General features: G+C 43.2%; 2 protein-coding genes across 3 annotated transcripts in view; both read right to left on the reverse strand.

Annotated features, from left to right (window-relative positions):
• Positions 1-25,034: 25,034 nt before the first annotated feature.
• ARHGAP40 (Rho GTPase activating protein 40) lies at positions 25,035-54,006 on the reverse strand. The gene is given in 16 exon segments (XM_054081843.1): positions 25,035-27,592; positions 28,858-28,913; positions 29,939-30,099; positions 31,721-31,861; positions 32,129-32,335; positions 33,393-33,475; positions 34,222-34,381; positions 34,642-34,719; positions 34,838-34,929; positions 35,253-35,418; positions 36,049-36,200; positions 36,717-36,792; positions 39,036-39,256; positions 43,917-44,119; positions 53,579-53,848; positions 53,891-54,006. Coding segments are annotated over 16 exon segments (2,289 nt in total). The 3' UTR covers positions 25,035-27,485.
• A 13,910-nt stretch (positions 54,007-67,916) lies between these two features.
• The window catches only part of ADIG (adipogenin), a 4,858-nt gene continuing 978 nt past the window's right edge, over positions 67,917-71,796 (reverse strand). The window contains exons 2-3 of one of the 2 annotated variants that reach the window (XM_054081848.1): positions 70,501-70,799; positions 67,917-69,215 (exon numbers count right to left, since the gene is read on the reverse strand). In XM_054081848.1, coding sequence (XP_053937823.1) covers positions 68,985-69,215; positions 70,501-70,799 — 530 coding nt within the window. In that variant the 3' untranslated portion in view covers positions 67,917-68,984. Of the gene's footprint in view, positions 69,216-70,500; positions 70,803-71,796 lie in introns of both variants that reach the window. The other variant, XM_054081847.1, reaches the window with a different exon arrangement.

Below are 71,796 nucleotides of genomic sequence, written 5' to 3' on the forward strand. Positions count from 1 at the left end.
GCTTGTTACGTGCCTCTCCTCAGTTGGAAAAGAGAGACACCAGCAATGAAGTTTGCACCAGCTCGTTGAGTGCTTAACATCTAATTCACTGGTGTGGCTCCCCTTGGGCCGAAGCCACTAGTTAGCGAATGTTCTACGTATCGGAGTCAACGTCTGCAGCATCAGGCAATAGCCCTCAGCTTTTGTGCTTCCTTTATTAAAGAAGCCCACGGTGAAAACGTGACAGTGTTACAGAAAGTGAGAGATTCAGATCTCGTCTGAATAAGATCTGATGGCTGGGGAAACGCACACCACGCATCAGGGCATTTTCTGCCTTTCAAAACTTTCTTCTTTATTGGAAAACAGACTAAAAGCAACTTCTAGTCATCAAATCAGGAAAGGAAAAGCTCTAAATAAATAAGAAAATGTCCCTGGTTACTCTATTCATAGGCAAGTAAAAGGCCATACTCGTTCACTTCAAAAAAGCATGGCAAAACACAGTACATTTTTTTCTGTGTCTCAGCACACCTGTTCAAGAAATGGGAACACTTATTTGACTCAGATTTTGGGGAAGATAAATATTTTGATCTTAATCTTTAACTCACTGCGCCCTACTCTGACCCTACCGCAAGAGGTGTGAGAATTTCTATTGGTTTGAGGTGGAGATGGATCAAGCCCACGGGGAATTTCAGACCTTGCCTCTCTTCTGCTTTTCAGGTTTGTGTGTTTAAGAATTGGCTTGTTTTCTAGCCTATTAATTTTTTTTCAATTATGTAAAGCCCAATTCAATATCTCTACCTGATTGGGAGGCAGCAGGAGTTGGCTTTTTGTGTTCTCTGACCTAGAGCTGACTCCATTTGCTGCCTATCTGACTAACTAGTGAAGCAGAAAATGCACACAATACAGTATAATTAATGACAGAGTCTGAAAAACACACCTGATCCCGGTGGAGAGGAAGAAATTAGGCTCTTGCACAGTGCAGGAGTTTGGTGATGATGTTTTTCTATTTATAACATTTTAAGGGACAGGGGTGGGGAGCTGGGCTTAGTGGAAAATCCTGATTATTGTGGGGGTTTTTTTTCCTAAAATTGGCTTAATTACTTTTAAATTAAAGATGATACTATTAAAATTCACACCAGCTGTATGGCACCACAGAGTGCCAAGAGCAGGACAGGCCTTTAGCAATCTGTCTCTTTTGGCAAATACGGAAAAGTATTTAAAACTACATAAAGGAAAAATACTCTTTAAAAAAATAATTGTCAAGTGACATAACTTATTCCTTTACTACACTGATATACTACCATAAAGCAGGCTTTTATAACAAAGACACATATGAAAGGCATCATATTTCGACCCTTTACTTTTTTTTGCCCATCCAAACTAAACCAGAATTAGAAAGTCACATCTACTTTCATACTAAACACTGTCCTTGTGTATTGGAGTCAGACAGTTGTTTATCATTGTGAGAGTGGTGAGACACTGGCCCAGGTTGCCCAGGGAAGCTGTGGCTGCCTCATCCCTGGAGGTGTTCCAGGCCAGATTGGATGAGCCTTGGGCAGCCTGAGCCGGTGGGATGTCCCTGCCCATGGCAGAGGAGTTGGAACTGGATGATCTTTAAGGTCCCTTCCAACCCAAACTATTCTGTGATCATCTCTGTTAATCAGGAATGTACTGATGTATTTACACCACCCTTCTCTTTCAGGTCACTTTATGGGGAGGAAATCCTACTTCTGCAGATGCCACTGGAACAGAGACAGTCCTTACTAATATTTTTTAAACATCAGCTGCCACTACTCGATGTAGATGTTTACCTCATTTTATCACTCTGCTCTGGAAAGCTGCTGCACGGCCTGTCCTCTCCCACAACAAGGGTTTCCTTATCAGGGATCTTCCCATGTTCCACTCTTTACCTGGCACCTGCGATACCTTAGCATGTGACATTGAGAGGTGACACAGGTAGTACTGGATACTGTGAGTTGCAATAACGATTCATCTCAGATGCACGATAAAGACCTTCAGAATCATCCATTTGCATACAAAACTTTCTCTGAAATAACTGCGGTTGTGGCTGCAGTATTTATCGTTTTACATTGCCGCAATATAGGAATCATAGAATCATTAAGGTTGTAGGAGACCTCCAAGATCACCAAGTTGAACCATCCACACTGTGTCTACTAAACCATGTCCTGAAGCTCCACATCTACAGGTCCCCTCCAGGGATGGTGACTCCAACACTTCCCTGCGCAGCTCATTCCAGTGCTTCACCACTCTTTCAGTAAAAAAAACGCTTCCTAATATCCAGTCTAAACTTTCCCTGATGCAACTTGAGACCATTTCCTTTCATCCTATCCCTTGTTACTTGGGAGAAGGGGCCAACATCCACATCACTACAACTGCCTTCCAGGTACTTGTAGAGAGCTTAGGTCTCCCCTCAGCCTCCTCTTCTCTAAAGTCAGTTTAAAACACACAAAATCTCATTTTTTCAGAAGAATTTAATATTCCTTAGCAACAGGCATGTTCAAAATTCAGACTTTCTTGGCTTAAATGTGGACTTGAGGAGCTGAATAAAAAAAATCAGGTCTCAGTATCAAGTTGTGAAAAATTAACATAACATAGCTCTGCATGTACTTTTTATGAATAGTTTTTGAAAAAATAAATATTCCTTAGTTTGATAACAATTACTTTAATGAAAATAACTTCTGTTCATCCCTCTCTGGGGAACAGAAGGGACAAACGCTCAGCACTGTGCCAGGCCAGGGCTGTGAGGAGCAAGAAGGTGCTATTTACCCCCTTCAAACTTTGCAGCATTTCAGTATTTTTGCAATGAATTTCTAATCATCTCCTCTTTACAAGAGCCAGGGAAGCTTGGAGAGTTGGGAGGAGAGTTTGTTTTGGCTGGTTGGGTTTTTTTGGAGGTAGGGGGTTTTTTTGGATGTTCTTTGAGGGGGTTGTTGGTTTTGGTTTTTTTAAATGCTAATTTAGTAATTGATTATTTATTTGAATTAAAAAGATACATATTTCAGAAATTCCACTTTCCTACAGGTCACTCCCACTTTTCTGCACTTCCCAGCTGTTTATTAGGGAGACTTCTCACTGGATCTGAGTGCCATTACAGAGAGAGCTGGCAAATGGATTCTAAATTGATGCTTAAAAGCCTTGTTTTTTCTAAATAGGAGAGGCTAATGAATCTTAATTCCTTGGAAAGTCAGCTTCTTCAATAAAAAAGAGACTTTTCTATTACTAGTAATTCATTCTTTTTAGAGAACGGTTTACTTACTTACGTATGTCTTGACCAAAAAGCATTTGATTAAGGCTGTGTTTTGTTATTCAAGATACACGGAGTGCTGCTGGAGCAGGTTTTACTTTGTAAACATTCAAAAAGAATGGTAAGCGGAATGGAATAAATCTATTAGCAGAAGTCCAAAATTAGGGCACTTTTACCAGCACCCTGATATACAAACAATTTTCGTGTGTTCAGGGTGAAAAAAAAAAGCCTTACAGAGCAGCTCTGTTCAGCCATACATCAGCCAGGGGAGAAGAAGTTGTTTCTCTGGGTTCCCCTCCTGGTCTGGGGAGGATCTTCACCCCTAACCTCAGCCCCATCCTTTATAGAAGAGGACCCCCAAGGCAAGAGAGATTTCCTCAGCTTCAAGACCAGAAAAGACAACAATTCTAACTCTGCCGCCTTCCTTGAGGGGGGAACTTGGAACATCAAGTGAATGGGGAGGAGAAGAAAGGACAAACACACTGCCTTCCTTAAGGAACAGCATACACTGGAACATGGCTTTGTGGTCTGGACAGATTTCAGCTGCTGATGGAGCACAGGAGAGCCACGGAGAGCACTGTCAGAGGGACTGAAACCCTTGATGATGTATCAGAAAAAGCAGAATAAAAGAATAGACCTAAAAGAAGGATGATAATTGTGTTGGAGTCCCTCAAATCCCAGGACTGTCCCCCACTAGAACTCCCTCTTGGCCAAATGTGGTCCAAATATGGTCCACGCAAAGCAAAGCCTCCTCCCAGACAAACTGCCGCTCACTGCCAGCAAGAAGAGGATGAGACAAGACATTTTGCTTTCTGGTCTCTGTGTCACTAATGGGCAGTGTAATGTCACAGGTAGGGGCGATGGCAAAGCTGGAAGAGACCAGTCATGGAAGGATGATGCGACATCTCTCCCAAAGGTGCTCACCTCGTGACTGCTGCCCTCAGCATCTCACAGACGTGCTGCTGCCTGGTGAGGATCTTCTGTGCAGGGACAAGGGGGTCTTGCTGGGTACCATCCCTTTTCTGGCATAACTGAGATGCTGCAGAGACAAAACCAAAACTAGAAGCCTCAGGAGTGAGATTTATTGCTTGGTTAATAACATCCTTCCCAATGACCCCAGTGAAGAAAGGAAGGGCTGAGTGCCTTTATCTTTATTCAGTGCCACGGTCCTTCTGGGACACTTGAATGTGATTGCATCACTTTCTGTGTCAGATTTGATAAGACACTGATTGTGTTTCTTCGTTTCTCTGTGGCGGAGGACTCCCCCAGCAGCCTGGGTGGTTAATGGGAACTGACTGGCTCTCCGCGCTCACCAGCACCGTTCCCTTTGGCTTCCTGCTGTAGCACATTAACAGAACAAATTAACATTGTAATTGCCTTTTAACTATTTATCACTGTGGAAAAGGGAAAATAAGAAAAAAAAGAAAATAGGCAGAGCACAGGCACTGACCCAAGAGATGGCTCAGGGAGGCAAGTCTCTGCCTGCACCTCCCTTTATTTCTATTTATAGCCAGCCATTAAGTTATGCTAATAAAGAGCCAACCGCAGGGTATGGTAAATCCCTTGCTCACTCAGAGAAAAAACACCGAGTTAAATATAGTCAACTTAGCCAACTCACAGGACCAATGTGACTGCTACAAAAACCACAGGAATCTAATAGCAGCGTCAGCAGCTTTCATGTGGGTCTATTCACGTAGCAGAGCCATTGCGGGAGGATATGGATTGGGCATATATATGTGTAAACCAAGCATAGGAGAAATAAAACGTGGAAATTCAAACAAAATACCCAGTAGCAATGACTCAGACTTAATCAATTATTTTGGCAAAGGCCAATTCGCTGCAGTCCATAAAGTGATTCATTTGGGAGAGCAGAGCCCATTTACCCAAACAGCAACATTATGCATCTGCCACCAATTTCTCCAGAGCAATTGTGTCAAGAATAGCATTTATTGTAACTCTCCCTTGCATACAATTGATTGTTATGCCATTTCCATGTATATGCAGCAATTTCTAAAAGGGAATCTTGTCAGGTCCTCACATAACCTATATATTTAATCAGATTATCCAATTAAATAATACAGCTTTAAATGAAAAGTCTGCCATTCCCTCGAGCCATTCTGGGAAAGCTTTCATTTCTTGTTCTTGTGCTCAGAAAGTATTAGCGGCACTGTCTTCTGCAGCTATTTTTAGGTATCCAGACATTCGTAAAGCACCCATCACTAATTTCTAGATGCTAATACCTTTGTTTTCCTCTTCAAATTACAGCAGTCAGATATGTCACATTAATCTGTAATGTCACAGAGCACGTAAAAATAACAACGGTGTCTTTATTTTTTTCTGACTGTGAGCAAACACAAGATGAAGAAGTGAGTGATGATGATGATGGGGTTTTGTAGAGGAAGGAGAATCCCACCAGGGCGATGCGATTGCTGTCCCTTGTGGGGCTGAGGCTTGTGCTGACCTGCAGCCTTTGCAACGCTCCAGCACATACCTGGAGCAGCCACGGAGCCCAGGTAACCTCTGGGATTCCCTATGACTTTCCCAGCAGCCATCGCGATGAGATGTTGTGCGACAGCTTCAGTCCTTGGGGCAACTCATCGCAATTCATCCGTGGCCGCTCCATCCTGGCCCTGGGACTGCAGCAGTTCTGTCGCATAAGCCAATGCGTTAGGAGAAAGAATCGGCTCCAGATGGGTGATCCTTCCCTAGGGCGCGGTGCTCCAGGTTTGAGTCTTTCTGCGGCCATTGGAGCAAGGATATACAGGTCTGGAAAGGCCTTTTATCAGCCCTGAGATGAAAGTGCTGGAGCATGCAAATCTCCAGGAGGATTTCCTGTGTGGAAGGTCATGGCAGAGATAACTTCTTCCAGTAGAAAACTCTATGAGGACAGTAATACCTCTGATTATTTTGTCTCCTGGTCCCCATCTTGGTAAAACGTATTGCCTTACTTTTGATTTACAGTCCAATTCGATGTCTCTAAATAATTTACTTTAGCAATGATTAAATAGTTCACAAAATACGACTAGGAGAAAGGCTGGAAGCTGTTAGAGCACAACAGCCTCTGGAGAGGAGGAGAAAGCAATACACTGATTCAGCATCGTGGTTAAGTGAACGCAAACACCAAGTGTTTTCCCAATGGCAGAATCAGAGAACAGTGACAAATTCAATCTAGACTGAGCACAGCGAGCAGACAGGTTCTTCAGACCCTGCTGGCTCCCACAGCACCAAGCTCCCTCTGGAAACAAGTCACAAGGGATGCTAGTGTCGGGGCTCTGTTCACATGTCTGGACGGGACCCCACCAGAAAGTTCTGATGATGAGGGGGTTCTGCCAGCCTGGCTCTCCCATCATATGGCATAAACTGGAGAGGGGCAGATTTAGACTGGACATTAGGAAGAATTTCTTCACTATGAGAGCGGTGAGGCCCTGGCCCAGGTTGCCCAGGGAAGCTGTGGCTGCCCCATCCCTGGAGGTGTTGCAGGCCAGGTTGGATGGGCCTTGGGCAGCCTGAGCCAGTGGGAGGTGTCCCTGCCCATGGCAGGGGGGTTGGAACTGGGTGATCTTTAAGGTCCCTTCCAACCCAAACTACTCCACGATTCCATCATCATGCTTGGGCTGGGGCAGATTCGACAGTACTGGTCAGAGCCCCAAAACACTTTGTGTTCAGGCACCAGTGGCACCACAGCTGCATCCACAGAGTCAGTTGCCTTTGTATGCTACTATGCCACTACCAAGTCAAACAAATGATCTCCCATCCACTTCTATCCCTGACACTAAAAGGCAATCCAAAATTAATTTGGTTAATTAAAATACCTAATCCTTTTTGTTTCTCCTCCCCACCACTGCACACCACTGGTAAAGCAGGTAAGTGACATTCACTCCTATGAGAGATCATATCTCTCAGACATTCCCCAACATCCCAACCCTCCTCTTCCTCCAGAGGGCAATTGGATGGAAAAGGGGATATTTTGCAGTCATTAAAATTTCATTCTGTTTTTAACCAGACAAGCTGCCATTTCAAAAGCTCCCTGGTGAGAAAGGGATTGGCAGTCTGGGGAAGAGAGAGCAGAGGAGGTGGGGGCCGGTCAGGATGTGGGAGGCATTTAAGGCAGCGATTGTAGAAGCAGTGGAGATGCTGTCGGCCCAGGGAGGGGTTGGCTTCTTGCCAGCCTGCTCCACGCTCTGAAAAACAGGAAAGCTAATAACCTCAATTACAGCCCAGCCTCTCTGGGGGTAGCTGATGATGCCTTTGTTTATCCGAAACCCAATGTGAAAGCAAAGATTGTTTTCTCTCTGCAGGGGCATATGCTGGACAGACACCGGAGAAATAAGCAGTCAAGGTAAGGGAAAGAAAAGCCAACTGTACTTTCTTCCAAAATTCGCCTTAGATGCTGACAGCTTTAATATACCTTAAATTCTGGCCCAATGACTACTGATGTTTCAGCCTCAACTCCCTCCAGGCTCGCTCCTGGACCCCAGTGGTGCCCCCATCAAGTTTTCACCCTTGGTCACTGCAGCTCTGCCTTGGTCCACACTCCCACTGCAGCATTCATGGCAAAAATGGGTCTTAAGGCTTTTTAAAGAACCTTGGAGCTGTTCTGCAACTGCAGGGGGGGACTGATTACTAAAACACCTCTTTTACAAATATATTAGACAGAGATGCCTAGAAGGGTCAGGCAGAAAGCAAACAGCCCTATCTGTCAAGACACATCTCTACTAAGACATAGCTCAAAGAATATTTGAGACTTCAGCAACATTGTTGGACTTCTTGCAATTTTCCTCCTTGGTTACAAATATAATCTACTTTAAGGAAATCTGGAAGAATAGAGTAGAGAAATCATTACCTTCATCATCAAACGTTGGGACAGAAAAAGGAGTACACAGCATCTATGCAGGGACAAGAAAAACACAGCATGTTGTAGAGGTCTGCCTATGTCACCGCGAAGGAAAATTAACTACAATAGATTTCATAGAAGATGACTGTCACTATAAAAACCTTGGTCATATTTAAGCACTGTTCCTGCTGATAAAATGAGCAATGCTTTTGCTTACGCATGGTTTCCCTCCGCGTGTCACTGGACACAGAGCCCTGCAGGCTCAGTGATTCAGTTGGGTCTGCCAGATGGTCCATATGGATGGTTCTATGTTACAGTTTTGATGCAGTTTACTGTGCTGCAACTTCACTTTCTTTCCTTTGAAAAACCATCTACAATAAGGCTTCTCAGGACCAGCACAGTCTGTGGTATTATTCAGTTATAGGTTCCTGCTCAGTCCATCAACACGCCCAAGCAGACCTGCCATCTAAGGTGCTGGAATATAAATTGTATAAATACAAGTGTATAAATTTGTATAAATTTCAGTGTGAGTGAACTTACGTAATGGAAGATAAATTTTCTCAATTCCCTCATGAAGCAGAGAATCAGCCAGCACTCGCATTCACGTCACTACTCAGTTCTGTATACACACATGAGAAACAATTCTTGTTCATCTGCAATGACATAGATCTGAAAAAAACATCTAATAATTCCCAGTTCCCACTCACCAGATAGCAGATGCAGAGAGAAAAAACATTCTTCCTGCTATAAGTCAGTAAAATGTACAACGCCACCCAATTTTTTGGTAGCCTGAGGTTGGATGGGTTGTGGATAACTTGTTACCAGGATGTGTTAGATCAGATTTACACACATTGACCAAAATCCATCACTCCTCACAGCAAACAATAGTAGTGAGGTTATGCTGTTAATATGTTTTGCCTACGAAAAACTAGAATTTAACAAGCAATATAACAGCTCAGGTAGATACCCCTGCCTCAGGCTAGGAGTCAAATCTCTCCTTGGCCAAGAGAGCCGTGCAATTTAACCTTTGCCTGATCTCACACATGACTGGCGCTTAAAAATTACACCAGAAGACTGTGAAAAAGGGAGGGGGGAGTTCTTGTACGTATGACCTTGTTTGCTAACATTGAATAACAAGACTCAGAAAGGTGGAGGCTGGGGTCTAGCACAACTAGGCTTCACCAGGGGCACATGCTGGTTTTCACTGGCCACAAAGGCATGTTGGAATATTCATATGAACCAGTAGTACAAGACCTATAAAACAAAGTAGATGCCATTGCCTTGTTCTTGCTACAGAGCTGAGTATCACCCAGCTGCAGGTCTCCAGCCATACTGCACCAGTGCTGCATTGCTCACCAGTGTCTGGAGCCTTTACAGCCCAGCACCACAGGCTAGACCTGACTTGAAATAATTTTTCCTCCTTAAAGACAGTAAAAATTGTCCAGAACTTAGAGCTGGAGGTTTACCTTGCACATATCACCCAATTTTTCAGGAAAAACACTGGAACACCAAACACATGCTTAGGTTCATCAGGCAAACTCTTCCTAGACATCTCCAGTTCCAGGACCTCAGGTCTCCTTCTGTCTGCACACTCATGCAGAAATACTTGTTTGTCTTGCCATATTTTAGCACAGTGATGACAACTGTGATATTAATGTCTCAGGCTAAGGCAGCCAGAGCTGCAGAAGTGGTGACAGGAATACAGAAAGAAAAGCTGGGTTTTGGTTGTGTGTTTTTTAAACTAAATAATTCAAGGAAATCAAGGTCAGCAGAGACCTGAAAGGGTGTGCTTAGCACAGCTTAGATACTCCAGTTCCAAATACCTGCTTGGGTGATGGACCAAATTACTCTTTAGCCTATTGTCCTAAAGAAGATGTAGTTCTCACTGCGGCATCTTTACTCCTGTCTTTTACTGAGGATTTACAGCCCATCATACCAGCTGCTTGGCACCTGCAGCTCTGCAGGGCACCCACATCCCAGAAACCAGTCACCGAATAAATACCCAGAACTAACAGGGACGATGACCCAGAGGTGACACCAACCAGCCTGAGGCTCCAAGGGAGCAGGATTTGCAGCACATCCCCTAAAGTGGTGACAAAGCCAGGGCGGGAGCAGAGTTACACCAACTCAGTGCCATGCTACAAACCCTGCCTGCTGCCAGAGGGAGATCTGGCCCTATAGCCTGAAGACTAAGTGGGTAACTGTGTGCTCCATAGCTCCAAATTTAAGTAGCTCTGTGTTTAAAAATAAGATTCAACTAAACGTCAGTTGTAGCAACTCAATAAGCATAATAAATTGTGTTTCAATTCCTAAACTGAAGGAAACCGCAGAGAGTAAAGAATGCTTCCCCGTCCCCAATAGGATGAGAAGGAAAGAAGAGAGGGACAGTGCAGATACTGTTGATATTTCTGGGAGATTTGTGGGCTCAGGGCTGATTAGTGGTTGACTGTGTCCTTTCTGTGTCGGAAGGAGATAAGCTGGGAGCAGAACGCTGCGGGCAGCTGATAGCAGCAATTCCCAGATCAAGGCTCATGGGGGCTGAGGATGCAGAACAGGAAAAAATTCGCGGAGAAAACAACTTGTGATGCTAAATGGTTCTGAAATTTGTGCAAAGTGCCTCGATCCTACTAAATAAAAACATGTCACTGAGATCTTCTCATCTGTATGCAAAACAATTCGGTCTTGAACTCAAAATGGTATCTCCCGAACCCAAGCCCAGATACTTTTCAAATGTAATTAAGTTTGCCAAATAACTCCTCACTCATTACTTACAACCCTAACTAATTAAAAACACACAGGTTTGTTCTTCAAAACATTATAAATCTCACGCCGCCTCCCCTTATATTACTCTCATCAATAAAGGGACACAAACTTCATTTAAACACACACCAAAAAAATCAGTTTTAAAACAAAGCAGTCACTCGTGAACTGTCTGGAGGTTTACATGGGAGTGTAGGTGACTCTAAGGACCTATATTTCATTGGTTTTAGCCTTCTGAAGAAAGAGCTTTAGTGTGGTGTTTTAAAGTAAAATTAAGCAGTTTATTTGTATACCCACGTCACTGTACAGGGTATATGTTGGTGGTTTCTAAAAGACTGTGAAGAGGCCTCCATAAATTTTTGGGTTTCTTTCCAAGGGTGTTGTACACGGTATTGTATTTTATTACAGGCCAGAAAGTTTAACCAAATTTGATATTCCTTTATATACACAAACGCCTACACAAGATCTTATAATGTGCACAGACCAAAGTACACCAAAGGAACATTATTCTCCTATTCTATACACGGGATTAGAGATGCTGAGAGGGTCAGTGATGTGCTCAAGGTTGTAATGAAATTTATAATAAACCAAAACAAAGTCCAGCTCTCGCAGCTCATCAGCTTCATCCCACTCACCCAACATACAGATCTTCTCCTCTTGCTCTGCTCACAAGTCTTGCTGGGGGAGGATCTCATGGGTCTGAGCTGCCTCAGATTTGGTTTCTTCCTCTTCCATTGACTTGGGATTTCTGAGCTTTTCAAGGAAAGCAACAATTCAGACGATCAAAGTTCTAGCCCCACAGAGTGCTTTGGAATGGAGGCTCAGCACCACAGGTAACGTTGGGAGGGGTTTGATCAGTACCAAGGATGTAACTGCTTTCTTGTGTTAAATAAGATCACCTCCTGTTCATCACCAACAAAAGGTCAAAAAAAGAACCCTACCAGCTCCTCTTTGATACAAACTCTTCATTGTTAAGGAAAATAAAAGACAGGGTTTCCAAGCCGCGGGCAGGACCAGGCTCCCCCAGCCAGCTGGGCCGTGGAGGAGCTCCGCATTCGCAATGGAGCATCAAGCTCATTTCTGTGTAATAACCCTATAATTTAGATATCAGGCCCGGGCCAATGAGGGCTCAGCAGCTACAATCACCACGGTTTTAGCCATCCAACCTAGTACAGAAACCCTCCAGTAATTCCCTTTTCCTAGCACATTATCTTTAATCACAGGCATAATAGAGGTTCAATTTAAGCCCTCAGCTGCATTTTCTTCCTTATTATTCACAGCACTGAATTTTCCTCAGCAATAAACAATTTTCCTCCATTCCATTTTGCATTGATTTGCCTCAAAGTTCAAAGAAAGTCTTTTAAGGTTTCTATAGTTCTGCATAAGAGCTCCTGGCCAGTAACGAAGACAGAAAATCCAGTCTTTTACCCAGAAAATTGAATTGCACAGAGCAACTGCCAGGAGAGCACACACTTTCTTTGTTCTCCTTCAGATAACATCCTTGGAAGACCAGCAGTTATTTGCAGCCATTTCCCAACATTATTTTAATCCAAGAGCCTAAATCCCACCATCAAGGTTTGCTCCAGCGTGAACCCTGGCTGTTCAGCCTGATGCTCATCCTGTCGCATCCCCAGAGAAGAGTCCACGAAAATATTTTGTTACCAGAGACTTTTCTCCGGTACCTTCTCCAGTACTTTCTGAACAAGCAGCTTCTTTAAGCAATATCAGTTGTCTCAACTGTTAAAAAAGAAAATTGGCAAAACGTAAAATTAATCCAGGCTGTGTAAATACACAGTTTCCCCTTAATTGACTCTTTAAATGCACCTGTGTCAATGCAGGCACCTCAGCAATGTATCAGCTTGCGAGACTGAAAGGTCTGCTCCCCCCTAGAGGCATCTGGGCTAACATTTCATAAATTAAAATCATGTTTTCTTCTTCTGTTAATATTTTCATTCCAAAGGTCATTTACCACACACACACACACACACAAATGGGAAGGTGATGGAAGGTGCTTGATTCTCAGACTTGGGAATCACAGTCACTCCATTAGTGATGCACGTCTACAATATTACTACAAAGGTATGTCTACCTGCAACCAGTACACTTATTATTCTTTGGATCTGGATACATATGAACATCCAGGCTATGGGAGCAGGTGTAAGCTGCTTCCCTACATCTACATGGGGCAGCTGGAGTTGTCAGATCATCTCTTCTAAAGCTGGGTGCTTGAGTTGGGCACCCTCATCCTACGCTAAGGCAACCAGACTTCAGCCAGCAGCCTTGGACGAGGAGCAGCTGCAGCCAGGCTTGCTCAGGAGGGTCACACAGCTGAGCATTCTTCTTCCCCGAGGAGCAGAAAAGACCAGGCTAGGCAGAAGCCATGAATCAGTACCAAAAGAGGGACCTCGGAGGTGATCAGGTCCCGAGTCTGATCTGCTGCCCCAGCGTGAACCGAGGTCTCCGACAAGGGGTGCTTAACACCAGCCAGCCATTGCCTGAGCAGCGTTTGGGTGAAGAGACCATTGTTTATACACAGAGATCCAAAAGCCTTTGATAAATGGTTCATTTGCTTCCTGAAATACCTAAGGAACATAACATTTTCACTTGCTGTTATCATCATATTATCCCGAGAAGGTTTTTATGCCCCATCTAGAGGGTGTCAGAAGCTTAATATTAATTAAATAGCAGACTTAAGGTTATTGCTCATAATCACAGCTGTGATCTGAATTATTGCTTGATGATATTCCCCTTTGCCCGCTTGCTGCTTTTGATTGATTATTTGCATTTGCTGGTTTATAACGCACACATATTGCTTTGAACAGAGGCATTTTTTTTGATTCTAACTGAATTATATTCTCTGGTCAGATGATGGATTGGACTTTCGAGCTTATCATAAACACCAGCCCATTCTTGCTAGCATGATATGTATCTATATTCCATATTTGCTCTTCACTGTATCCTGTATTCAATCATCCTTACATTCATTTCTCCTGATATTATTATTATTAGCCTTGGGGAACTTGTTTTATAGGCTATTTAGTTTGAATTAAGCATGTCGGCCAGTCATTTCTTGTTTCAAAAAAGAATGCAGATGATAAATTACAGGATTTACACCCAGACTCAGCTTTGGACTAGTTTCCATCTTTACCTACATCTAAGTATTATTACTGTTACTAAAATAACTGCTAGATTCTTTGACAAGATCTTCCATGCACAGATTTTCACAGCCTTTTTAGTAGATTTATTACACACCCTTGGAAATCCCTTTTTCTTTCAACCAACTTTCTTGTTTAATCTGATAGGGTCTCAAGAGGAGAGTAGGAGAGTCCCCCCGTAGGACTCACTGCCACTTTCCAAAAAGAAATTCGAGGATTGCTCAAGATATTGATTGTATCTCAATCATGTTCCATCTTCATTTTGAGCTGCTTATACATTGAGATGTATTGAAATTTTAATTATTTTTAATTAAGCACACTTGGTCAACAAGTGAACATGTACACACTTATCCTGGGTAAGTGTCATCCATTCTTTCACTCAGATTTAATCAGATTAAATTAGTGTACTCTTAGTGTAAATTGATACACACGCAGAGTCAAATGACCAAGTGTGCAAGTTATAATGAAATGTTCAGATGGATAATCAGATGTTCCCCACATTCTTTTTGATGCTGCTCAGTTAGATTTTAACGCTTTATCCCCTTCCCACAAGTTCTCTAGCAACACACATCTCGGATACTTGAGTTGTTCCCTATCATCCCTGTAATTTTGCCTCCCACAAATGACTCACAGAAACGTCTCTGGGGATTTCTTGAGCAACTGGCATCCTTTGCGATGGAAGGGAGCATGCTATTGCCTGCTGTGAGCAGGAGTGAATCACCGCTTCCTATTTTCAACTTGTCCACGGATCCCTCTAACACTACTGAGAACGTTCACGTTGCAGATGGATAGCACGGAGAACATCACTCCTCTGCTCTTTTCCGACTCACTACTCAAACTTGGTGACTTCTACTTCATACAAAAGTTTCCAGGGTGCTTCTTGTGGCTTTTCGCTTCAAGTTTCCAACTCATACTAAAATCACAGGGATGCGTTAACAATGCAGCCACTTTCTGGAGGCATTTGCTGTAACACGACAGCCACTGACTTAAGCAGTGCGAGCCGGAGCCGTTGTGTCACATACCATCAGACAAAGCCATACATTAGTCAGCTACAGATCTCCAGGAATAGAAGTGAGCAGCATAATGCACAGAAGCTGATTATGACACTATTTTGTCACATCTGCACGGCAGGATTAAAAGCTGTCAAATGATGAACATCATGGGAATGGGTTCTCTAGCAAGATGAAGGCTGGAAACAGTTGGTAAGGTTTCACCACAGCTGAACACTGTTAAACATGTCACTGCCTACTTTCTTTATAGTTTTTACCTATTTTTCCAATTACCTGACATATTAAGTTAGGGAAGCCTCAAATCAGGTACAGTTTTTCAGAAAAAGCTTTTCCTCTGCCGTCTTTATGCAGTAGACAGAATATTTGGGGAGGAAAAGCAGACAAAGAAGTTGCATCCTCCAAATCTGGATAGAAAGCAAAGCACACGTGAGCAAAAACATGAACAGAGAAGAAAAATGTCAGCACCCGCAACTGGAGGCTATGCCTGAAAATGTTACAAACAGTTCAGATGCCAATCCTAGCTCTCTACAACTATAAGGAGAGCACATCTAAGCAAAATGAATCTCCTCACACTGACAGAATGCCTTTAAATCAAAGGGATAAAAAAAGGAAGCCAAGAAACAGTCAGGAATGCACGCTCCGGGTCACCTGATGTAACAGCAGGCATCCCTTCACAGCATACTGCGATGCAACCCTTGGACTATGCTGGGGACTCAGATAATGCCCCTGCAGCCAAACTTGTCAAACGATGACTCAGAAATGGCTTTGAAAGCAGAGACATCCTTGCGGATAGGACTGCGGGAGGATGAAGCATTTCCATTTAATCCTTGCCAGTGCAAGCAGGCTATAGGATTCCATTTGTTAAGGTAGCTTTGAAAAAAAAAAAACATCCTTTAACCACCCGAGAAGCAATTTTTGTCCCTGTGCACTGCATCTGCTGTAGGTATTTGCTTGTGCATATGCCCATACCCAAGCCAGCATGGGCAGAGCAGGAGGAACTCTATGCACCGAGCAGGAGCAGTGAGGGGATGCGAGTTCAAGATGAATCCTTTTCTGTCTCATTACCCTGCCAGCTGTAGGGCTCTGATGGCAGAGATACTTGCCAAGAGCCCCGATTCATTGGGTCATAGAGAACACGGGCTTTAGGACAGAGAGGAGAAAGAAGGCAGGGGTGAAGTTATTTTTATACCTGACCTTTCTGAGGAGGTCAGGAGTTACGGGGTTGTTTCTTTATAGAGCCAGGTCTTGATCTCAGAGGCAGCCTTACTGAAATGCTACAACACCAAGAGAGAGCATTTCATAGAATCATAGAATCACCGGGTTGGAAATGACCTCTTGGATCATCGAGTCCAACCATTCCCATCTGCCACTAAACCATGTCCCTGAGCACCTTGTTTACTTGTCTTTTAAACACCTCCAGGGATGGTGACTCCATCCCCTCCCTGGGCAGCCTCTGACAGCGCCTGATGACCCTTTCTGTGAAAAATTTTTTCCTGATGTCCAGTCTGACCCTCCCCTGGCGCAGCTTGAGGCCATTCCCCCTTGTCCTGTCCCCTGTCACTTGGGAGAAGAGCCCAGCTCCCACCTCTCCACAACCTCCTTTCGGGTAGTTGTAGAGAGCAATAAGGTCTCCCCTCACCCTCCTCTTCTCCAGGCTAAACAACCCCAAGTCCTTCAGCCGCTCCTCATAAGACTTGTTCTCCAGCCCCTCACCAGCTTCGTTGCTCTTCTCTGGACACGCTGCAGAGCCTCAACATCCTTCTTGTGGTGAGGGGCCCAGAACTGAACACAGGATTCAAGGTGCGGTCTCACCAGCGCCGAGTACAGAGGAGAATCACCTCCCTGGACCTGCTGGTCACACCGTTTCTGGTACAAGCCAAGATGCCATTGGCCTTCTTGGCTTGTAGTTCTTTGTAACGTACCCATGCTTGTATGGTAATGGCACATCAAGTGCCACTAGGAGATCACTGTCCAGTATCAAAAAAACCCATAATATTATTTGTGGTAGCACAGATTAATGTCACAAATAGTCAGTGACGGACCTACCTATAATTCCTTGTTAGCTCTTATAAGGGTACTTTTGGATTTGCTCATGCCGCTATCCATGCAACCATTGGAGGTGCTGCCACCCATAGCTCCAGCGTATCCCATTGAAGCCCCTGTTTCAAAGAAGAAACTCTTCATGTAAGTTCATCAAGAGGAAAGATCCCAAGGTTTTGGTGCAGCTCTTTCTGCCAAGCTGGAGAAGGGTAAGGTTAATGTGGGAAACCTGTTCAGAAACAGTTCATCTACCCAGATCCTGCAGCCTGCACTCGTGAGCTTTATTTAAAGTACACAGATAAAACAACTCATGAATTCCTGGGGATTCACAGTGTGAGCTTCTAATAAGTGAGCACTCAGGAACGTTATGGAGAAGTTAGGACTCTCAAATAAACATTCACGCTGTGCACATGATTCATAAATTTACTGTTCAACCAAAATAAATGCAGAGCCTGCTCGTCTTCCTGGCCAGCCACGGCGAAACTTCCCAGCTGCGCTTGTAATGAACAGCAGGGAAATCCTACCGCTCAATTCTTCACAGAAGTTATCCAACAGATATATCTTAAATAGTAGTGAATTGGATAATGCCTTAATTAAGCTTAATAGTTTTAATAGCAAGGAATGGAGAAGAGAGGGAGGTATCCTTAGAATCATAGAATAATTAAGGTTAGAAAAGACATCTAAGATCATCCAGTCAAACCAAGGAGTAGTTTAAAGGGAAACTTCAACTGGAACCAACGTCTCCACCCCTATATATTAACAACAACCTGGCTATTCCAGCTTTTTGAGGCTTATTTACACTTTGAACCTGCTACCCCAAACGTGGTAGATGCAGAAGAAAAGGCATTCCTCAGCTGGAGAGCCTAGGTTTCCATAGGTGTAGCAGGACACAAAGCAGAGCACTTCAGCTTGGTTCTTCAGCATGCTCCGTGCTTCAAAGGGAGGTAATAACGCTTAAAAATACCAACATTCCTGCGTGAACATCCGTAGAGAGAAGCAGGAGATAGGTGAATGTTGTTACACATTCCAGTTGACCTGTTCAGTGTCCCATATGGTTTGTAAAAGGCGTTTTTAACAAATACTATTAACTCACTTTGTTTCCTACAAGATTCTGATCTCCAATATTTTTAACAAGTCCTTCGAAACACATGGTGATGTGTGTATTTATTGCTTGAATAGGTCTGAGGTCTCAGGTGCAAAGACTGCCTGGGGCTACACGCCTCTCCATCACCAACTTGATTAAAGGAGAAAAAGGAGACCAATACTCAGAGGAACACTTCTACTGTTGCAAGAAACAAAACTATTTGGATGAGAGAGGAGCAGAATATTTTTCCCTTTGCTATACATATCTCCAAATTCTCACTGTGGCCAGTAGTTCAGCAGGGAAACATTGATTACAAGAGGGTTCCACTTCTCAATTGAACCTTTAATTTGGTAGACCAAAAAGCCGCATTATTCTCTGTGCTCCTGACTGAACTTGCCTGTATTCTTTTCTTTGAAATGAGTTCTTTTCCACACAAAATCTGCCACACTGCCTTATTTATTATTGACCCATCACAGTTTGGAAATATAGCTTAAAATAAATGAGCCTGAATGCCACAGCTCTAGAGTTATTAAACTGCCTGGCATTGAGGAAATTGCTTTTCATAAACATCCTGAGCTCCTGGCTTTTTTTCTCAAAATGTTTAATACAGTGAGAGTCCAAGTTGATCTGAATCCGTCTGCAGACTGAATTGCTAATGAGAAAGGAAGATGTATTATTGTTCAATATCAAAAAACTGAAGTTAGAAGACAGAGTAAAGAAAAGAGTTTCACAATATATAAATAATGTTCTTTCTACTCACTGTCACTTGGTGCATTAGTTAATCAGTAAAAGGAAAAGCTTCCATCTTCTCAGGAGGTGAGACTACACAGAGGGTGTTCATTTCAGGTTTCCTCCAGCACAGATCCTGAATTCCACTGCCAATGACAGCACCTTTCTGCTGTTACCTGCAGACCTTGGCAATACAGATATTAACAGATGAACCAAAAAATGAAACAGTGATTTCTTCATTACTGCACTCAGAAGCATATAATAAATACTCTGTAGTTGCTAATTCCCTATTTAACATCTTCCTTGGCAGCACTCGGGCATTCCCTTTCTGTGCCTTCAGCACCCAGAGAGGGGTGTAGCAGGGTAGGTGCTCCAGTCCAGACAAGGTTGCTTGGTAAGCCAGATCCGTTGTCCAGACAGATTGTTCAGCTGGTAGTGAGCTTCCCTGTACCTAATCACCAAATCTAGACAGATTCATTAGGGATGCCCACATGACGTCTCGATAACCCAATTCCTCTTTCAGGGCAGACTGCCTCTACCCAACCACTGCTGTTACACAACATACACCAGAGCTGAAGTTTCCAAAAAAGCCCTTTGTGCCCATTCTGTGTAAAACAGATAGAGCTGCAGTAGGACAGGGAGACAAAGGGATGCTCTGCCCTACCCGCACACTTGGCAATCCCGCTCCTCAATGCTGTCATTCATTTCTTACTTAGAGAATCATAGAATAACTAAATTGGAAAAGACCTCTTAGATTATCAAGTCCAACGGCTCCTATCTGCCACTAAACCATGTCCTTGAACCATGCTACCCTTCAAAACAGATAAGAAGCGGGTTGGTCAATCTGTTTTCTACCCATGCGTCCACATCATAGCCTCACTAGTATCGCAGATTTGAAGGGGCTCTGAAGCGTGACCACTTCTCCAGCTTGACATAGAGGTGCAATAATGGTTTTAATCTAAGGGAAGATAGATTTCGAATAGATATAAGGAAGAATTTTTTTACAATGGGAATGGTGAAACCCTGGAACAGGTTGCCCAGGAAGGTAGTAGAGGGCCCATCCCTGGAAACATTCAAGGTCAGGTCGGATGGGGCTCTGAGCAACCTGATCTAGTTAACGATGTCCCGGCTCCTGCAGAAGGGTTAGACCAGATGACCTGTGAAGGTCCCAGAGTACTCCACAGCAGCAGAACCATCGTCCTCCTGCACTTTACTCTCTAAACAGGGCTCTGAGAAAAGAAGGAACACAGCTGCCATTCTCATCTGCGACACCCAGTGCTATACCAAGGAGGGCTCCCTGGAGATGCCTCTACAGCAGAGGTTAAAGGAGCAAATTTCCAGTCTTTATCCCACTTCGAGGCCCAGCAGGACAAAGGGATGAAAACCAGCAGCTGAAAACACAAACCAAACCTAAATAACCCCAGGTTTACTTAACTTGCAAGTTTGCACCTATACAATGCTAAAAAGAGGCCAACGCTGCCTTTTACGACATGTAAAGCCTAAGTGAATCCTTTGTCAATAATGAATTCCTGTTTGCAATGCCTCCAATTTGAAGAAAATGAGTATTTCTTTTTCCTCTCAGAAAAGCCGCGCAGTACCCCAATCAGGGTTGCTACGCAACCGCCTCCTGCACATGGCTGATAACACTCATGGCATTATTTCCCTGCCTGACTGCACCATCAGAACAAAGCCTGGCTAATGAAGCTTTCAAATGCTCTTGGCTCTGCCTTTGACGGTTCAACACGGGTTTTCCTTGCATGTATATGACAGTTACAGCAGCAACTCGACGTCCCCTCCAGCCAGGAATGTCTCCGGAGGAAATGGAGGAAATGCCCAATGGAGAGCAATAGATAAGATCAGAGAGTGGCAAAATGCTCCAAAGATGCCACCAGCCTCCAAAATGGGGGACAGCCATGCACACCACAATATAAGGGAGCAATGACCATGCCTTCTGAAACATTGAGCCATCAGCATTACAGACCGAGCCAGGCATCCTCTGGTGCCCATTTATCCATCAGACACAATACTCTTATCACAGCACAGCTGCCTGCCTGCAGGTATGGGTACAGCAAGGACAAACCTCCCCACCAACATATGCAAAAAAGGGATGGGACGAAGACAACTCTCCAAGTTAAGCAGTTCCAGTCCCTTGCAGCACTCACAGTTTTTCTTTTTTAACAGTCTGTTGAAATCAATCTGACCATGATTTTCTTACACAACATGTGTAACCAAACCCCTCTTCTGCTAGATGAGTAGAAATAGCAAGAACTACACCATCATTGGCAAGGAGCACCAGCTTCCTCCGTAGACATCTTCATCCTCCTGTAAGAGCAACCAGCTGGTGCTGAAGCAGTCATATTTTGTAACTGGGACAGTCTCTCCCTCCATCACTCCCAGATCTGCTCTTCGTGGAGTCAGCCACAGGACAGCCCCATTTCTCAGAGAAGGCACTTAGTCACCCTCCCCATCTTCATGCTGATGGCCAGATCTACTTTTTACCTGTTCATTTCTCAGAACAGCAAAATACAGTGAAAAGGAGAGCATCTCCTCGGCCCTCCAGTCTGTCTGTTGTAATGGATTCACCTTAAATACATGTGTGGATGCCACAAAATCCTGGAGTAACAAGGCAGTGAGGATTGGCTGACTACAATCAGCCAACTGTGATCTTGCCTGAGTGCAAAGAAGTACCTCAAAGCTTAATCAGGTATTATTTGTGATAGCTGAACGCTTTCTAGACAGCATGTGGCTCCAAGTGTTTGTTTTCACTAGGAAACTACTGTGATCTAAGTCAGGGCATGAATTCAAAGCCTATTCCACACCCTACACTATTTGAACACACCTAGGGCGTGCCAGGTACAGCCAGAGAGATGCCAGTGTAAGGTGAGTGCTTGTCCAGAAATCTAGGGCACCTACAGAAGATTTACATTTCTTTCCTCTGAACTACCTAGAAGAAGAGTTGGGATCAGCTCTCCCCGTACCAGAGAACTGGGAAGAGCAGTGAGGACAAGAAGCATGTATGTCCTCCGACAGCAAAGTGGCAGGAAGGGTAGCGGCTGGAGGAGGTGAAGCAGTAAACCTCTACCAACCATAAGACAAGCTGAGGGGTTAACCTTGTTCTCAGAGATGCAAGTTCTGAAAACAACCAGGCCACAAGACAGCACAGCATCCAAGGAACCCAACCCACCCCTGCCAGGGCTTTAGGTCATACAAAACCAACCCACCTGGTTATTCACTTGCTCTGACTCTGCCTTGCTGGGCTGAGCTGAAGAAAGCACAGCACGAGTGCTTTTTGTTGTAGACAAAATTATCTAATAAGAGACAATTATGTGACATCACCATTAGAAGCAGTGGGGGGGGAGCTTTAAAGCCTGTGCATCATGAGGTCTGCAGACCCCCTTCTCTACCTTTGTACTAAATAGGTCTCATTCAGCCCATTTGTTCTGTCCCAGCCCTGCAAAAGGAAAGTATGCTTGATCAATTTGTTAATTACAGTAATTTTATCTTAAATACAGACAGCTGAGTGTTCATCAAGTCACAAATTCGCCTGTTAGTGAGAAAACTCCCCCCTGCTAAATAATTAGGGATAATAAGTGGCTCATAATAAATGCAACCCACAACAACGCGCTCTGAGCACGCACTGCAGAATCAGGAGGGCTATTAGGGAACCCCAGGTCTATTCCTCCTTTTGAAGAAAACAATGCAATATCTTTAATTGTCTCTCTTGAAATCCTGAGCCAGCTCTGCTGGTTTGTTACAAGGGCAATTATTCCACTTTCTGGCTGCCTCTTGTGTCCAGAGAAGGCTTACCTCAGAGTCATCAGCACTGATAAGAGCAACTTTCTCTGTCTGCACTGACTAGGAGCATAAAAACAGCTGAAACAGGAGGTAACACAGGTGGGTTACATATAACCACACTCCTCAAGACTTTTAAATCTCTGAGTAAGGCTCAAAAGATACAGCTTCAACAAAAAAGTTGCAAGCAGTCCACGCACACCTTGGAGTACCCATTCACGTGCATGGACCAATATAAAGTATGTTCACTACTTAAGGGCCACATCACCCTCCCAGTCTCCAATGGAAAGTCCTCTTCTTTTTTTTTTTTTGGAAAGTCTTTTCCAATGGAAAGAGCAGGGTGAAGAAAGCTGAAAGTAAGGCAAAACAGTCTTTGGGTTTCAGCCTCCAAAGGATGGAGAATCACTGGAGTAGATTTCTACTGCCAAGAATGAGGTTTGAGATGAGTGAAGAGACAACAGTAGGGCTTGTGTGTATTTGCATCTCTTCCAAACGCTCCAAAACAAACCCAAACAACCCACAGAGGCACACCAACACTCTCCATATCTGCTGATTTTCTTCCTTTATCCTTTAACTTCCCACTAAGCAAGCCGGGACAACCAAGAGGGTCAGGGAGGTAGAAAACATTACCACTTCAAGTTGCCTTCCCAGGAATAAGGATCAAAGTGATTTCCTCTCCTAACTCCCATTCCTTAGACCAGGATAGAGCTCAATAACAGAACATAGCATGGGGGAAAATGTTCCAAGCCCTTGAGCTCAGTGGATCCTGCCGGGTCCAGGTAAGAAGCATGTAGGCAGGTGACGTTGCCTGCCTTCTTCTGAACAACAAGGAACTAGGAAGGGACAACCAACAGAAAGATGCTTTGAGAAAGTATTTGTCACCATACCTACACACACACACCCCCCCCAAAAGCCCAAGGTTTTAGGGAGTAGATTTGACTGGGAAGACTAAGAACTTACCTGCCCTGGACACTTCCTAGTTGGTAAATCAGTGTAGCTGTGTATTTTCCTTCTTAATAACTTAAAGTTTTCAACCATGGCCTCTTACTTCTTTCCCTTGAGACAAGGTATATCCAGCCCTCATGTGCAATCAAGACCAGATAGGCTTTGAAGAGAATTCAAAAGTTTCATACTTTCAACATGCAAAACCTTAAAATATCATTTGTCTTGTTGTCAACACTGAGGAGCGCACTAGGGAAAGAAATGGATTTAATCAAACGCAACTGCATTTTATTTACAACAGTATTTGCTACCATTCACCTGCTTTGCTCCATGGAGTGTTGTTTCCCCATGGCATTTCCCTCCAAGAGCTGGAGCTTCATTTGTTCCTGTGAAGACTTCGTATTTCAGCAAGGACTTTTTTCCTGAGGAAAATTACTTCTTTCTTCAATATACAGTATTTCAGTTCCACTTCATCCACAAATATGTTAAACAAGTATTCACAACATTCTTTTACGCTGTCTCCTGTTATCTCAGCACACCGGACTTGAAGCTGCACACAGAATAAACACTGGGCTTTTGTTCTGAGCAGGGGAGATAGCTGTGAAATGATCAATCAAAAAACACCCTTGGGGATGGGAAGAGATTAGCACTTTGATACTACTGAAGATGAATGGGTGAAACGAGTTTGATAAGCTGGTGTTTTCCTCAGATAATTGCTCTGAAAGCTTTCTAAAGCCACTTGGATTCTCCCTCCTTTTCTTTGGTTTCCAAATAGGATGGAAAGTCCTGCTCTTTTGTCAGTAAGACCAGACAGGCTGCTGCTGTTACTGTTTTTAAACAAATAGCAGTGGAGTCATCCCACATTTCATCACTGACTATTAAACACTAAAATACCAGTCACAATTCAACCAGAGATTCAGACTGGATTCCTACTATTCTTGGCCAACTAGGCTAGTCCTTCCAGCATCTACTCACTGAGCACAGCTCAACCCAGCGGGGACCGGGGGGTGGGAAGGGGACTTCTCATGGGACACTGCCATGCTTCTTCAAGCTTAAATCTTAAAAAACAGCTTTTCTTCCTTCAGAAGCCACCAATCCTTGGTGCTCACAAACAGAGCTTTAGCCCGTGTTAAGATTTCTTCTGGCTTGCTAAGCCGAACACTGACCTCTGCTTCCTCCTCTTGGATCATTCTTTCACAACGAACCCACAGGATCATCTGAAACAAACTTCATGGAACTCTTGTCAAGCTCACTCAGATCCAGGTACATCCCTCTCCGGGCATGAAGCAAATCCTGTTGGCATTCACAGACATGATGCTACTTACTGCATTAACTTACTCTCAATCATTAGTGAAAACGGATTCAAGAGGTTTTAATTGATTTTTATTGTTTCATTGAATAAATGAGTTTTAAATACAGAATTAAAAAAATTATAAAAGTTATTAAAAGCTGGCATTCAGAAGTAGGTTGCACATCAATGACTGAAAAAAATCGTACTTACTTTTTGATACAAAGATAGGAAAGAAAAGTAAAAAAGGATATCCATCACCTGGAATGAGACAATGTTTCTTTTTCATTCCCTTTCATATTTGAGAACCGATATTTGTCTCATGAGAATTGCCCACTGACCTTGTTTTTCACAGCAATGATTCACATTTGTTTGGTATTCAAAAAAAACCCACTGACTTGTTGTTTACAGAAGCAGTGATGTAGCATTGCCCCCTCATACGCGTAGAAGCCATTATGCGTAAAAAGTCACCCAGCATATAAGGGGTGGGGGAAAATGCAGCGTTACATGATTTGCAAGGATGCAATTCAGCTTACAAAGCATTTTTGAGTATGAACAGGTTCCTCTCTCTCCCACTGATAGCTTTGTGATCGAGGTATTTCTCAGAGCATCACATTTCTGGCATTCGCTCTTTGCTGAGCGTCTTCACTGCATAAAGATTTCCAGAAGCAATAAGTGAACAGGTACCATTGATCTTTAATGCCCAATTTTAAAGCAGCTTGATCTTTCAAGAGACACAAATCAACCAGACTCAAGGGCAAGAATCCGGCCACTTTAGGCACAATTTAAGCCCTATAAGAAAAGAGGCACCTCAAGAAGTCTTGACATTGGGGTTCTGGGTTAGGTAGTGGGGTTTTCTTGCTACTTTCTATTACGGGTTCTTAAAAAGACAGGTATGAAGATGATCCCAGTCAGTGTATCTGCATCATCTCAACCAAAAAAGGTAGACATGCTCTCTAATATAAGCATAATTTTGAGATATCAGCACCACTCACACAGTATTCACAACAGGTTAGGAAGAACATGAACTATGCCTCATGCGTTCCTCAAGGATCTTAACCACCAAGAGAATTTAAACACAGACAAACCACAGAATGAAGTGCCCTTACAATAGAAAGTAGGGCACTGAGATAAAGAAAAGCAATAGCTACACATCAGCCGAGGGATGGGGAGGGAACAGAGGAGGGAAAGTTCAGACTGCAATGGAAACAAATTCGGTTAAATGAAAGAAATAATACTGGAGATTGTCATTAGTGCAGCTAGGACTTGGCAAATGAAATAGTTCGAGTATAGGCTTGCAGGGCAGCCCTGCCAGATGAATAAATATCCAACAATGTTCAGAAACAGTACATAAAAAAAGGTGTCAGGATTTTCAGAAACCGTGCATGTTCCACCCCTGTAACTGCATAGTAGGATCCCTCACGTGAGGTATTTCAGCGTTGCTGGAAAGGAGAACAATACTTCTGCACTCCTCTTCCACAAGTGCAGTCTAATTTGAGCTGAAGCCACACGATTATGCAGCGTCTTGAGGCATAAGTGTTCTGTTCCACTCTCATCCCTCCAAGACCACAGTCATCACATTGTGCTGAGTGAGATGAAAACATACAGTCAGAGTGGCAAAGGCTCAATTCTGTACCACTGTGTGGCCAGATACAGGCATGGACATCTTATTTCAGCCACTGCACATCTTGGGGGTTCTTAGGTTTTGGTTTGTTTTCCCTTAAACATATATGTTCACGCAGTCTCTTCCAAAAAGAAGTTTAGTTCACGTGGCCAAATCAGATTAACTTCAACTTAACATTAGGACATTTCTCAGTTATCCATTGATATATAGGTTGTCCAGTAAAATAAATGCCTTTTTTACCCTCAACGGCAACCTGTACGGTTGGGTTTGCATCACCAGCAGTACAGGACAGGCACCTCTCCGATCCAACTGTACATTTGAAAGGCTGTTTTCCATCCCGTGCTTTTTTCCAAGGAAAGTTATTTTCTTGTGTAGCACATACATAGGTAACGGTAGACATTAAACACAGAATATTTGCTTCGCATCCCACCTGGCCTTTTTGGAAGCATCCTTTTTCATTCCTCAAAGAAACATAACAGCATCCTATTAGTGAAACCCAGGATCTCAACTTCTAATGAAGTATAACACTTGACAGCGGATCTTGCCAAAGGGACGTCATTAGTACCTCTGCAGCATTTGAGTGTCTCTCCTCCAAAACGTAGAAGTGATCAAAAGAAAGAACAAATACAAAAGAAACAGGTGTCTTCTACCATCTTCGAGAAGACGTTTCTTCTCTTACATTCTGTCTTTGCTGCACCATCACTGTAGCTTTGTTTGCAGGGTTTGTTTTGAGGGGCTGTTTTGTCTATGAATAATCACACCCCCAGCAAAGTCTGCTACATAATGATAATTGCCGCTTGCTATCAACACCCCTGTCAGCGTGTAGGCTACTGTGTTCTCACAGACGGCTGGCATGGAAAGTTGGTTTTCCTTCAGAGACACAAGCGTTGTCCAGTCTGGGACTATTTTAGGAATATCTCTATAGCTTTTCCACGCCTTCCAAAACCACTTTAACCGAATACTTCATTTTGCACATGCCTTCCTTAAAACATACGAGGATAAGATGGGTTTTGCTTAATTATCCATTCAGCATGGGGATTGATGTGGTACAAGTCCAAGAGATATGTGTCTGGGTCCAGGCAACGTTCACCTATCAAAATAAGAGATTCAGAGAAAAACCCACATTTCTTATATCGTTAGTCCTATAGTTACTAGGTTTTGGTTCGATTTTGTTTGTTGTTCTTTTCCTTTTACCCCCAAAACACTGGTATTTGTTGACATTAATTTCAATATCAGAACCATTCAGAAGTGTTTCCACAAATCTGGAAAAGTTCTGGTTCTTTAAGTTAAAATAAACGTACGTTTCTTAAACCTATACTAAGCCCAAGCTTTGACCTGGAAAGGTACTCTAACTTTAATATCCAATAATTTTGGCACCTGAACACCATCATGAAATATATTAGTGGTGGAATTCAGAGTCTGAATTAGTTCCAGTGACAGAGCTTTTCTTCTACAGAGGCTACTAAGAGGCAGCCAAAGCTCTACAGTAACTGACAGTCTCCATGAGCAGCTGGAACAGGACATAAGAATTCCTTTCTGTTTTCAGACACCCCCTAACCTGCTGCAGCATTCATATAATTTCAGTCTCCTCTCCATTTAATGGCATTACCCTATCAACAAGTAGAAATTAGTGACTAATAAACATCACTGAATTTAACCACACGGTTTAAGAAACCTGCACCCAAATTAGTGGAGGAACCCTCTTCCCAAGGGTTCTTTTGTCAGAAAGTTGATGAAGACAGACCTGAAGCTGGCAGTCATCAGTCTGGATGCCATGTGCCAGCCAAAAGCTCTTAATTAAAGCCCAGATAGGAAGCATAGTTAAAAGCTTAGTGGCACAGGAAAAAGTTGTGCTTTACTTAAATGAAAGTAGTTTGTGGTTTCAAGTGCTACACTTAATTCCAAACATGAACCTTCGTTGTTGAGTTGAGGGGGAGTTAAACATGGTACATTTAACAGAATGTGAGGTTTAAGTTTATATTAAATATGGACAAAGATTTGCATATGTCTGTCCTCAAGAATTTAGGAGTCTTGGGTTTCCACTTTTCTCGATAGGCAGCTTCCAAGTAGGATCCATCAGTGTTAAGTATTCTTGGAAGTCCAGGCTTCAACTTTCCCACATGCTGGCACTACAAGGACTTTGCAGAAATGGCTGGAAGACACGAACTATCAACCTGAGAGCTTTGACAGGTGATGTTTGCTATGGGTGAGGTTAACCCACACTTTTTCATTCATCTTCTGACTTTTGGAACTTGTTTCTAAATCCCATCCTTTTTATAAATCCCTCCTAAGACAACATAAGCATAAAAAAAATTTACCTAAGAGCCCGTATTTTCAGTTACCATCCAGACTTACCGATATTGCCTCCCACTTCATACAGGAGCAGGTTTGTGCATTCCATTGAGTTGTTACTGTAGAGAGGAAAATACACTGCAGTTAAAAGCTCCGCAAAACAGAGATTAGGTAGTTTAGTAATGCTTCTTCTAAAATAATCACTACTGGTTCCAAGCCCAGCAATGGTCAAGGAAGCTACAAGGCCAAGGTACAGAGACCTTACTGATCCTCCTGAACAGTGCACCCGGTAAAAAGATACCCAAAATTGGGAAAAAAGAAAACAAAGTAGATCTTCCTCTCTCGTAAGAAGAGCCATGCTATATGCAAACACTAATTTTTCAATAGGAAGACAGCAGACAAATACCAGAATTCCCTGGCAGCATTCCTCTAGAACCAATAGCCTCTTCAAGAGAGGCTCACCTGCAGGAAGATTTCAGGAGCTGTAGCAGTTTCTCAGCAAGACACTAGTTCCAAGCTAACCCTTATTCAGCCAACCTCCCATCCACTGTGTGTGTCTAGACTTCTCCTGCCAAGGGACAGTCAAGAGATGCACTAACACTTGCCTACTAAAAACAGTCTACAGGCATGGTGACAGAAGGTTGGCAGGAATTCTTTTGTTCATTTTTTGGGTTATTTCAGCAATTTGCCACTAGCATAGGTGGAAACTGCAGAGCTTATTTCAGAAAACCCTTACATTAACACATACGCATTAGAAATACTACTCCAAGCAAGTACGTTGCACAGGTGAGGTTTTACTCCAGAAGACCAAGAAAGGGTTTGTTTTGCAGGGTCAACATCACCTTCCCTTTAATTCAACAAGTCTTTGCGCACACTGCTGAAGTTAACTTGCTGTGCAGCAGCCCAGAGAGGACTACTGACCTCCTGACAGTCTGAGCACACGCACAGGATCGCTCAGTTGAACTATCATTTGCTTGGCTTGCCTCATCCAACACACTGTGTCCAAAGCTCAGAACACGGGAGCACAGAACAGTTCCCTAATGGCTCACTGTGCTGCCAACATCAGCTCTGATAAAAGACAAAAAAACAGAAACAAGACCATCCAGTACTTTAAAAACTAACACCACAGAGAAAAGCCATTTACCACTTGAGGAAGTTAACAGTGTTAACGATATTCCAGCCGTTCTGACACAGGTTCTTTTGAAACTGTTTCAAGACATCAGCAACTCTGGTTGCGTTGTTCAAATGCACCTCTAGCGAATCCTTCAGGAGAAGCGAAGCGTGGACTTTCACAGTCTTGGAAGGCTGAACAAGGCAGGCAAAAAGAAGAAAGTGCTTAAAGAAAAACTTCATCAGCAAAACATCAAGTTTCAAAATAGATTGGAGGCGTAAAGAATTAAACCTATCCAGCCAACTGTTCAGAAAATTTTCTTATCCCACATGTACTACAGGCTGGAAGTTGATAGAAGCATCAAGGTGAGCATTATGAACAAGTGAGCACTGCTCTCCATCAGCGTGCGCTGGTGCTCTCTGCTGTTCAAATGCAGCACCAACACCAGAAGCGACACAAGCTTTGATGAAAATAGGATTTGTCAGAGTAACTTTTGACAAAGTGTTTTGCATACAAGTCTGATAGATTTCTCAGGAATTCATTTAAATTACCCAGTAGGAGTGCAGGCAGTTGAATTGCAGCCTGATAGACTTCAGAAAGGCAGTTTGAAAGAGGAAAAAAAAAAGGGAAACACTGAGCCACTGCACAGCAGAGTTCAAGTGTTATTTTCTCAAGATTGTTTTAATCAACTTCTTCATGAAGAAGTAGCTCCTCAGAACTTCTGTAGAGAGCATTGAACTGTTCCAACAGGATCTGATCTGCAGCAAGTTTACTTGGCAATTGGAATATTCTGCAAAACCAACACTGCACACCAAGACCATTAGGAAGCGCTGTTAACACCCTTCTAAGCATCAGGTTATATATTCTACTGCCTAAACAGCAGTTGTCCTCTCAGAAATGAGGGGACCTTCAACAGCGATATGCTGGCATAACAAAGCACATTTTAGGCAGATGTCATTTCAGTATCTCAACTTGTATAGAAAGGTAGGGATGTATTGGCTTGTAAGAAACAAACTCTTCTTCAGTTCTGACAATTTAAGCTTTTAACATATTTCTACATGCAGGCACCACCTAGCTCGAGCCCTTACAGCATCCCACTTGCATCACCACTGCACAATGTCACTGAACTGCCACAGACCAACACTTGTTCACCAACGGTGGCAACCAAAACAAGGCAGAATGACTCCGAGGATGTTTTCCAAACTTTAATACCCAAATAGACTGGATAGTAACATCTGTTTAAGAACACGCCAGTCTGCACCAACACAGGAGTACGGCCTTTTCATTTGACAAGGAATTTAATTCTCTCCTTTTAAGTGGCAAGAACTTGATCCTCAAACCTTCCCATAGAGATCAGCAGCATTACGGAGCAATAAGAAAACAAGATACAAAAATGTGATTTGACAATACCGTAATAACTCAAATTTTTGCTTTAAATTCATAAAAATAAGTCTGCCTTTATCATGGCAGACATCCATCTAAACACATGGGGCATCTAGAGCCATGTGAATTCTGCTTTCCACATTAGGGAGAGGTCAGCAGTTCTGCTTCTGGTGTCTTTCTCCTTCTCCTGTAACAATGCAGCATCTTAACCAAGCATTTTCTGGCTCATAATTTAGTACACTTGTTGTTCTGTTTAGTGTTTGCCACAGCCTGGCCAAAAGGGTTGGGGAAGCTGTTTATGGTTTCCACAGGTTCTTCTTCACGCTCTGTAAAGAACATGACTCCTCACAGTTTTCCAAGTTCTCATAAAAGCATTTACAATGAGCATGTATACAAGACTGTTATAAAAGCACTCAGCTTTTTCTGTCTTACCTCTGCCTGTTTCTTTTCCACCTTCTCTTTGTCAGCATGAATTTTTCGCAACAAATTTTTAATCCGTTTGTCACAAAACTGGTACCTTTTGCTATTGCTCTCATTCAGTTTTCTCACTTGAGCTACAAGGAAAGAAGAGACCTGGAAAGGTAAGAAGGAAGAAGATAGGAATTAAATGAAGCAGAGATGAGGATGCTACTTAAGAACCTAAACATCACTTTATGAAGCTCATTAAATAAACAAAACGGCCATATACCTTGATATTAGATAGTCTGGAACTCAGCCAGAGGTTTTGTCTACAGACATTTAGCTTCTCTGAAAATTTCAAGACTATCCCCTTCCACTACTCCAATTCCAGGCAGACCAAGATGCTGCTACACCAACCCACAAGACACCTGCACAACTTACTGTCCAGAGCAAATCCTGGTAATGGATCATCATCCGCACAACATCAGCTGCTCCCTCAGCCAGCTGTTTCTCCTTCCCTTCAGGGATCTTGTTTGGCAGTCCCTTATGCATAAAGAGGTTTGGGGCCATGACTGTGGAAACGTTCCAGAGGTTCATTTTGTTGTTGTTCTCCCTGGAAACCACTTTGCTGAGAAATTCAAGCAGAGCCTAAAGAAAGGAGAAGAGACTTAAGGTATCCATTACTAATAGCTCTCAAGAAACCGTGGCAGTTGCTGGAGAGCAAATCTTATTTCTCCAATCAGGAAATTCAGTGAGCAATTTCTAACACTAGGATAGCACCAAATAACATAAGAAGCAAAGAGATAGTTTGTTCAGCATTCACAAATCAGGAGAGACAGTCTGTGGGGGAAGCAAATGAACTTCTACTCCTTGGCAGGCGGCCACTTTCAAAGTCCAGTCATAAAAGTCACAGCATCCAAAGATGAACCCCACTTCCACCTGTGCCCCCCTTCAAAGCTTTTACCAGTTGTGGAAAAATAAACCCTTTTGGATCATCTCTTCTGCCTCACATCTCCACCAAAGCCACAATACAATATAGAGCACTAAAGTCAGTCTCTGCTTGATTACCTGGAAGCTGAACTAACCAGAAATAAAAAAAAGGCAGCAAGAACAACCACCATAGTTCTTACAAAGCACAGAAAGGCAGATGTCACACGTTGCCCTGTAAAGCTGACCCCATCAACAGTTACGCTTTCAGAAAATAGTAGGTTACAGGATTTTAAATGCCTTCCGATCACAAAGGGTAGGAAGTTAGAAGCTCATTAGATGAATTCTTATTTTCAATTGAAGCTATCTTTCCGAGATAACACTACCACCACAAACCATGAATCAAAAGACTAAATTTCTTTCCCAATATCTTCACATGCTCACAGACAATGTAAGACCTATGCATCTTTCACTCCATAGCGAAGTGCTTTAACACGCTGAAGAGGAAGAGCATGTTTCTGAACAGGATGATCCAAGACTACATGGATTCCTACTGCTCTTAAGTTTGTCCCAAACAGGCAAACCATGCCTACAGCTTACATTCACTGCCCAACCTGGAGATTTGCCTGCTCCCCCCTTCGTGGCTTTCCATTCTCAAGTCAGTGAAAAAAAAAAACCAAAATAGTTTTGTTACTTACAAAAGCTGATATGGTTACTTGAATAAAAACACAGAATGAGATTATGTTCTTCCAGTTAAATATCAAAGAAGTAGAGTTACCTTTAGAGTATTTCTGTTGGGCTCTGGAAGAATCAGGATCAGAAGATTCAGCGCTTGCAATCTTTGCTTCAAGTCTGGAATATCTAGAGAGGAAAAGAACAACAGGACAGAGGATTGAGGCTCCCCATGCTGTTCTTTTTGAAAATGGGAATCATATTCCTAAGTCACATATTACTTATTACAACGTTTGTCATCTGTAAAACAAGGTCTTAAATCCTAGAAGTAAGTCAAGCTTATACAGCCCTTATGAAGGGAACCACCTGTGGTTTAGAAGACTGGCTGAATTGTTTCAGAGCACAACAGCAAATCTGATGCCCTTGAAAGGCATCCGAACACCCCATCCTCCATTTCTTATGCCAAAAAAGATGGTTGCGAGCTTGAACAGCTACCTTAACACATTAAAACCAGCTACTGAGGCACAAACCTCAAAATAAGATGCTTATAAAACATTGGTTTACCTGCAGACAGGCCAAGACACAGGCACCCTGATCAGTTGCCACAACTCAGCCTGCATGTTGTTTATCAAGTTGACCCAACTCATGGTAGCAACCTTGCAGCCTCAAATGACACAACATAATTTTAGACTCCAGGGCAGTGTTTGACACAAAGACATATGAAACGGAGCCCCAGTGACTATGGCTCGCAGGACGACACACAATAGTGCATAGAGCACCCAGCACACACAGTTTGGCTATAGTTCATATTGGGCTCTGTATTCCCATCAGATCCACTCAACACACCTGACAGAGGAGTCAAAGATCAGCAGAGCTTTGCAAAAAAACACCCAAACCAGCAAATTGGCACTAAGCAGCCAAAGCAGAGAACTCACTTTGTACAGCAGCAAAAGCAGGAAGGTACTCTGCCGTTAGCAGTGGCGCTGGCAGCTCTCTTATGAACCTTTTTAGTAGCCCAGATACGTCATTCTGGTGGACTTCATCCCAGCGGAAAAGGCCAGTATAGAATTCTCTTTCTAACTTCTGTTCCAGACTCTATAAAAAAAGATGGAAGTTACTACACGCTTTAATAAGCAAATACAAGGGAAATTCTGGAGGTAAACCCTAGGACGACAACCCATAAAGTCAAAAGACCACAGAGACCGTCATAACAAAGTCCCAGATTTCCCAGGAAAGGATGTTTCTGGTTTTACTGAGGAGGAAGATGAAACAACTCAGGTTATTTAGATACTTGCTTCAGCAATATGCTCCTTGTTCAACAGTATTGGAAGCAATCAATACTAAAGAGCTCATACCTTGATTCTAGTCTGGGATCCAGAAACTCTCAAAATGCCCTCCGTTTCAAGTCCTCTCTTTTCTAAACAGGACAGCAGCTATTAAAGGAGGGGCAAAAAAAGAGTAGATAAGAAGTCAGCCCTCCCTTACCACAGACCTCAAAGGTTTCCTGACTCTAAGGACCAGAGGTGTGAATGAAACCAGAAATAAACTTACTGCCTGGAGTAACAGAGGAACCTTGGTGTTGGGAAGAAGTTTTTGGTCGTTCTCCAACAGAGTGTTGAGTGGAACACCAAAGAGTCTTTTCTCTACAACAGAAACAACGCATTATAAGACTGTATCACCACTGCAGACTAATAGAGCACAGTTTATAGGTGAAGGTACCGGAGAAGAGAGGAACAGTCAACAGAACAAGTGCATTTGACAGTCAGGAGTAAATAACTGTGGTGCTATGTCTTGATATCATGACCCAGTGACTTCAAGGAGAAATTCTGACCCGGGAAAAGACACCTGTCACAAGGTTTCTTATCAAACACCCTTTCTGTTCTAACACTTCAAGCACAAACCTGCGAGAAGATCAACAAAAAAATGCACCCCCAAAACACCCCACTCGAGATGAAATGCAACTAACCTGTTGTTTTCAGTTTAGCTGCCTTATTTCTCTTCAGCTCAAAGCCCAGAACATCACAGAGAGCTGTTAGTTCAATAAGAGCCAGTGTAGGGATCTTCTTCATGTCCTGAGCAGACAGGTCTCCAATCCTGGTCAGTCCTAGTCTGCCCTTGGAGATCTTAAATTTCTATGGGAAAACGCACACACACAAGGTTCAGTGCAAGTATAACTACTAATCCAGCTGGTATCAAGTTTTGCTGCATTTTTATCATTCCCTACCATAAGCAGGTAAGGAATTGTTTGTTTTCAACACCACACAAGTGCCTCAAACTACTCCTACGTTTCAAATCCACAGCTGAATAAATATTTTTCCTTTTCAGCATTGCTCTTACTATATTGGAGATTCCAATTTATCTAAATTACAGACAGCCTGATACACACTCTAATCTACTTGAACTTTGGAAGCAGTCCGGTACATTTGCAGAGGATAAAACTGTTAGAATTACGAGTAAGAAAGTCCTGTTAGTTTTTATCCTCTTTTCAGAGGAAATTACCCAGATCCATATCCAAATAGCTAGTTTCACACACAAGTACAACTTCTTTTGACCCTCCACTACACAACTGCTACTCCTGCCCAATATCGCAAGGATTGCAGCACAAACTGTTCCAAAATACTTACCTAATATAAATTGTTGCAACACTATCTACAGAGGACATTCCCAAGAGCTGATCACACAATTGAATCTTGTGTCCTGTACCCTTGTCCACAAGAAGGCAGCTAATAAGTTCTAATAGGAAAAATTCCTTCAGTGCTTACTGTTAGGGCATTTCCATCCTTTAGCCTTCTAGATTCAGACAGGAATGATCCCTTGAGCAGAACAGCCGCTTGCTCCGAGTAGGCAACATCCATGTTGAACACCTCCTCTTTTCCAGGGTTTCGAACTGTGCAGGAATAATCCTGAGTTTCTGCTACAGAAGAGAAATCATCTTGGATTTCAGAAAGCCAGAAGGGTGAAGCTTAGAAAGCAAACGTACTAGAAAAGGAGTTTGAGACAGATTTAGGTACCACGCTTTTAAAAATTCCTACATTAACAGTTGAAGTCCTGAGACTGATCAGTAGGGTAAAATTAGCTTAAAGCCATAATATCATCAGATCACTGGTAAGACGTGAGGACATACCCATGGCTCACGTCCCCTTACACAACCGCACATGGTGTTTATTGGATTTCAACACATGATCTTTGCATCTTCTAACTGCTTTCTTGAAGAGCTATCAGTTTGAGTGTCAATTCCTAACAACACTAGAGCCTGGAAAAGTTTACTAAACCCACAACTGTGAATAATCGAGTACTTAAAAAAAGCTAACACAATACAAACAAGGCCAATGTTTCAGAACCCAGACCAGTACAACTGCCCTTCCCATTCCAGCTTTACTTCAGATCCTAATCCCCTTTCAGTCAGTACATTTAAACACTGCCTTCTTACATTTCTGTACATTTGAAGTCCGTACATTGTGCCAAATCTGATCTGGGCTGGACTCCTCTTTCTTCGCCACCATTTCCTGAAAAATAAGCCAGAACACGTTTACCTTCACAAAACAGAAGTTGTTACAAGGAAACTCGATTTTGGCAGAACACACACACCTGACAATGTCTGCTAGTCTAAGAAAATGATGCTCAAGCTCAAGGCTTCAAGATTATTCCGAAACAAAGAACCATAATTAGATTATTTGTTAGACAGGTGGAAAAGATTACCATCTCATAGACAATATTTGTGATAAATTTGTGTATCAAGCTAATTCTTCCTTTCCCACAACTACTAGCTAGTTTCTCCCTTTTAGTCCATGCATTGAAGGGCTAACAAACAGCAGACCTACCAAGCTGCATGGGATCCACCCATTGGGATCACAAGGTCCTTCAGGAGAAACAACACGTTAAGTAGACATCAGCACACAGAAGCTTCATGTTTTGCTACATGTCTTGAACAAATATTATAGCAATACCAAGCCTGTTTTGGCATATGGACCTTTATTATGTCTTTGGGAGCCTCAAAGCTATGTTTGAAAATGGGGCGACACAACAAACCATTAGGGAAAATTAACCAAAAAGTCTGCCCGCCTCTGAGACTGCTCCAGAAATTACTCAAAGGTAATGGAGTTCCTCTGCTCAGTGCCCACAGAGAATGTCATATCCTAACATCTTGGGAGTTTATCATTTTACACAAGAAAACCCATTCAGTTTGCCTTCACTGAGCATCCATTGCTTCCCATGAAATAAAGAGGGCAAACATCATCCCTTATGTACGCTGTAATGAAAGGCAAGGAATACACAGGTTAAGCTCATGGCCAATCAGCAAAGAAGGAACAAATACTCGAATGGACTAATTTAAAATGCATTTCCTTACTTGCATTAAAAAGGGAGTAAAAAACACACCGCTGTTTCTTGTTCCATGACCTGCACTAGAACTGTAGATTTAAGGGGCAACTGAGAAGCCTCGAAAAAAAAAATTAAGCCAAATATCAATCATTTCAGCAGAGTTACTGGAAGAATCCAGTAATCTTGCCCAAAGTAATAAGTGAGAAAAGGTTTCACTCTCAATTAAATCAAAACAATTTAAAAGAGCAGCTTTAGCACCTTTGTATTTGTCTTCATTATACCAAAATGTCACTTTAAAAACACCAGATTTTATCTCAGTTGCTTATCAAATACAAATATTAGCAACCCAGCGAGAGGACACATGATTAAGAGCGCTAAAATCTCCTTTCTACACAACAGAAAGTAAAATTATTTTAAGAGCTACAACAGGCTTCTCTTTAATCTGCAAGTTTAAAAACTTGCTGAATTTCAATTGAGGCGTTAGAAGACAAGCTTGCAGGATTATTGCTTACAGAAATGTCATCTCGTTGTCACCCATTTGTGCAGGAATGCAAAAAATGCTCTACAACAGCAAATAAGCCGCGACTCTGTGCAACTCACAGTAAGGAAGCAAACTGCACCTCAGCGCTAGGCAGTTCCAAAGAGCACAACCACAGCAGTTTCCAGTGATGTTGCAGACTGTTGGCATCACTCCCTTAAGGCATTCGAGGGATTATTTGTGTATAATTCATCTCAACATTATAAAAGAAGCTTCAAAGATGCTCAGGCTCAGGAAAAGGAGTATTCAGCTCTGGCAGACAGCAAGGGTCCCATGCTACTGAAAAGGTACATCTTGGGTAAACTCAATACCTTTTGACTAGACACACAACTGGGTAGAGAAAGTCATAAGGAGCATCAATTGGGATATTTTCCAGCGATTTCTAGAAATAATAAGGGTACTCTACTTTATAGTCACAACCTAGAGGAGCAGCACAGCAAGGAAGCAGCTGAAAAGTTAATGGTCACATGCTTTCTAGCAAAAAAAAATAAAAGGCAGTAGCTATTCTCTCTCTAGATTTATCAGTTGTACTCATCAATTCCAGAATTTCTGAAGTTGTCTCTTATTTTAGTTAATAATGATTTAACATGTCACTGGTATAAAGAAAACACAAGAGGGCTCCAAATGATACCAGTGCTTCATGAGGCTGCAGCGCTGTGAGCCCTATATAGAAGTTTTCCAGCAGTCTCCAGGAAGCTTTGGGATCTGCAGGTTGTGAAGCAGCTTCTCAACACTGCAGCTTGAATGTGGAATTTCTACAATCTCAGTCTCATTTCAGCTCAAAAGATGAAGTCATCTATTTGGAAATGAAATTAGCCCTAGACCCAGAAAGTCAAGTCAGCTACCACAACGCAACAAAGTCTTTCGGTAGATCCCATTAAATCAACATACCTCAGAGTTAGCCACTCCAAAAATGTCTCGGACATCACGCACAGGATGCTTGTTCTTCCTCCTCCGAGACCGGGAGTAGGTATCCAACCGCCGCTGCACGGCAGCTGCCTGGGTCTTGGTCAGGGTGGAGAGCAGCATGATGTTGTCGTTTTCCGACGCACCATCCCCAAGGAGGTCGGACAGACCTGCATCCTGGAGCCACTCGGCTTCAGCTTCTCCCTCTGTAAGGGAAAGAGTGAGAAAGGGGAGTGAGAAGACGAAAGGATAACAACGATTCGAGTGCTTGAAGCACTTCAGAGGCAGAAAACCAGAAGCCTGAGCCTGTCTGGGGCAGCCATGGGACATCATTGGGCACTGGCAGAGGCTGCCCAGGGAAGCGGTCAAGTCGCCTTCCCTGGAGGTGTTTAAGGAAGGGGTGGATGAAGTGCTTAGGGACATGGTTTAAGGGAGTGTTAGGAATGGTTGGACTCAATGATCCAGTGGGTCCTTTCCAACCTGGTGATTCTACAATTCTATGATCACTGAAAGGAAGTTTCTTTGTTAAGAAGCCACCGCTCTTCTCAAAATCTTAGCTCTATTCCCAGGTATCAGAATAAAAGCTGAGGAGACAAAGCACTTCAGGCAGCTACAACTGCCCACATAACCCTTTCTCCTCCTCCTCCTAGGTGAAGAAGAAGAAGAAAGAAGAAAAACCTATGGAGGCATGGAGATCTCCAGGATCCTAGGCTCCCTCAAAAGTTGGGCAGAAGGTGTGCAACAAGCATGATTCTGCATGGTATTTAGCACAAGGATAGCAAGAGGAACTGAATCTAGAGGGGGCTTCACAGGACATGGGAGGGATATCACATACACTTGCTTACATCTGTCTTGACCGGGACAGCCTGTGCAACGCAGAACTCTGGCAGCAGGCACCAGCACACAGCAAACTCAGAATGAGTGTCACTCCCTCTGCAACACACCCCACCCTCTGACAGCTTTGGGAACGGACAAAAGATCAGTGGGAAGCCACAACACACAACACTGCACATTTGCTTTTTGTTCTCTTCCCAATTATTTGGCTATTTCTGGTTTTTATTTATCTGTGTGCATGCCTACATATCAACAACCTTTTTGGTTTGTTTTTTTTTTTAACTATCCAGACACTGATCTGGCAGATTCAAATGTATTTTATTTAATATACTTGCAGAACTATTTGTATATGTCATCTCAACTCTATCTTTTCAAGTGGATTGGTGTCCATACAGTCATTCAACAAAAGCAAAAACGTTACTCTCTCACTCGGTGCATTTGCTTTATGTCTGTGCCTATTTAAAACATTGCTAAAATTACAGACCATTGCAGTTTCCGAACGAAGCGTGAGAAGCCAGGAGACAGTACAGCAGCATTACTCAAGCTCAATTCTACTTTATTCTTCAATGTATATAAAGCTGCGCTTCAAACACAGAAGACAGCTTTTTTCCTTATGGGATGCAACCTTTGTGCAAGTGAGAAAGTGCTCTGAGCAACTACTTGAAATCCAAGGATAAAAGAGGCAATTTAGCAGGTAGCATCACCTGCAAACACCACAACGCCCTTATCTTCAATTCTATGTACCACACTCTTTCACTGCAGGCAACTCCAGCACAGCTTTGCCAAAGGTTATCCTGGGAAAAAGGAAAATCACAACTGAACTGACTGAAATCAAACAGTTCATTCCCACTCTTTCTTTCTAATGCAAACCTGTATCTCCTCAGTTATCACTAGTGGAAGGTCTCTCCAACCATGGCACGGGGGTTGGAACTGGATGATTTTTATGATTCCTTCCAACCAAACCATGCTATGATTCCATAATCACAGCTGCTCAGGTAAAGTTTTATTATTGCTGCACCAATAATTAAAGAAGCCATGCAGTTCTTCTTGCAAGATTAAATAATTTCACTTTTTTGAGCAAGCTTGTGTGTTCATGCAACTTGAAAAAAAACATAGTATGACTCCATTAAAACTCTTTGCAGCCTTCAGAGCACATACATTGTGTTCCTAGACACTTTAATGAAACAGAACTTTTTTCAGCATTAAACCACAATAAATAGAGCTGGACTTGGAATGAAGTGTTTCCTTTAACAAATCTTCTAGCCAACTGGCCAGCTTGCCTGCCTGGTCCTAAGTTTTGGTCATTTCCCACACCCGTTTCCACAGAAGCCAACAGGTAAGAGCATCACCCCAGTACTCTCTCGGCTACAGCTGCTCGCAAGCTCGTGGTCCCCATTCACAGCTCAGCTATTTGTCCTACATCTGTGGTTTCACAGCAGCACTGCATGGAAAAATCTTTCATTTTATTTTGTCTTTGGGAACTAAAGGAAGTTAAGTGCAACGCTTGAAAATCCCCAATGCCAGTCATAACAGGAAACTAATCTAATACACAATACTAAACAGCAGGCCTTAAATCGGACATCCGTGTGAGCCTACCGCCCCACCTGATGCCAAAGCATCAGGTTTTAATTCCTCTAATACTCTTGGCCCAGTGATGTTTGTCAGTAATGCAAAAGGAAACAAGCAAAATAGGCTATTTATGGGGGAAAGAGGGAAATCGGAAGCAAACAGGGCAGAACCAAGAGGTCCATGGAAGCTGAGCTGTAGGTTTAAGCCCAGAGAGCTGCTAAGACTTGCCAGACAAGCAGCATTTTAGAGAACACAATTAAGAATAAATCTGCAAAACTAAAGAACACCAGTTCCAAACATTTACTTGAAACACAAGCTAGCCAAAAATAGCATTCATAATAAAGCATTTAATTTCAAAAAGAAAAAAAAAAAACAAAGGATAGCCAAGTATCCTACAATTTCAGGCTAAACATAAGCACAACTTATTTAATTTTTTAAGGTAGAGAAGGACCACTCTTTCCAGGCACTTCTCAGACACGATTACATGCTGTATGGATAATTGTAGATATTTTAGTGGCACTGCCGCACAGAGTGCATATGTTATCCGTCTGCTGTACCGTCAGACCTCAGAGAGAGATGGATAAACAGCAGACAGCAAGGAAAGGACATTGCTGTCTCTATTTCAGGGAAAAGGTACTTTCTGCCCCCTCCAACTGTTAGTGAGGTCATAGAATCATCAGTGCCTTTCTGCTGACCCAGTTGTTCTGCAACGTTACACGCTGTTCTCCCACCGACACCAGGTCAACAAGCAGCTTCCCATTATGCCACCTCATACGCAGGGTTTGCACAGGGGACCAGTGTTCTCCAACTGGGTCAGCATTTTCACAACCTCTTATCTACACGGAGCCTCCACGCTGTCGCTGCACTGTGATTAGGATCAGCTATTTGTTAGGTTGAGCCACACCATCTCCAGACAGAGCTGTTAGCCACTGCCCAAGCACAGCTTCTCAGGCTTTAGGCAAAAAGCGATGGTGCCTTTGGCTCTGAAGAGCCCTGAAGCCTCTGTGCTGCGCTGCCACCTTGCAGTGCTCTGACCACAAGTTGTGAGACGGGAAAGCCAAGAGGCACCAGCCAAATCCTACATCCACACCACCTGAAGTTTCCCCACTAATGCTTCCAGCACAATGCTTATTTGATTAAGCTCCTTAGCAGAAGGCACCAGGAGGCTGAGCGTGCCACACCTTCTCCAGCCTGATGGGAAGGCTTCACTACTCAGAGCATTATTTCAAGTCTGTCTGGTTTCAATGGCCAACTAAGCAGTCAGCTCTTGCCTGCTAAATTAATATACAGCATCAAGAAACACTTTTCCTTGTGTCCCTGGTTACACACACTAATCAAATTGCCTCTAGCATATCAGTGTTTTGGATATCCCAGACAGCCTTTCATCTCACGGCATGCCTTCTTTTCCAGAGTCTCCTTCCTGGAGCACTCATGAATCGCTTTGCATCTCTTTCAGTTCTTATGTAGGGGCATCAACAGCAGACCTTAATGTTTACTATGTCTTGCCTACCACGGCCTATATTGATGACAATCTTCCCACTCCACTTCCCAGAGCCTCGTCTATGCACCCGGCATAGCTATTTACCCTTCCCAAGCACAACAGCACGCTGAGACTTACGCTTAAGCATTTCCCCACTGTATACATGGACCCTTTTCGATATCAGGCCAGCGCGACAGCTGTGGGCTGTGCAAGCTGCAAATCTGACCACTCAAGAGGGTGCAGAGCCAACTAGATCATTCTTCAAAATGGATCTGGAAAATGTGGGATCCAGATCCGTGGAATCACTGAGCACTCACCAGAGCTTATCGTCCCTCCAGTGTCTTGTCAAAACACAGTTGGTCAAGGTTCCAGTTATTCCAAAATACTGGATAACACCAGTACTACAGAAAGACCATTAGAAACACTCCATGCACGTGAAGAAGGCTTCAAAAGAAGGAAACATTAAAGGGAGGTATATGAAGAAAGCCTTGTGTGCATGCACTGAAGTCATTCTGGATGTTTCTTAGGGTTTCACGAAGAGCGAATCAGAGGGGAAAAGTCTGCCTTCCACAAAAGCAGCTCTCCTTAAAGCCGCTATGATGACGTCTCGGAACCACATACACAAACAAGCCTTGCTAAACACCATCAGCTATTGCAGTGTGCTTACCATACAGCACCTGCGTGGGGGGTGAGAGCCCTCATGCTTAGAGGGAGCTGCCTGAAAAAATCTAGAGCCTTGAACCTATTCCTGACTGACCTTTGGAGTTAGCTTTGTTTCCGAAGCCGAAATCAGGCCAGGCCAGCACTCCCTTTCTGCAGGGCATTATCCATCACCCAACAGAAATAAACAGGTATCTGTGATTTGACTGGTAACATTCTAACCGTATTCCATTAGGCTTCTAAATCATTCAAGTGCATAAGCAAATTTTCTCTCCAAGATGTTCAACTTCCTCCCCTCACTCCCGACATTTTTGGCAACCTACCCTCTTGCGTTTTGACATCTGCAAGGCTGCATTCCTCTTGCTCGGCTTCAGCGCTCTGCTTAATGTTCTCTACTTCCAGCCAAAAACTGTCCATTGACAAGTTGTCCAAGGACTCTACCCTGGAATTCGTGCCCTCTGACACCAGGGACGCCAAAGGACTCTTCGGAGGAAGCTGGTTCATTTTTCTAGGGCAATTTCTGGTACTGAGAGAGGAAGAGATAAGAAGAGAGAGAGATTAAACTACACATATTCAGACACGGCATTCACAATACAGCAGTCTTCATTGATTAATGACTGCAATAAAAGCCAAACAGAGGTAAGTGCTGGACTTCCTTTGGTGAGTGTTTAGCAATAACACAAAAAGGTTGGGATCAAATCCCCTGGAGTAAGGAAAAAACTGCTGTCCAAACACACAAGAGGATGCAGGATCAACATGAATTTTCCGACGCTGTCCTTCCAGTGACCTCCGCGATACCACCTACCACTCCCATACCCTTGCTTCCAGGAATCTCCTGTGAACTTGCACAGATTCCCTCCACATTTGCAAACAACCAAGACATTTCATGCTTGGTAGACGCGTGTTCTGATTGTCTGCCACGCACAGCAAGCCCAGCACCTCCCGGCCGCAGCAGACTGAATCCAGTAGGCTTGTCCCCAGTGTGCAAAAACTGGCACAGCTTCATCCCCTGCACTTCAGCTCACACGATAAACAACTTAGATGTTTGAGGCCCTCTTTTCCTGCTCATACCAGATTTTTCAGCTGTGAAACAGCACAAGTGTCCCAGAAAACCCAAACATAGAGAATTTTCTTACCAGCCTGCTGATTAATTCATGGGCGGCTGCCGCCCAGACTGGCCTCGCTCAGCTTTCAACCTCTTTGCAGAAAGTTGGGAGGTTCTCACCAGTTCCTCTGATGCCTCTCCTAATTTAATGTCTCTCCTAAAATGAGTTTTAATCCACTTCAAAGGCTCACAAGCCATTCAAACCCTTTTTTTCAAGGACTAAAAAAAAAGGGAAAAAGTAGAACCTACTTGTGAAAACACCTCAAATGATTCAACTCATGAATACAAAATTCAAAAGACTGCATGGGATGCTAACTCTGCATGGTTTGAAAAACACCTGTGAACAGCCACTACCACCAAAGAGACTGGAATTGCTTTCTAGTTTCATGACAGAAAAAAAGAAAGCAGATTGAGTCTTATGCCTCAAAAACCATGACAACAAAACATATACAAAGTGCCATTTAGCCTCCTAAGTCTGGAAGGACTTAGAAAGTTATAGATGGCAAAATATCTGGAAAGTTTTAGTTCCTTTCATTCCAGAAAGTGCAAGTTCTGGCACTAACTTGTTTCTGTTATAAGAAGCCTTTAAAGTACTAAAGGACTAAACTTGAAGGTCTACCAGCCAAAAGGCCTATACTGTAGGATATTCTGCACTTCAATACACATACATATGTGTAAATTATGTTCATACCTTTTTCTAACATGCACACAGCCAGTCCTTCTCTTCTAAAGGTCAGAACTAAAGCAATAACCATTATTCCTGGAACATCTGGAGTTAGCAGCAGCATTAGGAACAAGAATAAGAAGCGTTTTGTTTGTTTGTTTTACAGGAACAGAAAAGTTAAAGACTGGAAAGAGCTATTGCACCACCCAGCCCACCCCGACAGGGGCAGAGGTGATCTCTTTGTTTGGTACCCATTCCCACCTACCCAGTCCTGGATATCCAAATAAAAGGCCTCCAGCTGAAATGCCACTTTATAGCCTGTTAAAGCGCTTAAATAGTCAATCTAATATTTTAATTTATTTTTTACCTTCGTAGTTCATGCCCACCTCTCTCTGTTCCATTGTAGCGACTATTCCAAATGGTTATTTCCCCTTTCAGCTTTTTATTTATATCTTCATCCATTAGGAGTTAAAAATTTCGATCACAGTCCTCAAATTGACTCTTTATCTTTAGTACTATTCTACACCTTCTCACACTTGCCAACAGCCTTCTCATAAGAGGATTAGATTTTTAAGAAGCCACCTTGCTAGTGTCAAAAAGACTATTTAATTCTTTGTCACGATGTCACACAAATTCTACTAAATGCCAGTCAACAGAAATTATCACTTGCAACATGAAACTAGAAGGAGGATTTTAGATTATCTGAGTGACTTCGTTTTGCCCATATCAGTGTCGCAAATACTGTGGCGGCCGAACCTGCACTGAAGAGCAATCTCCCAATGCACAACACTACTAAAGAACCACCTTACAAGCTCTCCTAATCGCTCTACTAAAGGCACTCAGCAGGCACACAGTTCCTGTTCTCGCCCTAAGTGACTGTCCTATACTACTGTGGGATCTATATTATGCAGATCAAAGCAGCTCTGAAGTTTACCTTTCCTTTGCGTTCAGCTTGGTTTAGGGCCAGCTCATCTAACACGTCAGAAATCTCCATGGATTCACACTGGAATACAACTTAGATTTGCAGATCCAGCAGAACCTACCCTAGACCCAAGTAGCAGCTTTTACCCAGCACATGTGCTCTACAGCAAGTCTGTGTGTACAACAATCCCTTCTCCACACCTGCCAGAGGCCTGCCTGGAAACAAAAAAACCAAATTTTAAGCCAGCATAAAGTCTTCAGCTCTTTCAAAAGGGTGACTATTGACTTAGATGTTCTGCATGACTTACCCAGTTACCAGATCCTGAGTGCAAGTTTATGTCCAGAAGATGCTACAACCAAGTGGAGTAATACTTACCCAAGGCACTAGGGCAAATTCCTGGTGCTCATTTGAGAAGGATCGCACCATCTTTACAGTCCAGATTTCAGGCTATAGCCTTGCCAGCAGCTACTTTTGATCTACCAGCTCCTTTAGTCCATGTCAAGAACACAGTACTGGTGGCAAAGGCAGAGTTTTCCCAGACAACAGTGAAATGCTGTACCCCATCCCACTCCAACCTGTGCTTCTGTACCACTCACAGTTGTTATGCTTCCTTCCACAGATGGAAATAGAGGTGATCTAGCAGCCTTTGCACCAAAAGGTTCACACTATACGCCTAATTTAAGGGAGTCATTTGAACTACTTGTGTATCAAACAGCTTAAAAGCCATCCTAACTTTTTTCCTCAAGAACTTCACGGTCTGAGGCACTAAACTATTTCATCAAGGTGCGGAACGTCAATGTCACATAGCAGGTCCACACAGCATTAGCAGGATCCAAAGTCCAGCTCTACAAGTTCTAAGCTAGCATTGTTGTTCCTGGTAACAGGACAACACCAAAGCAAAGTCAGGCCTTTAAATTTAGAAAAGGTTCTGTTTTCTGGTCTAAACACTCTTTTCTTGAAAACACTGCACAGTGTTTTACAAATCCAACTACCCAGGTGGAAGGTTAATTTTAGATTCAGTGCACCTAAGGGATTGTTCTTCCTCACTGCATTTCCCAAGTCAAGGGAGGGCAAGCTGTGATTTATAAACATAGCAGCAGTTTAGATTAAAAGTGCAGATTGTTGGCTTAAAATGTTAATCGCTCAGTTGCAACTGGGCAAAGAGGAGGTGAAATAATCAAGTTCACTTGGTTGCACTGTCAACGTAACAAAAAGCTTAAGACTGTAGTTTTAAACGTTAACCCAAGAAAAAGCCAACTGACAGAACAATCTAGTTACGGACAACCATAAAGGAATGACTCTGAAAAGATTGACCATCCCAATGCAACCTTGTGCACTTGTTTAAGAGCAGATTAAGTTTTAATGGGGCTTGAGATCTCATTCAGCCGACTCTAACACCTTCAGTTTAACCCTGACTTAATGTTAACAGCAGATTTAAGAGAAATTAGACTAGCATGGCCCTTATAGGGCTCATTTTCCTATTATTTTGTCTATAAATCCCCTCTGCATTGAGCACTGGTAGCCCTGAGCAAGATTTCCACACCTGAATAGTGCTGTCTGAGCACTGGTGAGCCAGTGGCTTGCTGGTCCTGGGCTAGAACATGAAACCTCAGAGTAGTTTCTGATCTATTCCTAGATACTGTCAACACTGAAAATATATTGCAAACACTCATGCAACTCTTGACCCTTTGAATATCAAAATAAAATAAACAGTGTTGCTATGCATTTGTTCATTCCAGGCTTGAATCACTCCCATCGGTGAGCTTCTCAGAGGATCTGTAGCTGCCCAGGCTACTACAGTGCTTGCTCAACATCCTGCCCTCATCGAAATACCTCTCTAGCAGATGAATAAATAAATAGGTTCATACTTGACCATTTCAGATGGAACAGGAGGTGACAAGTGAGAGCCAAGAAAATGGAAATCATTTAATACTGTTTCCAGAAAAAACTAGGATGAGGAAAAAAAAAAAAAATCAAGAACAGAAGAACCAAATTATAGAAGGCAGTCATTCCACACAACAAGCACCTAGTTGTTAAAGACATTTCAAAAGATCTGAAGCAAGCACAAAAGCACACATGAAACAAAGAAATAGAATCACAGAATAGTTTGGGTTGAGAGAGACCTTAAAGATCATCCAGTTCCAACCCCCCTGCCATGGGCAGGGACATCCCACTGGCTCAGGCTGCCCAAGGCCCATCCAACCTGGCCTGGAACACCTCCAGGGATGGGGCAGCCACAGCTGCCCTGAGCAACCTGTGCTAGTATCTCACCACCCTCATTGTGAAGAAATTCCTCTTTATGTCAAGCCTAAACCTGCCCTTCTCTAGTTTATACCCGTTCCCCCTCGTCCTATCACTACAAACCTTTGTAAACAGCCCCTCCCCAACTTTCTTGTAGCCCCTTCACAAACAGAGGAGTCCGAATTAACCTCAAGAACATGTCAGAAGCATCACACCAAGACACAGCGTCATAGTGATTCTGACCACTAGCACGAAACACAAGCTCTTTTGAAAGTGGAAAAAAAAGCACAAGAAATTATCAACTGGTTGCAGTATTTTGGCAGATAAAGACACTAAGTCAGAGAACAAAAATACATCAGCATCACAACACACACACACGTTACCAGCTTCCAATTTACTTCAAGGTCAAAAACAATCAATGGGTACAAGATGAAAAGAAACAAAATAGTTCTTACAGGAAAAACCGCCTCTTCACTTTGCTTCCAAGTTCCTACCCTGAGCAAGCAGCTTAAAGCCAAGCGAAGAACTGCGTAGGTAATTCTTAAGAGAAAGAATCACCTCAAGATCAGCACATAATAACATGACAGGCTTTCTTGTTTAAAATCATGTAGTAGTGGAAAAAGCGTCCAGAAACAATAGATGAGAATTTGAAAAGCTGGAGAAACACTGAAGGAGAAAGTCACATAGTTATAGCTATATTAAATATAGATCAGTTTGTTCACTGAAAATATTGGAAATTTAAATCTCAGTCTTTGAAAGATATCAACGTTAATATAAGAACAACTTTGTGACATAAAAGTCTATCTCGTTACCATCAGAATTTCAGATGAAATATTCGTAATCAGCTATTTTATTCAGACACAATTACACAACTCCATTCCCAACACAGATAGCAAATCCACCCAGGATAAACCTTGTGGAAACAAGCTCCACAATTTTGCCACCAAAGGTCAGAATCAAAAGCAAGCTTCACTGCAAATCTTTAAAGCCTGGTGTTGCTATGCTTACAATCCTCCAAATTTTGTACACAAACACGACACACTACCAATTCCCTCCTCCTCCTCCCCACAATAAGCAGCAAAAAATAAAACTGAAGTTGACTCTTATGAGAAAAAGAACACGCGGCTGGTTCAACTTAAAGACGGACAATTATGAAGTTACTGCAGCAGTGAAGAACAGTAACTTTACCCCACAGACTCTTACCATGCCTTACTTTCACTGGCTTAACTAAAGCAAAGCAGCTGAAGAGGTAGAATTAAAGCAATCTTAAAGGAGGCTGCCACTGCTGACAGACACCTTCGCATTTCTCTAACCACAGGGATTTCCTCATACACTCAGTAGTTTCACCGAGAGCATCTCCTACAGGAAGTTACAGCGCCTCTAGCCCAGGCTGATTTATTATATATAGCTCTGCTGCCAACCACCACTTATGTTCGCATTAAGGCATTTTATCAAGGACTTTGTACCCATGGGATGGCGCACTTGAAGGTCTGGCTCTATAGCACCAGCAAGAATAGCTAGGATGTCACTACTACAATTTGCTAATAAGATTACAGCTTGTTTTCAGTAACACAGCAATCAGTTCATCAAGATCTTCCATTATGCAAGCAGCTCAGGGAGCAGCGTCATTTCAGGTTGTTTTGAAGAAGCCTGTTCTGCAAGTGATAAAGAGGACGTGCCAGATAGCTCTGCACGCTGCAGCATTTCATACCAGATCCAGCTTTCACTCACCCCAACAACAACAAAACACTCCCCAACTCCTGTCCTGGCATTCCCAGTGACACCGGAAAGATGAAATAGTAATCCTTTGCCCAGTGCTACATGGAAAGACTTGGATCTTGATGCTGGTGTGTAACACACTGCTGTAGCTTGGCCCCTCCTTCGCTTTCTGTTACAGACCTCAACTCCACCACAGCACTGTGTTTTAAATAAAGTACAGGTTATAACTTAACAATAATTGTTTCTATCAAAATATTTAAAGGTAAAGAAAGTCCATCTGAATATGTGTCTTAAGCCTTCACTGGGCGTAGACTCATCTCCACTCAGTCTAGTAAGGGTCTAAACAAGCCAGCTAAGGAATAGGAAAGTGTGCCTCTGAGATCTGCCTGGAGGCGTCTCAGACAAACTCAGAGCAGAATAAACACTGGATTGATAAGCCCATGCAGATACAGCCAAATTAAAAAATACTCAAAGCAATGTTTAGCTTAGACTATTAGCTGGGTGTCTGTCCCATCACACTAAAGTTTGGGTTGGCTTCAGAAGACGTAAGCCATGCTCTCTGGATGTGTTTTTTGGTTTCACGGTAAGGGCACTGCAGAGGAGCCTGTTCACTTTCCCTGTGTTCGCATGGCAAGCCAAACAGGAAAGGCTTTTCATTGACATGGAAATCCGGCTGTGAGAAAGGGGTACCTGGCCAAAACAAAGCTTTAGGAATACCAAGATCCTTAGTGCAATTCTGAATTCGGTTTACTGAATAATTATGTGAGACTCATTGATTCGAAGGCGGCACTCTCATCCCTATTCCCATCTTCACGCACTCCCCTGAACCCACATTCATCTAAACACACAACCAGCAGCCACAACGATCCAGTCTGCCGTTCAAGTTCCACCAATCAGCACAACACGAGGATGCCAAAATCCACAGAGCAGTTACCATGGGGCTGTGAAACCCACATGGCACTGCTCACAGACAGGAGCTCTGACCTACTTGTTCTCACCCATTACCGTGTCCTCAGCACAGAAGCTGCCCCAGGCTCCCTCTGGTTGCTCGGAGGCAGAGCCTGGACACAAACTTCCCACAAAGCGATTGGCATGGACTGGCTGCTCTTCAGTGACTCGGCTGTCACAGCCCTGTAGCACTCACTGCTAGGGATTTTGCTGAGGCCACAATGAGTCAATACCTCCTGGTTACTAAACGCATCCTCAAAACATGCTACCGTTAAGTCAGATGAGACACCCTTACTTTAGGGGTGAAACACACCCCATATGTAAAGGTGTAACTAAATCTTTCTGCTAGAAAAAAGCATCACTACTGTGACTTTAGGGGAGATTCTCAAGCTCTACCCTCCTCAGCTGCCCAGCTTTGGGACAAAGAGGGTGAGGCACCAAACAGCTTTCAGAGGACAAACTGCTGTGAGTCTTGAGTCTTTAAAAAAAAAGGAAAAAGCTGTGAATTTACTTTTTGTGTGATCGAGTATTAAAGCAAAGTCATTTTACTAAAACACAGATTCACATATACTAAATAGTTGCCCTACAAACTCTCTAAACTCAGAATAAATCAGGATGGTAGAACTCATTCTCATTTCTGGTTGGAGCCCATTCTACCAGCTGTACGTACATCACAGTAAACAATGAGTAACTTGAAATTGTTGCTTAGGTGAATGGGAACAGGCAAGAGACTTTGAAGAGGTCACAAAAGTAACCTGCTGACTGGCACGAAGTAAGGAGTGGTTGAGAGATGCGCTGGAATCCAGCTACGCTTCATGCATGAGAGGTTTCGAGATGCAGGAAGATGGGAAGGACAGTCATAAAGTCCTTGCTTGGATTTCTCAGCAAAGACTTACTACATATAAGTGTTTGGTTATTACACTGCCATGGAAAGCCTCCCCTTGGCTGAGAGTCATAACTAATTCTTGAACTGATATCTGGAGTGCTGCCTGCAAGCACAGGGCCACCAACCCCACCATCAGCCACCTCAGGTACCACAAAAGCTTTACAACACCAAGAGGAGGAACACAAGGGAAGGAGAGCTGGCTCAGCAAGAGCTTTTTCTCAGCAGTGCTTTGGAAGCACAGCACCACCACCACCAGGTAAGCTGGTAGGTGTCTTAATGGGAACCAAAGAGCATGCCACAGTGACTGCTGCAAAAACAAACAGTCATTAAGTCGATTAATTAGTAGACCTGGACAGCTGGTGTATCAACTTATTGTACAGGCATGTTTTAGGTCAATCCTAGCAGATTTAGTTACATCTTTACATACAGGATGCATTTCACCTGCTAGGGAGTCCCAAATCCACAGGTACGAAGTGCCACCTGCCCAAGAGTTAAATGTTTTCGTTAAAGTCAGTGAGCAAATTTGAGGTTCCTGCTGTAGCACCTCTTCAGACCTGTCAACAGAAGTGTTCCGGCACCGACACAGACACTGGAACTCAACTAACTTGTTTGGCAAAAACTTAAGTTGTTGCTGAAGATTTTGATTTCTATCAAAGAAACCCTGCAATAAGCAAGGTGTTCTCTTCCTCTTACACATGGGTAATTTTAAAGCAATTTACTATACTATTCTGGTGTCAGCCCCCCTAAGATTATTAACTACTTTTTTTTTTACATCTCAAATTTTGTCCAAGATCTTTTAAAGATTCCCTTTCTTGCCTTTACACACAAGGTCAAAGCAGACTAGGAAATACTAGAAGTCACACAGAAACAAGAAAACATGAGCTATGGTTAGTGATTTTATTTCTATGAGTACATTCACACAAAACCAACACTTCTTAATTACTGCAGCAAAGAAATAGTGAAACTTGATGCCACTTCTAAGCTAGTGTAAATACACATTTGATGAGGTCATAAGTCATTTCATGCCCAGTGAGCACACAAACAGTATTTGTTGAGCAGAGTCGTCTGATTTTCAGTTCTATCCTTTCGTACGTGCGCTTTGCATGATTTTTATAAATGAGCTGTTCTTACCTTCATATGGCTCTAAAAATGACTGAACAGCTCTCAAACCCCACAGGTAGCATTACCTCTGAATCACAAGGAAACAGTCTGCATTTCAGCCCCTGCAGCCACGCAGGCATGCAGCCCCCAGGTCCCACTTCTACAGCTCACTGCACTCATCCTAATTACAGAGTTAATACCAAAAAAAGAGAGCTTTAATAGATTTCATTTCACTATCAAGGCAGCCAAAGAACAGTTTTAAACAGCATATTATAGCCTGCTCATCCCTGAAAATATACCTTGCTTCCACCTCTCCTGCTCCAGGTATTGCCCTACCTCTACACCCTCCCTTCAGGAGGAAGGGCAGTTCTCACCCTGCACGGCGACCGCACTCCATACCTGCTGAGTCGGGTGCAACTGGGTGGCTGGGCTGGAACCAGCACCCCCCAGGATCTGGGCATCCCACTTCTGGTGGCCCCAGAGCCACATCTGCCACTCTTATCCATGTCCAGATGGGGAGAAAAGCTGTCAGTCCATCCGCACTGCTCTGCTGTTGAGTTGAGGAGCAGCTGCCGAGCCTCACAGCTAATAATGAAGAGCCACTCATCACCCACAAGGTGTCGATTTGGTGTCTGTGAGCATCCTCTCCTCCCTCTCGCGTCCACCCACCTGAGCCTTCAAGGCAGCGATGCCCAAGGCTAAGCCACCCACGCCTGGGACATGGGCTGGAGGACACAGCTCACAGCCAGCAGGCAGACCTTGGAGCAACCAGAAAATACCAAGGAGTTATTTCCAAGCCTGGGCTGAAGCTAAGGCTTGCTAAACATTCACTCAAGCCTCAGCTGCGTCAAAGTAGTAACTCCCACAAGCAACACTGGGAAGGAGGAGTCACAGAATCACAGAATCACAAGGTTGGAAAGGACCCATTGGATCATCGAGTCCAACCGTTCCTAACACTCCCTAAACCATGTCCTTAAGTACTTCATCCACCCGTTCCTTAAACACCTCCAGGGAAGGCGACTCGACCACCTCCCTGGGCAGCCTGTTCCAGTACCCAATGACTCTTACTGTGAAGAATTTTTTTCTGATATCCAACCTGAACCTCCCCTGACGGAGCTTCAGGCCATTCCCTCTAGTCCTGTCCCCTGTCACTTGGGAGAAGAGGCCAGCTCCCTCCTCTCCACAACCTCCTTTCAGGTAGTTGTAGAGAGTAATAAGGTCTCCCCTCAGCCTCCTCTTCTCAAGGCTAAACAACCCCAGCTCTCTCAGCCGGGTCAAACTGCCTATTTGCTCCTCAAAGCTATACTTCTCTTAAGTAAGAGAAAATCAAGAAAAGCACAAAGCACTCACTTGGGATCTTGGGGGGGGGGACGACACACAGCAAAAATCCCAAGCGCTTACTAAAAAACCAAATTCAGCATGTTCTGCCATAGTTGAGCAGTGAGCAAATCCCAGCTGTGTGTCAGACATTGGTGTTGAAATGTGCAAACCCGTAACACCCACAGAAAATATTTTGCAAGATCCAGAGTCCTCTTTAAAAATCTCATCATCGAGCAACACACGAGTGAGCAATGGGTTAAAGCAATTTGCTTCCCCAAGCCATTACAACAGGTTTTGTTCTTTTCTTGTCATTCTCTCCACCAAACCTCCTTCCAGTGTTTCTGTAACTTTGTTCTAATGTTTACTATTCATAATCCCCACGTTAAAGGGACCGCAAGTCATATATTAAAGCTACCTTAAAGGAGACATGCAAAGCTTCTCCAGCACAGGTAATAACCCACCCTTCTCTCCAATATTCCCGGTAAGTCTGGATCCATGCTTTGCCTGTAAAGGCTTAAAGGGCAACAGCAGCTCTTTTAGTGACAGTCCCTCATAAAAGCATGAAAAGAAGTCCTCACAGTTTTGTTCCTTACCCACGAATACAGCTGGTTTTCCAGCCACTGCTTGTGTCCAGTCACTTTCATCCCACCTTATGAACATGGAGCTGATCTGCTGCAGAAGGAACACTGACTGACTGCCCAGATTCAGTAGTCCGGGGCAGGTGGAGGGAAGGTAATTTGATCTGGGACTCAAACTCCACATACTGAGCATGCAAAAAAGTATTAATGGAATATTTTACTCCCTTCTCCCTTCTTTCACTTGGCCTCCAATTCTTGCAAAATTCCTTCTTCCCTCCCAAATTTCAGACACTTTGAAGGAAACCAAGAGGACACCCTTCCAGCAAGAAGGAATCACTGTGCTGGAAGCAAGTCTTTCCCATGCAACTGGACACACCTGTGGGAAAGCTCTTGTGTACAGCTGGGGTTAGAGTCAGCTTCCCCTGGCTGATTCCTCTTCCCAGTAACTCACAGCCTGTGCATACACATTTTGTTATATTTCTGGCTTATTCACTACAAGCGGTGCTAAGAATAATCATAATGGATCAAATTCAAAACTTGGGCTACCCACGTAGCTTCTCCTCCATCAGCTCCACACTAAGATAAACCACAGAATGTACCAGGCTGGAAGAATCTCAGCTTGTGAAATTCTGTTACAACAAAAGCCCACTTCTGAGCTTTTACAAAAATCACTGAATTACATGTGGGCAGCATATAACAAAAAAAAAAATGCAATATTAGAGAGCTAATTCATGTGTAAAAAGTAAATCAAAACAGTTCCAATACCTTTATTGAGGTACACAGGCAATGGTTTGTTGCAAAGCTACATCGGACAGAAGCCTACACCATCATATGTGACCACGCAAACTGCCCAGGGTTTGAGACAAGGGAGGGGCGAGCAAGGAGGAATGACAACAAAAATATCTATGAGAGAAGCGATGGCTGCACTAAGCTTCACTGTTTTCACTAACTCAGGAAAGCATTATTTCTCCCCAGAGAGCACCCAGCCTTTCCAGAGGGATTCCCACCAAGTGCACTTGGCCCTGAAACAATTGGTTGGGTTTCAGGTCGTCCCTTCTCCTGTACACAAAGGCACATCTAAGTTGTCAGTACTGGAGGCAGATGGGCAGAGCAGCCCATACCTACGTCTTTTATCCCTCATCCAGGTTCCTTTGCACTTCATTTCTTTCAATAACTTCAGCCAGACGCTTGTCCTTTTTGACCTGCAGATTTTCACACAGCCTGGCAGTCACTCATATAGGAGAGCTTCATGGTCACAGATTTCTAACACAGCAGTAATAATTCAGCCAGGCTTGTTGCACAACTGAGGTGAATTTAAAGTATCCAGAATGAAAACAGAACTCTTTAATAGTACATTCAGCTTTGATTACTCATCTAAAGCAGTACATGAGCAATACTGAAAGTTTAAGTTCTCTGTGGGCAATAACACCTGCCTCCACCTACAGCCTTTCTCATATTCACCCCATCTGGACTTTGGTTATTCACAGTATTTGAGAGGAATAATCAGCAAGCTTATCTGCTAGCTTGTGAGAAAAGAGGTGGAGGAATATGACACGAGGAAAGCAGTGTTTGCATTTCTGGATGACGTGAATCAGAGTAAGTATTCCAATTCTAGTTTTGAGCTCTCCGGCACGTTTCACGCTCCAGGACAGTCTTCGTGGCATCATTGGAGATGAGCCAAGCTCACTTGAACAAGATCATCTGGATCACAGGAGCTGAATCTTACTCAAATATGGAAACAAAGAGACATACCAATGCTCTCATCGGCCAATTAGTTCAAATGAATCACTTGTACAGACACAGCACTGTTATCATCACAGCTTCAGCGCACGAGTTATTTCTGAAGCTATCTACACGTCCTGCCAAACTAACATGACTTAGATTGCTCAGTACACCTGATCTTCTCAGGACCAAAAAGGAAGGGGAAAAACATCCAACATGCTTTTGGACAATGTGGAATTTCAGCTGGGCAAAGCACATGCAGGCTGGAGATGTAAATACTACAGGAATCCCCTGCCATACCTCAGGGACCCTACCAGCCTGGAGGACCTGCCTCTGAACACTGCCTGATGGAGCTCAGAAAAAGTGCCTCCAGGCTGGCTGGAGCACAAAGTTCATGAGCTGCATCTCAAGATCTTATGGCAGGATTACATTTCTCAAGCACCCCCAAAGTAATCTGTTACCAAGAAAAACAAATGCAAGTGAAAGACAACGCAATGTCAAGTAGAGTGGAAAAATCTGGATGTAGCTGAAATCCCAAACATGCAATTCTTCTTCCTCCAACAGGTTTGTTTTTACAGAGAACATAATATTAGGATAGCCTACAAATAATTTAGCCCCCATCATATAGCAAGAAAATCCTCAAGTAGCATTACCTATCCATCACGTGGACCCATTAAGATTATTACTAGTTTCTGGAGTCACCGAGGCGGAGAGATTATCCAAGTCCCAGCTTACTCCCAGTCTGCCAGGGAGGCAGCACCCAGGCTGTGGCCCAGGGCAAAATGCTAAGTTGCAATCACGCCCGGGTAAAAGGCACCAGCTCCCAGCAGCCAGCCCTGCGACACCAGCCGGCGCTGCTCTGCCCTGAGCCAGGAGACCAAGCAAGCATCTCTCGGCTCAACAGCTGGTGATCCATAGGCACAGCAATGGTCAGGCCCTATCAAGTACCTCCACTCGTGACTTCGCTTCACGAGACGAGACTTAATTTGTCATCCTCCTGGGAGACAGACAGGTATGCCCACGGGAGTATCAACCCAGTGGTTTATTGGGTTGATACAGGTATGCTGGGGTATCAACCCAATGCAAGAGGAGAAGTTAAGCATCAGCTTCCCCAGCTGCCCAGCGTCATCCCCTCAGCCCTCTCTGCTCCACCCACACTTAGGGCGGCTCAGACCCAACGATGAACAGTCAGACCCTCCTGACTCTTAAAACCCAAACTGCTTGCAGCCATGAGCTGTATGTTAGAGCACATAATCTGCTTTACTGCAACCAAGAGTTGTGACAAACAGAGGATTAGGACTTCGGGTCATGGACAAACAGCAAGAACAGATGCTTCCTAAGCTGAGATTGTTTGCACGCAGATGTCTATTAATCTCACATTGAAGAAAAATGAAAACAACTCTGGGCAAAGGAGGAACCCCTGGTATCTGATTGGATGCGATGCTGTATTGGAGTGGGACTAGCAAGCTGACAGTCCAAGCCAGAGTCACTTCATCTCATTACTATCAGAAGCAGCAGCTCTGAGCAGAGATCTCCACCAGTGATTGGATACATGACTGCCTCCAGCTGCCCACCCTGTTTGATAGTGTCACAGCTTGGAGGAGTGAAGAAGGGGGGGAAAAAAAGAAAGTCATATGCTCTTTAGACAAAGATGATATTTAGATAAGTGAACTGCAAAGCTGCTTAAACCTAATTACTACTGTACATGCAATTTAAACCACCCAAAACATTTCCACTGCTCAAGGAAGAGCTGTAACAATAGTAGGAAGTGCTAAGACAGCAGCTATTCTCAATGCACAAAAACACTTATTCCGATGAATAACCAAGACACACTTACTAATTTAAATTGAATATGTTTCTGCCTCCTGGGCTTTTTCAGACTGTATAAAATTAGAAGTCTTAGCGGATTTCTGAGGATGACTTTGTTTACCTCCCTATTCAAACACGTGCCTGATATCTTCTGGGTGCTGTGCCTTGAAGAAACCGTATCTTTCCGACCGAATACTGAAGGCAGAAAGAAGTGACAGGCACCAGATTAATAACCACCAATCTGCTTGTTCACTTCCTTCAAACACGGGGACTTGTTATCACCGCAGCCAGCTGACAGCGTGCCACACATCATTTCTAAGGTGTGATGGAAGAGAGGCAGATGGGACAAAGGATCAGCAGTCAGTTCCCTCTCCGGCTGCAATGAGTAACCACCACTTCATGCCAGCCCAGCTATGTCAGTCGAGCTCACACGGGATTGGAGTCCACACTGCAGAGCTTGGCCCCAGCACCACCTTCACGGAGCGCTTTGTACCTCCTTAGTTTTCACAGAAAAATGAACATGCAAGAGCTTCAATTCCCAAGCTCACATCAGAACCCATTTCACAAGCCTCATTTCCATTTTTGCAAGTTGGATTTTCTGTTCCCTTCCAGGAAATGGATGGGGCAACAAAGCTACAAATAGAAAGAGCATCAGAAATGGACTATCTTACTCTGCTGCCCCAATTCCCAGCCCAAAGACATGATAGACTACATTGTCACTTTGTTTATTTCCTGCACCATAATCACAAGCAGCGGGATGGGCTCCCTGGGCTGAACTCACCATGAGTCAGTGTGATTTCGGGCATCCCATAGGAGTTACTGCTCAAAGAATGCCAAACATCCACTCTTGAAAGAAGTCATGCACATCATATGGCCTCACAGTCAGGACAGACGCAAATAGTTCAGAGCTACCAAGGATAGGAGACAGTGAAACGATAGCTATGGATAGCTCGATTCAGATAAACTATAGTTTCAGCAAGGAAGGTAGGACACGAGGAAGAGAAAAGTAGGAGTGACCTGATCATAACTAAACAACAAAGCTATTTATTAAGATTAAAAGTGAAACACCTAAAGACCAGTGTAGGGACTAAGTACAAATGCAGTTTTCAAAGCAATGTGTTGTTTAGGGTTTGGGTTTTTTTTGATAAATTGTAGTATCTTACAGTTTTAAAAATCTCCTCATTAGTTTTTACATTGGCCCAGACTCTCTGACTACTTCAGAAATTTGGCTGGAACCCTCTCTGTGTTACTGAAGCTTGTCTTTTTGAATGATGAAAATAAAGCCTAAATCCACTTATCTAAATATTTCAAGATCAAGAGAAAAATTCTTACCAAATAGGTCCCCAAACATTGGCCCTACGCACATGGATAGAGGGCATTTACTTGGGAATGAAATGCTACTCTGCTCCTTTGCTGGTTAGGACATCTATCAGCCTCCGGGCAGAGGAAGAGAGTCACAATACCCTCTCAAATTCCAATTGCTAAATCAATTATTTCCAAAAAAAAAAAAAAAAAAGAAAACTCAATACAGCCTAGGAGTAGAAGTTCTTATTTAGTAGTCAGGCAATAGTTAAGCGTAAAGTATTTCGCCCATAAGCAACAAATGCACTTGCACTCAAAAATGCTATAATATCCCCTTGCAGGCTTCTGTTCTACTTTCTCATCTCTTCAGCAGTAACAGGTCCATCAAGAGGAATCCAGACTTCTGTACGTGGAGAGATTACAAGTGGCCTATAATTTATATTTATGGGCATTCTCCTTGTTTGGCCTCTGGAAGAGAGCTGGGACAGAAACAGAGCTGGGCTGCTGCTTTAAAGACTCAGAAGTTAAAAAAAACCCAGTCAGCTGTCACTGGTTTTGCTATGCTCGCAAAGTCACCACACAGAGCTTGTTTGTACTAGTTTCATCTATAAACGATGCAACAGCTGGAACAAAACTGCTTGAGATGCTGAACCTGATTGCACAACACAGCTTACAGCTCTTAGAGAGCTATTAGTAGTCAAGAGTTCCTTAACTCATTAGGAGAGGGCTTGTTTTTCCCAAATATTCATGACAAAGTTTAATTGCTATGAATCTTCGTGAGAATCAGAAGATTTCAGGCATGATGCAGGACCCAGGGGCCAGTGAGGGGAAGAGAAGAACTTGCCACAGCCATTTCCAGACTGTAACACAGGATTTAAAAGAAGAAGAACAAAGGGCAGAGGAGGTTAGTGGTGCAAGATCATCTCAAGGGGCAGTCAGAGACCGGAGTAGTGCCTATAAATTGCCACATGCTGTTTGCTTTTGTATAAAAATCCACTGCTCTAACAGCAGGGCAAAAGAGAAGCTCAGGCATATGAACTCTCAGGTACTAAGAGCAAGTGATATCTCAAGAAAGATTTCTATTCTTCAATTTACACCTGGTGTGTAAGTTCAGAGCGATACAGTGCTATTGCAAAGGCAAAAGGAAGAAATCACAGAGATCATCCACTGAATAAGCACCATCAAACCCAACAAGCTGAAAAAGCAGAAATTCAACTTAGACTCACAGATGAGCTAAAAACTACATTTCATAGAAGACAATCTAAAAACATACACAGGAACAGATGAACTACAGCAACTATGTTTTGCCTCCCTACTCCAGTACATCTGACAAACTCTTATCACCAAACTGACATTCAGGACGATCTGTTTTAACCAGGCTGATGTAAGCGACCAAACTTTTGTACAACAGATATTTTCTGACACAGGCACCACTGAACTCAGGTTTTGTCCCAACACACAGCTCATGCTGGCACAGCTCAGTCTGATCTATTCTGAAGTAGCCTCACTGGGCTAAAAGCAAGAGCTACACGTACAAAGGAGAGAGAGGAGGAGATAAGTCCTGCTGTCCTTGCAGCTGTGCTAAAGCAACTGTTGTGCAGGTTCCAACAAGACTGAAATTAGCTGGAACAACCCACAGGAATGGTAGAAACCAAGCCTCCATGATGGCAGGTGTAAGTACATTACCTTACCCAAAAAGCTTTCAAGCTGATCCATCGGCATCCACAGTGCTGAGACTCCCAGGCTTCCCACTGTGACACTCGCACCATGACAGACGAGTAAGGACGAGCATTCTCACCACCCACTGGAAAACTGGCTTCCTCATAAGCATACAAGGCAGTGAATTTGTGAATTAATGAATTAGAGAAGTAACAAGTTACACCAGCCCAGTTAAAGGGGTCTGAGCCCTTGTTTGGTTTTCCATCTAACGGGCTCACGTAATAACATCGGATTCATAGGGTACATCATCCTGTAACTTTGAGAGACAAAACGAATCATGAGACTTTACTCAGTACTACTGTCAGAAAAACTACTCGTATAGGGTTAAATGATATTTACAGATGTCCAGCTAGCAACCAAACAGTTCCTTTACCTTTACAAAGACAAGTCTTTCATTGTCACCTGCTTTTTTTACAATGAGGTAACGCTAATCCATTACAAAACCGCACAGAGTTCACAAGAAAGCCTTAAAGAAGCAATTCCTCACTCCTACTTATAGATTTGACCCCCAGTTTTCTTGCAGCTAATATATTGTCACAACTAGAATAAGCTTCGCAAAAAGCCATTCTCTAAAAAGCTTATTCTGCAATGCATACTTGGTATTTAATATAGCCTTGAATCCTCCCAGATGACCTGGCAAGTCTGTGCTTGCCTCAAATTCTTCCTGGCCTGCAAACATCCAGCAGTTTCACGCCTACTTTATGCTGGCCAAGAAAGCGTAGGAAGCACAAAGTGAATGAATTCTGAAACTCTTCTATTAGAAGTATCATTAGAAGATCTGCTCCCAGAAAGTATCCTTCCTCTCCCATTAGTTAAAGGAAATACTGTAGCTAAATACAGCTGTTACCTTTATCTACTTTTACCCTTCTTATGCACAAGCTGGAGTGAGTCCAGGATTCTGGAGTATTTGATCAAAACAACCGTATCTCAGATCAGCTGCAGGGATGTATATATTGCAGCCTCGCATCTATCTTCCGTTATGAGGCATGCAAGGATTTCCTTCCACTGTGTTAGCCCTGCTGTTTTCAAACATTAACATTGTCTGCGCTTTACCTTGACCGAGAAAAACAACATCCATCAGCAGAACTCTTATTTGTTGCCTAAAGAGGATATCCTTCCAGTTCTATTATATATTGGCCACCTGCTATAGACCATGCAAGAGTTACAGGCTCCTGTTCCCTCAAGAGCTTATACACAGTCCTGTTCTTCCTTTAGAATTCAAACAGCACCCTCAAGACAAGAATCACTGCTTTCATTTCCAGCCTTGATCACTTGCTTAGGGCTGTCAGAACTACAATCAAACAGGAGAAAGGGAAGTTCAGGCAGTGGCAAATACTCAGATCTGTACATACAGAGACACTGAGAAGTCTGAGCTCCCAGAACTCCAGGCATAACTGTTCCATTGGCACCAGTTGCAAAAAGTTTGAAGCTGACAGCATATGAATGGTATAACCACCACGACCAAGATCACCTCATGCACAAGCTTCAAAGCTGTCACTCAAAAATCCTCTTCCTGCCTTAAAGTAGCAATGCTATCAAGCAGCCCGACCAGGCAGACTTCCTTTCCTCGTGTGTCTGCTCTCCATGTCCACCACAGGGTAAACCCAGAGAAGGTTCATCAAGAATGGAAGATTAAGGGATAAGACATCTGTCATGCCACCCCCTCCAGGAAACAGGCACTTAAGTGACCTCTATTAATTCAGAAATGAGACTCTTCAGAGAGAGAAGCACATAGAGTGAAGGGTACTCTGAGCTTGTGCCATTACACTGTTTCTCAGCTACAATGATGTCTTTTCCGTGTTTCATTAGGCCACCAAGGGAAGAATAACCAAGAAGTATGAAATGATAACTCTTGCTCAGGAGCCCGTTCTCACTGCTTCATCAATGCATAAGCTCTCTGCTATACTACCACTGAACCATTAAGCACATAACCATCAAGCAGGCTCTGGCTGCTGCCCAAACCCTATCCTTGGCAATCCCTTCCCTATGTGCACTTAACAGTAACGTGTCAGTGTCAACCTCCACTGCTATCAAAATCCATCATCCTAGAAGGAACCTTCTATCAAAGAGCAAAAGAGGACAAAGGGATAAGTACATTAGTGCTGCAAAATCAACTATCAGGAATTCATGCACGGAGAAGCGTGCTCGGGTCTCAGCCAAGCCGTTTATTGAAATGCTGAGGTCCCAAATGCACGTTGCATTGTGTCACTTCCCACACTCAGGCTCCACTGTATGATGGGAGCATGTACATTCACGTGAACATCTCACAGATCAAAAGCCACAGTACTCAACTGAAGTAGCCGGCGACGCTGCAAGTTATCATCAATAGAAACAAATCACACTATATTAAAATTAAACCACTCTCAGACAACTAGTGAGATAATAACAGCTTGCAGACATCATGCAAGAAGATTTGAGGGTCCCCAAACTTGTCCCACTAACAATTTAAAAATAAATTCCCTTCATACAGAGCTAGCACAGAGGATTTAGTGAGGAAGACCCTCACAAAGAAAAAAAGAAAAATGAACATTTGCAGAGAGCTCAACAGTCCACACACTAGCAGCCCAGGGGCTGATGGAATAAGCCATGCAGATGGAAACAATTACTTCGAAGGGGAAGAACTCCCGCATGCATGGAGCAACATCTAACTAAAACTGAAGCCTCCCACCGACACATTCCAGACTCTTGGAGTAATCTACTTTGGGGAATATGCTTTAAGCTACATCAGCTTTTGTGTTTCTTTCTCCAAACGTTGCAATCACAAAACATACTCCCCTGCAAACTGACTTAACGGTCTTACCAAACAGCAACAAACACCAGAAAGCAGTATAAACATCAGAGCCCAAAACCTATTTAGAGAGCTAACTTTTCAAGCAACAAGTTCAGATTTCAGTCGAGCTTTTCACTACACAACACACCTGGAGGGACTTAAACAATTAACAATGCTGTGGTGAATGACTTCTGCCTGAAGTCCATGGCAGAAAATAATTAATCAATCACACAGGCCACATTTGACATGTAGATTATCAAATCTAAATGCCCTATATAGCTCAAAACCCTGTTTCTTATAAAGGAAGAGCATTACAGAAAGGAATAGCACTAATTGATTAAAAATATCTAATGAACTGTAATCCCTTGAAGCCAGCTGCATAAAGAATATTTCATATAATATGTTGCAAGACAAAAATAACTGCAGCAGGTTTCAATTAAGACTCACTGCCATATGGATTTTACATCTGCAGCAGGATGGCTCAAACACCATGTCACAACTAAGACATTTTTATGTTTCCAACTGAAAGCAGTTAAACTGCTTGGAATAGAAGCACGTGGGCCATAACATCCACAATTAAGCAAACATTTTGCTGAACTGAGAGCCTAAAAGGCATATGAAGCTCAAACACGCTGTATTCTTGGTTACGCATTGAAGCCCCTAACTTTCAAAGGATAGAAAAACTAAGAGCATAAGGCACATAACCATTAGTTCCCTCCTCACTCAGCCAGAACAGCCCAGTAAAAGTCACACAGCGATTTTTAACTAAAGGAGAGGGAGTCCTTTGCTCTGTGGAGGCAGAGAAGGACGCTGTTCCCCGCAGCAGGTTACGTGTGCATATGTTATATATCAGTTGGGTCTTGTAAAAGACCAAGGTGACACAACCTCTGTGGTCCCAGTTTCAACACTCCACTGTACTCGTAGTGGTATTCTTCCTTAAGGCGAGCTGGATGCTCACACGTTTCAACTTACAAAGCTTTGACAAGTGAAACAATTCTCCAACTAATAAAAGATGCTATGAACTGGAAAATAGCATTTACGGGTTTTTGTTTTCAACATCAAAAACACCATCTCAAAAACCATGCCTTGATTAATCCAAGAGCACTGCTGCTGCCGCTGCGCCCTCTTGGGGCACAAGGGACCACAAGCCAAATCTTGAGCATTATTTTTCTACACGCAGCTGGACCCAAACCCCCTGATTGCGCTTTACTAAAAACAGATGTTGGCCAAGTTAAATCATCCCATGGCTTCTCCAGGAGAAGGATGTAAACAGCCACAGCTCACCCAGCTGTTACCGAGAGAGGCCCCACTCACAAGTTAGGGATCCCAACACACTGCAAGACTCTATCCCGAAATGCTTTGACAGACTGCCTTCGGACATGTTTATCACTGAAACGCACCAAAACACATTAAGTTAGAGTTTACACTAGAGTAGAGCTTGGCTTTTTTATCAACTTCTGCCAGAGTGTTGAGCTCAGATGACAAAGAAACAGATATCTACTTTTTTCAACATACAATGTTTCCCAGTAGAGTCTTAACGTTTAAGAACCCCACTCTAACAGCTCTGCAAAGTAAAAGTTTTATTAAAAAAAAAGAGGGGTGGAAGAGATTAAGTGATCTGCAAAAGGTCATAAAACATCTACAGTACAGTTTGGTATATAAAAAGGCAGGTTTCTGTCTCCCGGGAGACTTGGCCTCGGTCAAGAGAGATACCCAAAAAGAAACTACCACTACTGCCGTGCTCCACAGCATTCAGTCCAGATTTTGGTATGAAACTTCTGCAGCTAAGAAAGCTACACGCTTGCTACAATAAGGAAGTGCCCTTGGGTAGAGGCTGTTGGGTGTGTATGAGAAATGATGCTTTGCCTCAGGTGAACAAGAGGCATCACAGGTGAATTAAATACAAAATTACAGAAAAGGTTTCATTAAAAAAAAAAAGAAACAAACACACTGGAAGGAGCTCTACTACAATACACACATCTGCAGGCTCTAACACTCATGTTGGTGCCCAGAAAACAGCTTTTGCAAACAACTAAAGGGGAAATTAAAGCACAATTTCACTGATGCTATTCAAGCACTTGGCAGACTACAAGACAGCTGAGAGATCATGGAATTCACACTGTGAATTCCAAATGCTCAGCAAAGATAGGCACAAGCTAGATTAAGAAGTATGAAGGATCTGACCGCAGGTGGCCCACAACATAATGTCTACAGTGTTCAAACTGAGCTCCCACATCTGTGGGTCTGGACCCGTTCTCCAGATCAGGCTCACATTCAAACATCATCAACCTCTTTCAAGAGGCACAGACCCACAGCAGAGCCAAAATGTCCTTTTCCATACTACTTTCAGCCAACCTTCCACATAAAACTTTTTTCTTAATACCCAAATATTTAGTCATTCAATATTCCTCATAGCCCGGAGACAGGAAAACCAGGTATAAACCACGACTGCCCTCAGCATAGCTGTGGTACCAGGGAACTCTGCAGGGACCAGTAATCCTCAAAGTAGGTTTCTCAAGCAGGTTTTGGAGACTGGCACAACCTCCCTGCTATTACAGCGACATTGCAAGCGACAGCCAGTCCAGCCAAGCTAAAGCTATTCCGAGTGTATTTACACAGACTAAAAACTACCTAATGCATATAGTTGGCGATCACCAGGCTTTAAAACATCACCATGCAATACAAGAAACAGCAATATTCTACTAGACCTTCAGAGAGTCTACTTACTCACCTCAATTCACCCACATCTTGCAGCAGCGATCGCAGAAAAAAGTTTTTAATTTGAAATCTGGCAGTTTTCTTACCGAGCTGAGACTTAACAGGGAGCCCAATACATTCGAGTCACCTGAACAAGTGAAATCCCACAGAAACAGGGGCTATCCCCAACAATCCTGCTGCAAAATTAAGCCCTTCTTACCAACACGGAAAGTGGGGAAAAAAAGAAAAACCTTGAGAGTAGCAGAAAAAGCTCAGGGAGAAAAGCTTTGTGCTGTCAGCAGGGGATGTAGCTGAAACAATAACCCCACTCCCCAACGCGGCAGGGGAAGCCAAATTCCGCAGGAAAAGCAGCAATTTAGCCTCGAATGACGTTACAGCATCACAAACAATAGAAACCCCTCACCTCGAGGGCACCAGCCTACCTGCCGGGGTCAGCGCTGCGGGCAAGACAGGCGGAGAAAGAGATGGGAGCTCTCTCTCGGCATCCGACGACAATCCCAACAATACCCACGATAGAAGGGAGGTTTCCTCGCTCTGAAGGAATGCCCAGCTCCGTTTCACAGCGCTCCGGAGAGGCGTGGCTCGCCCCGCACCGCCCCCCGGTAGCCACAACAGCTGCAACCGGTCCTTCAGCATCCACTGGTGGATGAGAAAGAAACGGGGTATCCACCCTCCCCACCCCCTAAGAAACATCTCATCCCCGAGCCAGAGACTGAGATTCCTCAGCAAACAGCTGAGGAAGGGCAAATATTTATTTATTTTCTAAATAAAGGGCTTGCAAAAATAAAGATGTGGACAAATGAGTTTTATTTAAGAACGTAGTGCTCTGGACAAATATTTGGAGGTGAAGATTTCAGGGAATGGGGAGGAAAACACAAATAAACACGAACAAGGCATGCTTCATAATTAGCTCTGGTTAGGGGAGCGGTTATGTCTTCTGCCCGTGCAAGGCTGGAAAAACACAGTTACTGCATGCAAGGAGCAGAGACAAATGCTTTCACAAGCATTTTGGGATGTGACTTCCAATCTAGGTCCTCTTTAAAAAAAGTTTGTTGAATGTGTGTGTCAACACCAGGAGCAAACAGCAGTTCTGCTCATAGCCTGACAACCGGATATACTCAAGGGCCACACAATTACGGCTCATCTCAGCCCCACCAACCTCCTTGTGGTCTCACTAACTGATCAAATCAAGTTGTGGTGAGTGCCCCTTTGGGCTGTAATCTGACCCTGTATCAGCCTGCCAGGGCTGCTGAGAAGGCGTGTTCTAGACAGAACCAAAGGAAATGCATGCTTGTTATCTACTAAGGGTTTAATTATTTCTTGTTAATTGGAGGCAGGCTCATTTCATTTGTTAGGCTTGAGCATTGAAAAATTGTTCCTACTTTGACAACTGACGAGTTGGAGATCAGAAAAGTGCTAATTGGAGAGCGAGTAAAATAATCACTGGGCTGTACTGCATTTAAACTCCAGTAAGAACTTTGGCTAAGAGCTATTGCCTTGATCTTACGTGAAATCAAAGACTAATAACAGTGAACAGAGAGTATCACTAGTGCCAGTGTCATGTTTGGTCCTGAGAAACAAAAGAAGCCATCCCTTTCTGAAGTGGGAGAAGAGCAGAGCGTGCACCCGGGCCCTGGACAAGAGTCAGGCTGCTGTCAACCATTTAATACTCAGGTAGTCAATACTGTTCACTTTGAAAGCAGCTGCTGTGCCCCAGTGCGTTGTTTCAGTCTTGACTAAGTTCCTTTTCAGAGACTTAACCTTCCTTTGCCACGATGTAGTAGCTCTTACTAATGCTGAGTGGGATTGCTGCTAATGGTTGTGGGACTGCCTGCTTGATTTCCACCCCAAGATGGTTCTCTGAGCTTCACTCTGTTCCACTTCGTTTATATCTCCTCCCCAAGACTGAAGCCAACAGCCCTCTGCTTTCCAATCTCAGGGAGCCTAAGGTTTTCACAACTTTTTCACCCAAAGCAAACAGCTGAGCGATGTAGATAATCAGAGAGGATGGCAGCAGTTGAATCATCAGGACATTAGAGGTCCGGAGCAAGCGGCAGGCAAAATTCCAGGTGAAAGAAGAAAGCATGGTGCACAAGAGCTGGTGAAAAGGAAGAAAAGAATCATCATGGCAATGATGTTTCCAGAAGAGATTCAATTTTTAGTAAATATAAACATTGTGAGAACATAAGTTCTTGTTTCCTTTCCTGATCCATTAGCAAGCCTTTCAGGACATAATACTGATACTGCAAGGGACAAGTTTAAACCCCAATTCTTCAAAATACACTCTTCAAGTATGAAGAAGAATTCTAGGAGAACCAAATGGTAGCCTAGACAAATCTAAGGTGATTCTTAGCATCATTTCTCTAGCCTCTGAACAACGAAAAAGGTCTTACTATACTGATTTGGTGGTGATAATGATCTAAAAATACTTTGACTTGACATAGTACCAATTCCATGCTAAAGCTCAGCTTCAGGGTGTGCTAGTCACACAACTGCAGCAACTTAAGATTATACCTGTCCTTAGCTATTCCAAAGGTGAGTGCTTCAGCAAAGCCGGTGGAAATAAGTGTGGATGAGTACTCAGTTGCTGCAATTCAAAAATCCAATCAATGTAAATGAGTAGACAGGACTGTGAGTAGTGATAGTAGAAGCACAGACAAGATTTCCCTCCCGAGCCCCTCCTGCAAAGGAATATACAGTCAAGGAACAGAGAAAGAGAAGACAGACAAGGTACTAAGCTCTTCCAGTGCTTCAAATATATCTTTCAGGATTTGTATAAAGCCTAAGAGGATTGGGACTGCCATGCTTGCAAAGAGACTGCTGGCTTCAGCCCTTATCGAGCAAGCGAAATGCAGCTAGTTTTCAGTCACATACCCCACTGTAAGAACACTGAGGCAGCTTTTAAAAAATAAATAATATCCATATTGTTATTTATTTATCCACATTATTATTTATTTATCCATAATATCCAGTAGCCATACATACCAAGGGAGTTTCTATATACAGTTGACGTAAACTTCTTATCTTAGAGGAACAGATAGTAATTGTCACTGTTTCAAATTCAATTCTTGGTGACTTTTTAAATATGTACACGTATCTTTAGATATATATGTACACACATACTTATACAGTACATATATATGATAGTTATTCTATACAGTTTTGTGTTAACCTTTACCATATCTGCAGTAGGAGTCCTTTCTATCTTCCCACACAGGGGGAAGATAGAAAAACCCTCGTTAGGCATTAACCAAACAGAAACCAACCTCGCAGCTTTCTCTTACCCAAGAGGCAGAGGAGTCAGGCAAAGGTAAAAAAAAGAATCAGAGCTGAAGAAGAGAAGCAGTAGTTGTGCAAAGAGGTCATCTAGTCACACTACTCACCATCACAATGTTACAGAGATGGCTCTTCTCAGCCTGGGAAGGACTTATCTTCTGGCTCTGAGAGCAGCTATCTGAGATTGCAGTAGGAAGACTTTGCTTTCGGCTTTTTGGTTTTGAACTCAGATAAGCAGGTTTAGGCCTCAGATTTCCTAGAGATCCCCTGGGTTGCACCTCCTCTTGCATTTCTGTATTGGATGTGTCATTCTGGTTTTCTTCTTCTGTTGGTTCATCTTCAAGTTTAGAGTCAGAATCGTTCTCATCAGAAAATCGTTTCTTTATTTCTTCTGGACTGGGTACCTCTGCTAAAAATAGGTTTTAAAAGAACATGTAAAATACTTGCAATATGACTTTTTCTCCCTAGCTGCAAACCTTGTATATTCCATATAGGAGCTCAGCCTGGACCTTCTAAATCTTCTTCAGGTTAAATAAAGGATTTCCAAGCCGAACTTATTGTGGAGTCAATAAGAGGCCTGTACAAGCGTTATTTTTACCAATTCACTCTTAATCAGCAACTATATTAAAGGAGGAGCTGAAAAAAAACACAGTGCTTTTCACTTGTACCTGCTGTAAAGTTGGATAAAGTAAGTGGATAGGACTGAATTATTCAGGAAGATATTAAGAACACCACTGTTTTATCTTACTCTCTTGAGAGCGATTAAAAACAGTTTAATGCTCTAGTCCTGCAAAAAAAAAACCCCCACTAGTATGGACAAATTTAGTACTGTGTCTAGTCATATTTATTAAACTGGAATTTAGAGCATTTGTGTAAATCCCCAGAGCCCTGCTGCTAACTACAGTCACCTTCGGGCCAGAATTTGTGAAGGTAAGTGCAGTACATAGAAACTGAGAATCTCATTCAACACATCAAGATATTCTAGCGTTACTCTGTCCAGGCAAAAAGCTGATGCCGAACTGAAGTCTAAGTATGCAGCACAGCTACCCTTAACCTATTCAAAACAGATATTTCATTCTGCTCTTCAGGCATCAGCTATAAGCCATGCCTGCACTGCTCAAGGTAGCTTGTACCACCACCACAACCTCTTGCAACCTGTGCTTCTAATTACTGTGACTGGTTACCCACAAGAGTGCACTTCAAGGTGTGAAGGCAAGATACTTTACTACTGCAGCAAGCAGAGGCTGTTTGAAGCATCAGTTGTGTGCTAAGCCTGCAGAATGAGAGCTGAAAGTCAAAAATGCAGCATGCACGCGCATGCAGGACAGGAAAGGAGGGAAGAGTACAAGCCTCTGCTGTCCGTGGATCCAAAGGAATCAGCTTGTCGTCACTACTCTTATGGG

Source organism: Cuculus canorus, chromosome 16 (assembly GCF_017976375.1).
Source record: "Cuculus canorus isolate bCucCan1 chromosome 16, bCucCan1.pri, whole genome shotgun sequence".
Taxonomy (NCBI): Eukaryota; Metazoa; Chordata; class Aves; order Cuculiformes; family Cuculidae; genus Cuculus; species Cuculus canorus.